Below are 60550 nucleotides of genomic sequence, written 5' to 3'. Positions count from 1 at the left end.
ATAGATAGATAGATAGATAGATAGATAGATAGATAGATAGATAGATAGATAGATAGATAGATAGATAGATAGATAGTCAAAGGAGCTTGCAAAGAAAAGCGTCTGGACTTCTTTAAGTTGTGTAAGTGTAACTTAAAGAAGTCCAGACGCTTTTCTTTGCAAGCTCCTTTGACTACGACGACCTGGATGACTGAGAACCTTCACAGACAGATAGATAGATAGAATATCCACTACAGTATCCAATCCAATTATACTGTTATTGCTATTATTGTTACTACAAAAAAGAAGATTCAAAATAATTTTAAAATATCAGTTGTCATGTCACAAGTGGCACTTTTCTGTGAAATTCTATATGAAACATTTGCACTGAATCTTCTCTTACAGTGACACCTGTTAGCTGTTAATGAGTAGTTAAAGCAACATTAATGCTAATCTGGTGAAAGGGGTAATCTTTGGAGATGTTTTACACAACAAGTAAGTTATGAATGCATCAGAATACTTGAGTTTATTTTTGTTCATGATTCACTTCAATTAAATTCCAATTTAATTGAATTTATTTAGTGCTAAATCATGACAATAATTGCCTTATGCGCTTTATATTGTAAGGTAAAGAAACTACAATAATGCAACAATGCAAACAGAGAAAAATCCCAAAACCATGTGACCCATATGAGCTCCAGCAGAACCAGACTCAGGGAGGGATGGCCATCTTCCACAACTGGTTGTGGTAAGAGGATGAAGATAACACAAAGACATGCTGTGGAAGAAAACCATAGATTGATAGTAGTTGAAAGAGTAATGTATAAACAGATTATACTTTTTAAGCCTAATCTTGATAGTAGAGATATTGTCTGTCTCCTGAATCCAAATTGGGAGCAGGTTTCACAGAAGAGAGGCCTGAAAACTAAAGGCCTTCCTCTCATTCTACTTTTAGATACTTTAGGAACTACAAGAAGGCCTGCAGTCTGAGAATGTAGTGCTCTAATGGGGTGCTACTGTACTATAAGGTTATTAAGATAAGGCCTGATCATTTAAGACCTTGTATGTATAGCTTGGAAGAAAGCAGTCCGACATATTTGTTTAATATGCACATAGAAGGACATATACAACTCCAAGATTCCTCACAGTGCTACTGGAGGCCAAAGTAATGTCATCCAAAATAAGCATCTGGTTAGATACCATATTTCTAAGATTTTTAGGGCCGGGTACAATAATCTCAAGCACAAGTGTAAAGTGTAAAGATACATGTCGTCATGATAAATAGAAACTGAAACTATGGCAAATAAAAACTATGATCAATCCATTTGCATCATATTCATTTGCAGATCATTTAAGGCTAATTGAAATATTGTATTCAGGAGGAACACCTTCCTCCCTTCTGCTATTACTTTACTATATACACAGTCCCAACAAAAACAAACATTACATCATGTGACAACACGGGACAGACGTGGGAGGCATGGCAGGATAATAAGGACAAGAGCAAGTAACCAATAATGATGACACATATGGAAGACCAGACCAGTCACATGCATCGAAATAAACAATTCTGTGTTGAAATAATTAATTGTATAATGAAATATGCATTTGTAAATTCATTTTTAAAAACAAAATTGTAATTATTTTATTTATTTAAAAATTAAATAGGTAATTTCTTTTTTGATAATTTAATTTAAAACAAAAACACTAGAAATCAATCTTTCAAAATGAATTGTTAAACCATTAATAAATACTTCAAAATTTTTTTTAACTCTCAATAAAAACCTCATTTCAAAAACTATTTTTGAAATCCAGATGACAAAATATCTTTCAAAATCTTTAAGTAACAATTTAAAAAAGAGAAATAAGTAAATTAATTAAAATTTTGTGGAATTGATGTTTAATTTAAAGTTTTTATTAATGGATTAATTTATTTTGAAATATTGATTTATATATATATATATATATATATATACACACACTGATATGGGCAGAAGAAAACTCGAACAAAGCTCTAAAGCTAATAAGTGCCCACCCAGGCCCAGGCTGATCAAACGACTTCATCTGAGTATGAAACAAAGTGGCCAACCTCTAACAGCTGCTCAGATGGCAGCTACTATTTATAGTAGCACCATATAATGTGATTGGCCACTAATTGGTGATTAACAATACAATATGAAATATAATAATCTTTCACCTACAATTCCATTCACATTGCATGTCAGTGTAGAGCTTGTTTTTGGTGTTATTTATAATTGATAAACTAGAGATTGTAATGTCCAGCATGTTAGGCTCATAACAAAGAAGGGATATGTCTGTGAAGCTTCTCAGTCATCCAGGTCATCATAGTCTAAGGAGCTTGGAAAGGAAGCTCTGTTCGAACAGAGGCAGTGGTTTATAACACCAACTGTCTGCCATCTATAATAATGTGATTTCCTGTTGTCAGAAGGCCCAGGATGTGAGTGGCCCTTAATGCCCCTCACATCCTGCCCCATAGGGTGGGGCTTGGTTTCACAATGGCTGTATCCCAATTCAGGGTCTGCAGCCTTAAAGTACGCAGCCTCAACGATCCTCAAGGGCCGCGTACTTAAAGACCGCTAAGGCCGGAAGTGCGAGGCTTGTGAAATGGGACCGTCTAGCCTCCGTTGCGCTGCCCAGGTTGCCTAGCAACCATGATACTAACAGCTGGAAACGTTTCATACAGCATTGTTTGACAGAAATAAAGGAGAAAATCTTTTGTTCATTTGTTTCTACATGAGCTTTGATCATTCTCTGATTAAGGTCAGCTATTGAACGGCATATATTTTAAAGTAAAGGCTTTAAAACCAAGTTAGTACAAACGTCACTAATGTCACATAACTTTGCCGACATGTGGCCAACAGTAATGTTTTAATGTTCTTCGTTATTAAACATTTGCACATAAATAAGTGACATAATATTCAGTACTTACTATTTACTTATGTTACTATGTTACTCTTCGGGCGCCCCTCATCCGCCGTTTTTTTTCGGCAAAATTATCCACACCCACCGCTGCGCTATGCATTCTGGGATATGTTGGGCCACGAAGTCTACACCGCCACGTCCTTAAAATTCAGGGAAATGAAGGACGCATTTGAGGGCCGCATTTCGAGCAGACTTCGAATTGGGACAGCCTTCATCGCGTCGCTGTGACGTAATCGGCCTTAAAATGCGGCCTTTAAGGCTGCAGACCCTGAATTGGGATACAGCCAATAAGTTCACCTGAAACCTTGGTTGATTGTGATCCACACCTGTTTTCACACCTGTCTCTTGTGATTACGTAGAGGATCATTAGGGGGTCCATTGTCCCTGTTGGGGGGGGGGACACTCCCATGGGGCTTAAATCTGGGACTCTCCACCATTTGACCATATCAATCAATACTTTATTTATATAGCACATTTAAAGACCAGAGGTACACCAAAGTGCTTCTCAATAGTTAAATATGAAATAAAATTAATTATATGTGAGTACGATAGTAGAGTACAAATACATTGCCAGACAAAAAAAAAAAAAAAAGCACTAATTAACCTGGGAGTACTATGTTAAAAGAAATATTTCACTCCTGGTGTAAAAGTTAGGTAAAATCAACACAGAAATATCAACTGGAAAAAAACAGTAACACAATAGGTTAAAATTACACACAAATGTAACAAAAGCACAAAGTGTACATCCGATAAATCACTAACTAATCGAAAATGCCAGATCAAATAAATAACCTTTCAATCGTGTTTTAAAAGATTGCCATTTATTATTCACACGTCGGAATCTATTCAAAGGCACGATCACCTCTGGTTTTCAGCTGGGACCAAGGTTGCACCAAGAGCATTTGACTCGATGATCGAAGTGCTCTATAGGAGTATACAGGCGGAGAAGTTGAGTTAAATAGCATGGCGCAATATTATTTACGATTTTGAATGTAAGCAATAAAATCTTAAAATTAATCTGATATTTGATGGGCAGCCAATGTAGGTCAGCTAGGATCAAGGTAAAAGAATCAAATCTTCTAGTACCAGTTAAAAGGTGTACCGCTGCATTTTGGACAAGTTGTAGTTTATGTAGAAGGACAGATTGGAAGCCCAGGTAAAGGGAATTGCAGTAGTCTTTCCAAGCTCCTTAGACAACAAAGAAGGGAATTCCACACAAACAATTTTACCATATTCATTTATTAAGCACAGTGGTAAAGCAAAAAAGCACCAACTGTGTGCTTACCTATAACCTACCTACAAGTGACTGAAACTAGAAAAAAACGGAAAAGCCACAAAAGCGAAAAAAAAAAAAAAAACCAACAGCAAGAAAATAAATAAATAAATAAATAAATTGGGTGCCAGAAAAGCCTCAGCCTTCTTAGAGGAGGGGGAGGGTGGCCGCCATCTTAAAAGTATATCACCTTACATAGGTTCCCAAACAGGTGAACTCCTTTTCTCATAATGGATGGGAGGAGCCACTAATGATGGCCTGAACAAAAAGGAAATAAAAACAGGCCCACCAAACGATAACACGACTTAAGGCCTCACAGGATGTAAAACACATTTTTCATCATAGACCACATACAGCTCACTTCTATCACAGATGGGTCAAACCGTAGAAACTCCAATTTCTGTCAATGTAAAGATGTTTAAATACACATGTATACAATGTTATAGTGATTTCATATTTCCAAAAACTGTAATGCAATGGGTTTTTGTATGTTTGTTTTGTTATGGAGCAGGATTGTTTAGTAAGTTTGGATCCTAAAACTTAAAAAAAAAAAAAAAGTCAAGAACCAAAGAGGAAATACATTTTTCTTAACACAGAACTAAGGAACACCAAGGGAGAAATTAAGCTGTAAACCAACAAGACAACATGACTAAATGAGAGGAAGAATACAAGAAATAATCTAAACATTACACAACTCTATAATGTCATGTAATGATTTAATATGAAAAACTGTAACACAGGGTAAGCAGATTAAGGACTATATTATAGGACTATAAGAAATATATTCTCAAGCTTTTTAAACAGTATCAGTCAAAATCAGTCAAAATGCATAAATAGTTTTACTTAACTACTGAACAATGACAAATGGAAGATATGAATTATTTACATCTTAATATTGCTTTTAACAATCCTCACACTACACGAGTCCCTAAAATGGACTAATTGCAGCCTCTAAGATGATCAGCATATGTACTTTTTTAACATTTTTAAAGACAAAAAACATTGACATTTTTTAAATTAAAAACATCAATTTAATTCAGTTGATAACATTAGGATTTACAGAGTTAGTGATATTTCATCATCTGGAGTGCCTACAAGTTGATCATAATATTTCTTCACCATCTCAAGCTCTGTTGAAACATCTGAAAAACAAAACATTTTTTGAATTGTTTCCCCCCCAGAGTGACACACATATGTGTGAATGAGTAATCAGTGATTTATTCATTTATTTTTTTAAAGATAAATATATAGACACCCCTGCAAGACTGCAAAGATAAAGAGGGAAGGGAAACAATTTGAACCAATGTAATTACAGAAAACTGTCCTGTTTACCTGGGAGTAAGCACTCTCCAGCTTTGAATGAAAGTCCAATAGATTCCTTCATAGTTTTCTCCAGAGTCTCCAAGACGTATACCTAATTTAAAAATTTAAAGTTTTTCATCACTTACCAAAGACTAGGATATTGTGTTAAAGTTGTATTTAGAAGGTTCTCAGACTGGATGAAAAATATGAATGGAAACAACCATTTTTGTATAAGTCTAATCCAGTTAAATACAGAAAAAGGCTTCAGGTGAGTTATGAGAAAATATGTTCATCATAATTCTTTATAAAACATGACAAACCATCAAATCATGCAACTTCTCCAACATGGTGTTTTTTGCCTGCTCAAACATGTCCTTCTTTGAGTGCACGTGGTTCTCAATAGTCTCCCTCATGTTGTACAGCGTGTCTTCTCCTGTAAATGCTAAAGCCTCTACAAAAAGACAGAAAACTCTTCAGACTTTTTATGCCAAATAATTCTAAAAAAAATTATCTGTTTTACTGCCAAGTTGTGAATCTCTGATTTTATTTCTTACCGCAATAGCCTTCTTCCATAATGTTCTCAATTGTCTCTGTCAGACTGCTGTAGACATTTTTCTTCTGTTTCTGGATGACTCTGCTCAGTCTTGCCTTAATATTTTCTTCCTGAGAGAAAAACATGAAATAAGGATGAACTTTACCATCAGTCCATTGATAGACAGTAAAGTTTCACTTCTTACCTCTCTCTTGAGAAATCTGAGTTGCAGTTCAGCATTTTGGTACTTTTCAATCAGAGAATCAATGTCAAGTGAAAATGTCTTGATGACTCCATTGAATGCTCCACAAGTTACTTCATTTCTAAAACATGTAAACATTGTAGATCATAATGGCTTAACTGGCAAGTTTATATGTTATGAATTACATATCTTGAATGATATTATGTGACTGTTTAGAACATGTTTTTATTACGGGAAGGTCTTTCTGAATTCTGCACCAATGCTGTCAATCAGACAGGAAGCCAACTTCATATTAAGGTTTATTGGTTTCCCTTTTTTTGGTTTGTAGATGCCGCCATTCTCAACGACACACTTCAGTAAATTGTAAAAAGCACCACCATTCTTTCCCTGAAACACAAAAGAAAACTCAGAATTATTGCATTTTACATTGTCATGTAAAATCTGTATGTATTTTAACTATGATTAAACTACATACATCATACAAGAAGTTCTTGAGTTTTTCTCCATATGAACATTTGGATTTTTTAACACCATCATCAAGACATTTTTTAAAAGCTGTATAGGCGTCTTCCATTTCTTTTCTGACATTATCAAGTTGGAGGCTCATGTTTATCTCAAGTTCTTCACACACCTCACCTTTTTTACTATCCTGAAAAATATTTTTATTAGTAAAACCATAAAAACTACTTGTTGTTGTTTCTTAATGAAATTCAGTTGGTTTAAAAAGTCACTCTCCTGTAATACGGACCTAAGAAGCAAAATAGAACAGCAAAACTACACGAATAATAACTCATAAATTAGTAACAAAAACCAATAAAAGAAACACAAATACATATGAGAAATCCAAACATTTAAGAGAATTTTATTTTGTATCTTTTACTTGACCTTACCACTCCTCTGGAGTTGGCGCCTTGAATCAAAGACAGAATCCCGTGAGCTCCATTCACATAGTTTACTGTCTCTGAGTGACAGTCATTGAGATCTTGCAAAAATCTCTGAAGTTTGGTTATTTCTGTTTCAAGGACATACATACATAGTTTAATTAAAATTAAACAATTCTTCTTTCAATCAAAGCAAACTGAAAAAACATTAGCATTCTAGCTATGCATGTTATGTTTACATAAAGGAGACTTCACCTACCAGTATCTTCTGGACTTAAGTAGTTTTCTTTTAGGAACTCTTTGGAGCTCACTGTGAACACTTTGAAAGAGTCATCAGTGAAGTGTTTCTAGGGAAAAATGTGATTTCAATTTAATGCAAATGTGGAGAGTCTTTGCATTAGACTTTCTGTCAGACTATAAAATTCACCTTAATCTTGCTTTGCTTGTTGAATTCTATCTTTATTGCATCCTTGGCTTGCACATTTCTTTCAGTTTGTAGATCATGGAAATCAGCTGACGAACTAAAAAAAAGGGGGGTAACACACACACACACACACACACACACACACACAGAAATATACTTGTCTCAATGGCAATAACCCACCAACAGACTAATGAGGTACCTTCCTTAAGACTGTAATGGATATTTAAGAAAAAAGTGATACAAATCAAGAATGTTTGTGATAATGGAAAATAAGTGACAGGAAGACAGTGGGGGAAACAGGAAGTCTACTTCAGAGTTCGAAGCTCCTGCAGAGTTAAGTTGACGGTGAATATCTGAGATTTTACGGGTGAAAAAAGAGAGTCAGCAGAATACATATGGGAGGAGAATATGTCTGGAGTTTTTGTAATTTTACTGAACAATGAAAAGAGAGACCTGGAGTTACCTTCATTAGAACTGATTAAACCAAAGTAGTATGTGGATTTGGCTGAAACAATGCAGTCCTTATAGAACAAAACATGATCATTATACATTTCTTTATGTATAGCAAGTCCAGTTTTCTTGAATAGACGTTCGAGTTGGCGTCCTTTAGCTTTAAGATGACGCAGGTTGGGGGTAAACCATGGTGCTGAATGGGAAAATGAGACAGTTCGATGTTTAAGTGGAGCAAATATGTTACGAAGGTTATGAAGGTTGACATTATAATGAGAAACAAGTTCATGAGGGGTTGAGGAGCTGTGAATAGATGGAAGGTCATGGATGGCAGATCTCTCTGGAAAGAGGGATTTTGTCATTGTCCATATGAATATTGAAGTAGTCAAGAAGTCACTTGGATAAGTGATGAAATATTTCTCCCACAAAACGCTACATCCAGATGAACAGATTCAACTTTTGGAGACATGATCTAGATGGATTATGATTTGTTCGGAAGTTTCCTATAATCTCATAGATTTTGTACCCATACATAAAGCTGCCTTGCCTGTGTCACTCTCAAATAACTCAATTTCCTTCTGACCACGCAATTCTCTTTTCATTACTCAGTGCACCTTATTTAGTAAACTTTATAAAATTGTCTCAGCGTCTGAGACTCCTTTTGACCTAAATGTTCTGCATTAATAAAGCCAAATCCTTTGCTTCACTCTTTGTCTAGCCTGGGTTGATCTTCTATGGAAACACCCTGCGGTTGATCAGCATGGGAAATTTACTTACAGATCATCTGAGTCATCAAGAAGATCAGACTTGGTGCAAATAAAATGAATTTGCTGACATTCGCCACCATTTCCAATCAGACTACTGACACTGTCCAGGATCTCCCAGGCCTCTTTCTCTGATGTTGCACGATTAATTTCAGTCACAATCCACACAGTAGAACAATCTCCAACTATCTGCAAGGAGAATAACATGCTGCTTCATCAAAAGATGACATTACTGTTTGCACAGAATAAAGCAAAGAGCAGTAAATGTGAATTACCCCTTTCCACATCTGATCTCTGCTCTTGTTACGGTCGCCATTTCCAGGAAGGTCCACAAGTGTGACATGCTGGAGAAAAGGATTGTTTGGCAACCTGACAGTCACACACTTCACCAGTGGCCAAAACCACTTTTTTCCTTCATTACCTTCTCCTTGTTTTGAATCACTTCTTGTGTATTTGACACATTCTGCAGAGAGTTCATCAGCCTGCAATAAATAACAAAAATAAAGCAATGCAAGACAGTTTAACTTCAATCCTACACTGCAAGTGTGTTACAGATTGCTTTAAAGAACTACAGTGCCATAAAAGATGACAAAAAAGCAATTAACTGGTCTCAGTAAAAGTTTGCATGAGTCATTAATTTTAGATTTAAATGTGATCAGCAGACCTGTTTTATATCCATGTGGAATAGTTTTCTATAGGAGTTCGCTGCAAAAAGTGCAGCCTTACCTAATGTCCACCCTACTCATTTTATATTAAGATTTAAAATCTAGTTGGTATGGTGAGTAACCTTCAGTAACAGTAATAAATCACTGTGTTGCACATAGTGAAATCACCCAAGAATCAAACTGTTAAATGGTGTAATTTAACCCTTAGATACTGTTCAGATCAAAAGTCACATTTAACAGCAGTAAAATCTTGAAATTTGATGACTTTTCCTAAAATGACACACACACACACACACACACACACACACACACACACACACACACACACACACTACTTGAATTTTGAACCAACTTTTCAAATATAAACAGTGTTTAAAATGACTGATCCATCCATTCATTCTCTTCAACTTTCTATATTTAGGGTCTCAAGGGGGGGTGCAACCTGTTCAGTTGCCATATGGAGACCATATGGCATATGGTTGCCTGTCTGTCACAGGGCTAAAAAGAAAATATGTCTGAAAATGGCAGATAATATAACAAAATAGAACAGATTATTTTTTTTGTTAGTGGACAATTGTCTCATACACCTCTTACTGTAGGTTGCACAGTTCCTAAATTACTGAAACCAAATACTATACTTAATAACAGCAAATTTATTTATAATTTTAACACATCACACTTCTTGTTTAATAATAGAGCGGTGATGTCTTACTGATTCACATGTCAAAATCTTCCTCCTACTTTGGGGAAATTCTGGAATTTCTCTAAAATATTTTCCATCCATGAGATCTTCAAAAGACTTTCCTTTCCATTCTTCTCCATAGAGCGCTGAAAACTTTTCACTGATGTCATGATAGTCATTATCAACATCCATTTCACAGTCTTCATTATCCCCAAGAAATTGATGAGATGACCACAACTCATCTTTCCACTCCTTAAAAACAAAAATGCTTTTCAGTTTTATTAAAAGGGCCTAAACCCAGAAAAATAAGATATTATATTTCTGCAGCTAAAACTAATTTTACCTCTGGTGTGATGAACTCAATGTCTGCCTCATAGTTAGAGCCTTGCATGTTAGCCTCCACTTTGATCATGACTGAGGTGCATGCGCTGACACTTCCAGAAGGCAAAAGGTTCTTCTCTTCAATGATGGCATTTATCAGAGAACTCTTTCCAGCCCCAGTTTTACCAAAGACACCAACCAGCTCCCTTCTGTCTGTCTCCAAATCACTAATTTTTTTCCTGTTAAATGAGAGGAAGAGTTAAATTTTTACCTCAAATTTGTGGATACCAGAAATAGCAAATAAAAGTAGCTGTACTATACAGACTTACCAGAAATTCACAAGAATAAAAATCTGGCAGAAGTAAATCGAATCCAAGTGAGACTAATTGTGATCCACACTAAAAGCATTGGAAGAATTCATTTTCTGTTTTAACCTGTCTGTCAGCAATACAACTTTAAAGTAACTAATAAAGTAAGTAATAGTAAAAATACTTCACCAGTCAAGAAATACATTGGTGAATACTAGCACAAAATGTAGGTTCATGTAGGCTCAGCAAAAAGAAAACTAATATTTCTTGTAATTAGGGATGGGTATCGTTTAGGTTTTATCCGATACCGGTGCCAAACCGGTACTTTTGAAACGGTGCCGGTGCTTAAACGGTGCTCAAACCGGTGCTTAAAGAATGGAGAACACAAAATTGGTTCAAAAACCTCTCATGTTCAGCTGTTTTTTTGTAAAAAGATAACAATGTTAGCCTTTTCTGCAGCTATGGGGCATATATGGTATCACTCTTGGCTGGAAGCAGTGCTTAAACAATGGAAAAAACACAAACTTTGTCCAAAAACCTCTCATGTTCAGCTGTTTTCCACTTTTTCTTTGGTCATTTTAGCCTTTTTGGCCAGGGTGAAGGGAGTATCTGCCATCAAACAAGAAGACAGCCACATGTAGCTATGATGATGTTTGCTAGTTCACCTTACATGCATTAATGTAATAACGTGGTTAGCGTACTCAACGTAAATTACACACGAACAACATTAAGCTACTCACGCAGAGAAGAACGGCTGCTGCTGCCATCATCATCCGTCATCATTTCTGCTACACTGGCAGGGCTAGGGGCCAGGACTCTCCTCTTTGGGTTTTTGGGGGATGTTGCTAATTCCAGGACCGATAACAGGCAACCCACCCGCAGTAGATGTGCACGGTGTGAGGTCTCGCAGCAAGCTATCAAATACGGCGCATTTCTCGGCTTTTAAAAAAAACGCTATGCGTTGCCAGGTATTTCATCGGATTTGAGGTGTTACCTCCTTTGACAGTATCACAGTATCAGCTTAAAGCACTTGTTGCAGGCTGCTGAGTTTGCATACTTTGCTGTGAAGTACAGCCAGACTTTTGACCGCTTCGCCTTGGGCATTTTTAATCTGTAGCTCTGCTCTAAAAGAACGTACGTACCTGGACCCGCCTACTATCCTCGGAAACGTAAAACGATTGGCTAGAATCTAAAGTGTATCACAGCTCAGGAAAAAAAAGCACCGAAATAAAGCACCGAAATAAAGCACCGAAATGTGCGCTGCTTTTCGGTCTGGTTACTACCGTTTATGTCAGAACCGGTGCCATGATACCGGTACCCATCCCTACTTGTAATGAACATCCCCCAACAATGAAAGACAGCTCATGTGCTCCCAAACAATGGAGGTCTTGAGTCTTACGAATTAAATAAGGAATGAATGTCCATGTTACCATGATTATTTATGATTCTAGAATCACTTGCTGGCAAACAAACAAACAAACATGGCTTTCTAACATGGCTATACAGACACAACAAAGAATATGGAAACTTAATACTCACTTCAGGAAAGCACTGAGCTTGTCCTTTTCGTGTAGTCTGGCATGGACGAATTTCATTATGTTTTTTACATCAGACAGAACGATTGCTTCTGTAAGCAAAGAAGTAAATAATTATTTAGCAGGAGCAATAAACCAGTGAAACCATCCCAATGATCCTTTCTCTGAGTCCTTTCTGAATGACCATCTCACCATATCACTAATTTCTCACTCCACTCTCACTTGTGAACAGGACCCAAAGACATATTTTACTCGAAGCAAAAGTGCTTCCCTGAGTGGCCACTCCATTCTTTTCTCACAGGATAAAATACCTTCTCGAATTCCAAAAACCCCAAATAGATTGGTTTGGAAAACTCCCATGCAACCTCAAATATCTCTGACAGCATAAAATGATGGTACAGTGTTTTGTGATAACTACGAATGCTGCATTTTCATTCCTGACTCAAAAGGTTCATCTAATAGCTGGACTCTCCTCTGCACTGGCAGTTCTGAGTTTTTCGTTCAGCTACTGCCAGATCTACATTCCACTTGGCCTATCAGTAACTGCCAGCTGATTCTCGAGCCCCACAAGCTCAAAACCATGAGTGACAGGATTCCTCCCCAAACCTGATCCCTTCACCTTCAGTACCCACCAGGGCTTGACTGGTAATCTGGCATACCAGACATTTGCCTGTTTTGCCAATGTGCTTTTAGACCAATGGCTGCTGTGGACCATCCACACAAACACTGACAGCTGCCTATTCATTAATTAACTGCTATCATTAACTGACACTGTTTTACCCAATCAAATTGCTTAACACAACCAGGCCCTCTCCACCTTTGCTGTGCACTCACACACCTTGTAGAACAGAGTTTATTGTGGAAGAAGTGGTGAAAAGATGAACCTGAAAAGCTAAGAGAGAAAAAGAAAAAAAAAATCCACTTACAATAAATGCAACAAAATATGTCAAGGTAACTGACACGTTAGCAGCTGCACCATCAACAGTGGTACCAACAACAACACCGACACCAACAAGTAACAAGCTCTCACACTCACAGGAGGCTGATGTTACTAGCATCAGCAATGGAGAAGTACAGGAGGGACAGAAGTCCACAAAAGAGCGAGGAAGGGATGGAGAAAGGTGAAATTACCATGGTAAGAAAATAGATGAAAGGACATAATTCGGGAGAAATTCAAGGATTCCGGTAAAATGAATGGCTACTTTGATGATATGCCACCTAATCTCTAAACTGTGGCTTTTAATTGTCACATGCTACATTGCAGTGCAACTAAGATATGCTAACCAAACAATAGCTGTACATCTAGCATCTAGACTAATTATAAAACAACAAGTATCTCATTGTTCCAGCAACCAAGAGAAGTAACTGCTACCACAACTCAAGACTGATGCTGTATAACGCAAATGCTATGGTAATGGTGGGACAGGTCACGTCAGGTCAGAGGGGATTTTATGATCACCAGATCTCACAGAGCTCCAAGAACAACAGGTGTATTCAAGGGATTGAGTACGAGAGCAGCTGAGCTTAAAGAAAAGATTGTGGCTACGCTGAAAACCTGGATCCTCCATGGTTGATTACCAAGAGTATAAGACGTATCCTCTGACAGTCTACTAGAAGAAGTGCATGCCAAGGTCAAGGCAGCACAGAGGGAAGTTAGCCAATTATTAGAGCTGCAGAAAGGTGTGATGAAGAAAGGGATGCTTAAAAAGTACAGCAAGCTACCCATGCCCAAGGCCTTATAAACTGCTAGGCAAAGACTCATAGCCTTCACTAATCACCTGAAGAGGTACACCAGAGAGAGAGAGGCCAGGAGATTAGTTCAAATGACAGTCAGGACCCATTAACCAACCCATGGGCTGGAACTGGGGAAATATGAGTAACTCGGCCCTGCCAACCACATCTCACTAAGCTACTGGAGTAGTTCAGCTCCTGCCAGTCTCAGCAAGAGTAACTCCGGTTTTGAACACTCCAGCCCCCTTCAAGATGACTGGTTCTGAGCTCATGGTGTCTTGTAGTAAGCCCAGCTAAGTCAGGCTCCTCCGCTCCAGTGTTAGTCAATACAAAATGTAATACAAAGAGGAAAAATGTTTGAACATTATGTATCATGCTCATAATATGGGAACTTGGCAAAAACATTAAATATTTAATTATGGTATATGTGGCATGCGAGCCGTTGCCTCTTAAAAATTCAATTTTATTAACATACTTTTACACCAATAAACCAATGAAAAAAATAATTTGAAAAAAAAATGCCATTTTTGTTAAATGGCATTGTTTATAGAGAAATACCCAAGTATGGTCTTGGTTGGGCGCTACGTTGTCGTTTAGCTCGTGGTTGCAACTTGCTGGACTCGTCTGGATGTTCAAACCTTCTCTTTCCTAATTGAATAAAAATAAAATAAAATAAAAATAAAAATGTACAAATAAATAATTTTAAATGGGATTTGCTCAGGAGTGAAATTTAATACTCAAACTGACTGGTATTATTCTGTCCAAGTGAAAACACTGTTGTCTTGAAAATACTGCTAATACTTGTAATATATAAGATGGCATACATCTTACCTTTATCACTTGTGGATGCCAAAACCTGGGGATCAATGTACATATTTAATGCATGAAAAATTAAGTAATCAAATATAGGAATTTAATTATATATAAATCTTACCTGATCTATATCAGGTGCTTCTTTTTGCTCCTGTTAATAGTGCAAAGTAACTGAAACACTGTAATTGCTATTATTGATCTTGGCCATTTAAATGAAATTGTATTTAACTTACTTGAACAGACAAATTGACTGTTTCCTGATTTATGTTTTGTTCTTCCTAGTAAGAACAAGAAATTCCAGGTAAATAGTTTTGTGTTAATGTGTGTTTGCATATACCAATCCAATTCTAATTTAAATTCACAGAAATTGAGATTTATCAGACCAAATATAACAATATGCAAAATAACTTTAGAAATAAACTGACTGAGAACCTTCACAGACAACTTTAGAAATACTAATTACATGCAGTACAATTACCTTTTTTAATTAATTAATTTATTTATTTCTGTGTCTGTCCCGTTTGGTTCTTTAGCTGTCAGAATTGTTGTCTGAAGGCCAACAAAGATACCCAACGGATTTACTTTAAGGGGAGGGGCAAGAAAGAAGGAGGAGGAGAGGGAGAAGACAACACCACGCCCACACACTCCCACAGCCTCACAGGATGTAACAAAGTGGATCATCACAGCTTTGCCGTATTGGTCCATTTGATCAACATTTGTTATTATTATTTATTTTATTTTCAGTTGTTACAGATGGGACAGACATGGCTGGGGGATAGGAAAGGCAGAAAGAAAGATGAAAGAAAAGAAAAACAGAATGGAAGAGGGACAGTGCGAAAGGGTACTTAAAAAGAAAAACAAAAATCTCACTGATCACCTATTAAGAGAAAAAAAAGAGAAAACAAGCAAAAAAAAGAGCAGCATAATAAACACAACACAAGTACAATTACCTTTAACTGCTTTAATTTCTGCTTGAACGTTAATCTTGGTCCAACTTTTGGAATCAACTTATCAATGAGTTCATCATTAAGTTCATATAAACTTTCCTGTGTAATTTCTTCATCTGTAATTAAAAATTTAAATCTTAGTAATGCAGAAGTGCAAATCATTTTAAAATTACTACACATATGCTTATGATGAAGGAGAGTTTAGTTATTGACACAGCTGTTAAAGTGTAATTTGCCCTCACAGGGGTAATTTAATACATTGGCTGTTTGAATTGAAGGCATGTCATTTGTGTTTTCTTTTATTAATTTATATTTTACTTTTCTCTGTTAATTTAACAACCTACAAGATGCTACAGAAAAGTAACTATCATAACTATTATCGAAATTTGTATAAAATGTACCAATGTGTTGCCGTTGGTGCATATGTACTACTCCAGTACAGTAGGAAAATTACCCGCTTTGCTGCAGAACAAAGTTGCAGCATTTATGTCTACACTAACAGATTCTTTTTCAGTATTCACAAAAGCTTCTTTGGCTACTCTCTTGCTACAAGTTGTTGCCACAGTGGGTGGCTCCAAATGCTTCATTAGGCAATATGCTCTTGCTGATACAGCACCAAATCTCCAGCTGGAAACAATCCAGTGACCTTTCGCTTGCCAAATTGTCAAGTTAAACATCACATTATTATTGTACAAAATCTGTGCTCATCAGTGATGCATAGTAATACCTTACCTTCAAATTTATCCATCCACTTTTGTAGATCCCATTCAGTCAGTTTGTTTCGCACAAAATCATCCATGTCCACGAAGAAAAACTGAAAGATAAATTGTAATTTCTAACCAAACAACAAAATGGCTAGGAATAAGCAGATATATAAACAATACGTTTAGAGCAAAAGTTCAAATAGTTTACCTGCTATTGAAGATGCGGTAAAAAAGATTCTTTCAGAGAGGGTGAAGTCAGCCAGAAGGCATAGACTGGGAACAGTCAGGAACAAAAACAAAAAAGGAGAAGTCCAACAATAAGCAGAAGTTTTAAAAACAAAAGTTGATTAAGGTTAAAAAAAAAAAAGTTTCCAAAAGGAAGTTTTAAAAAGTTCTGTAAAGAATAAACATAAATGACATGACACAGATTTGTTCCATGTCTTCAGTAAGTCCAACAATAAGTAGAAGTTTTAAAAACAAAAGTTGATTAAGGTAAAAAAATAAAATAAAATTAAAAAAAAAGCAAAAAAGCAAGAGAAGGTAAGTAGAACAAAAGGAGGTGAGTGGAACCAGATCTGAACATAAACAGATGCTAGTCAGGGGATGAGTAAGGGTAAGTGCAAAAAGGTGGAAGAGCTAGTGTTATTGCAGAGGTGCCAGAAGTGGCTGGATGTTTGACTATAGGATCTTAGTGGATATGTAAAAATAAGGAGTGAGTGAAAGACTACATATAGAAACACTGACATTTAGTTTTGTTTGAATGTGGGAAAAAACCCAGCTAGGAAAAATGTAAAAAGGAATAACTTTGGTAAACAAATACATAAAGACAAAACAAAACTAACAGCAACTGTTAGGTATGACAAGCAAATGTGCTCTTTGGAGACACTCAGATTCTTTACTATTTTGTCAGAATGTCAACACAATTTTGATAAAACAGCACAAAAAGAGTCTGGGTTTACTTCCAAAGCTATGTTTAAAATAAAAATTTATATAAATAAACACCAAACTTAAAAAAAAAAAACTTTCCAAAAGGAAGTTCTCTGAAGAATAAACATAAATGACATGACACAGATTTGTTCCATGTCTTCAGTATTTATGTATTTATGTTATTCATCTATGTTTATGTTATTTACAAGGTCAGAAAGGCTGCAGGAAGCAAGATTGATTGAATGAGTGATGAAACAGCATGGCAAGATTGTTTTCATAATGCATATACAATTTCGCCTAATACAAAACTTTCCAAAAGATACAAGAATATATGCATTTACCAACAGTTTTGCTGTTTCATAACTGGGTTTCACTTTAACCTTATTAAAACGGCCTTGATTAACTATGATGTGTTTTTGTCCTAAGTAACATTATCAGTGTTTTTAATGACACTGAAGGTAATCTATTCAGCAGCTGCACTGAATCCATGAAATAGTCACAGGTCAATATTAGTAAAGCTGCTACTTCAACCCTGAGACTCAAAAAGGCAAGATTTTGAGTTCCCCATCCCTGTCTTGCACACACTATGGTGCAGTTTAAACCAGAGGTCCATAAATAATCAAGGCACATGGAAGGTCCCACCACTAAGGCATCCAGTCACTTCCACTTTATTGCATCAGCCCCTGATAAAAGGAAACAAGTTATTAATTTATATAAAATATTCATCTAAAAAAAAAAAAAAGCCTCTGTGGTTAACCCTACTGCAGAAACACTGGTGCAGCTGCAGCTAGAAAACGGAGAGAGGGCCTATGTAACTACAGGGGTCCAACAAAGAATGGCCACGCATCATACTGATGTCTTCGGAAATTTATTTTTCTCTCTCTCACTCTTATTGTCTTCAGACACCGTGAAAACTGAAGAAACACAAAGTTTACAACATAAATGTTTTGAGCTTATCAGTCTCTCATATCAGTGTCCATAAACAGTCTTGTGCAAGCAGAACAGAAAAAATGCATAATAATGGATATCACAAAAATGTCCTCTCATTACCAGCGTAGAACACGTATGCAACATTATACAAACAATATACATGAAACCATACCGTGTGCGCCTCTTGGACCACATGCAGAATAACATTAACGTTGAGGCTGTAGATGCATCTGTAGCCATGTATCCATGCTAGATGCACAACGCCATGGTTGTGCTCTCAACCAAACTCTGGTCATGTGACAATTACAAACTCTACCTCATACAAACTTTACAGCACTTTACATATTTAACGAACCCATATTTTGTAATCACATATTTTAGACATGTTTTTTTTTTAATTAATGTTACACTTTTATCATCTTATCTTGTAAATAAATGAACTAAATTAAGCATGAATCTATCACAGAAACATGAAATAACCAACTTTATTTTAACTGTCTCAGGGACAGTTACAGCCTACTTCCAATGGTGTAACACAGTCCTGATCAAAAGTTTAAGACCACTTGAAAAATGGCACAAAAAAAAATCATATTTTGTATGGTTGGATCTTAACAAGGTTCCAACTGGAGCTCGAACATGCAAAAAGAAGAAATGGGAGTGAAACAAAACATTTTTAGAAGGTTATTGAAAACAACGCTTAAACTGAAACAGGCTGTTTTACAGTTAATCAGAAGTTTAGGACCACACCTCCAAAAAACCCCAGTAAACACCCAAATAGAAATGTTATTGTTGATCACTTCAAAAATTAATATTAATTGTTATATATTCAAACTGCTTGAAATGAATAATTCAATACATCAAAAACACATTAACAGGCTTCCATATACTCTACATACGGCTTAAAGGCTATTCTAAAATCTCAAACCAGAGCAATGCACAAAGATCAAACGATCAAGATCAAATCACTGCCCAGACAGTTACTGAAATGGGAAGAATAAAATCCGAACGAAAGAAGGGAGAAAACAAAGCATAAAGGCAAAGCAGCAGCACTTCTGTAAGTGTAAGCCTAGACTTGTAGTCAAGACCGCCTAATCCGAGACCAAGACAAGACCAAGACCAGAGGGTATCGAGACCAAGACAAGACCAAGACCAGAGGGTATCGAGACCAAGACAAGACCAAGACCAAGACCAAGTCGAGACGAGACCAAGACCGAGACCGAGACCAAAAAAGTCTTTAAACTGCAGCCAGATGCTGCTTCGTTTACGGGTGTCAGGCATATTTATGTGTTTTTGCTTTCGCACAGCCCTCCTCACCGCTGTCTACTGTCTCACTCACTTACTGAGAGGACAGACGGATGCTCCACTTGACTGTCGCGTCTCTCACCCTCTCTGTTTTTCACATAATGATATTATCCTATATCCTCGCATGTGATTGGCCACAATATGGAGTGATTGGAGTATAACTGAGCCACTTTGTGAGAGCTGAGCAGCGAAAGGAAATTAAGTGAGGGTAGAAATGATTGAAAGATTATTATGGTCTGTTTTGAGTTTTGTTCAAAAAAGAATGACTTATATATATATATATATACACACACATACACATACATATACATATACATATACACACATACATTTCTATATACATATGCAGGACACCTTAAACTAGTTTTTTAATTAAGCAGCAAGGCAGAACAAAGTCGGGCCTGTATCAAGACACAGGGACTAAACCCCAATTCAACCAGACCCAGAACTGATCCGGAATCAAAACAGGACTACAACACTAAACAAGACAGAACCAGAATCAGAACTAGATGTTAGTAGCACTAAAAATCATCATAGACCTGCACTACACTTATTTTTTAATTCTACCAAAGTACAATATTTAGATTGAGAAATGTTTATATAATTATTTAGCCTTGTTGTGCAAACAAACCTGCATAACTTAATAAATATAGAATTTGAAAAGTAACAAATGGTATCTAAAAAGAAACACTAGGTACATACATGTTCTGATGAGTTTTGGTAAACAACCATTTGACTAACATGTGTGTCTCACCTGCTCTTGTTCCATCTCTGTTCTGTCGTCATTCTCTCTCTCTCTCTCTCTCCCTTTCTCTCCCTCTCTCTCTGTTCAGTGGTTTGCCTCATATCTCTCACACAGGAAACAGTGTGTGGTGTTGGATGGGGTTAAATCTCCATATTTAGACTGTGATACAGGGGTTCCTCAAGGATCTGTTCTTGGGCCCTTATTGTTCTCTCTTTTTATCAATAACTTACCTGAAGTCTGTCCAAATATATTTGCTCAAATGTATGCGGATGATGCAGTTATATATACGCAAGCAAATAGTGTCCAGCAGGTGGCAAAAGATCTTACAGCTGCTTTAGCATTAATGCATAGCTGGCTGGAGGACTCATGCCTAATGTTGAACACCTCAAAAACTGTCTGTATGTATTTTTCAAAACGCCCCTTAAACTTGAAGCAGTCAAACATATTCCTGGATGGAGTAGAGCTTGAATTAGCTCCAGAATTTAAATATCTTGGGGTCATTCTAGACCCAACATTATCCTTCAAGAGTCACATAAATAAAGTGTCCCAGGTACTTAAATTTAATAATCGAAATTTTAATCATATACGTAATAATTTAAATATGAATGTTGCAAAAACTTATTTTTACTCAATGATCATCTCTCATATGGACTATTGTTTGACGTCCTGGTCACTTGCTTGTCCAACAACACTTAAAACTATTGAAAACATTTATAAAAGAAGTTTAAAACTACTTGACAAAAAACCGACTTCCCACCACCACTGTCATGTGTTAAAAAAACATAAATTACTGAACTTCAATAACTTAGTGAAACTTAAAAGAGTGTGTTTAATATATAAAGTCTTACACTCCCTTGCTCCACCACCACTAAAGCAGTTCATTAGGCATAAAGAAAGCTCAGACAGGACCACTCGAGCTACAATCCGAGGAGACTTGTTTATACCCCACAGACGGACAGCATTTGGGCAGAACGTCCTCTCTGTTAAGGGTGGCCATCTGTGGAACAGTCTTCCTCAACCCATTAGAGAATGCTCTACACTCAATTTGTTTAAGGCAAAGGTTAAAAACTGGTTATGGACAAATCAAGTGTGTGATCATGTATGAGTTGTATAGTTTTAATGTTTTATTTGGGAACAGAATGGTGTGTATGTGTAAGTTTGGTGATGGAGTTTTTATTATGAATGAATGATGAATTTTTATGAATTATTATGTCTATTTTTTTATGTTTAAGGACAACAGATGGAAATTAGCCTTTGGCTATAATCTGGCATGTTTACATTCATGTAATTTTTTTTTTTTTTTTACATTTACGTTCATTAACATGCACTGTCCTAAATAAATAAATATGCCTATAGTTCCTCTCTCTCTCTCTCTGTTCCTCTCTCTCCCTCTCTGTTCCTCTCTCTCTCTCTCTCTCTGCTCCTCTCTCTCCCTCTCTGTTCCTCTCTCCCTCTTTGTGCTGACAATCAAGCCAAACACCAACATCATCAAATATACAGTTGAAACCAGATATTTATGTACTCTTCAGATAAAAACACAAACACTTTTTTAATTGTAACATCAAATCAGACTAAATGTTTATTTTTTTAGATTGATAAATATAAAAACATATTTGTTAACTTTATTCTGAGCCACACTTATGGAGCTCCACAATTCTTTTCCAGGTGTTTTGGTTGACGTCTCTTGATTTTCCCATGTCACAGAAACAGGCTCTGTGTTTTGCCTTATATGCATCCACAGCTGTGCCACCAATTTACTCACATGGACTCTACTAACCTATCAGAAGCTTCTTCAGCTCAGAATGGAATCGTCTGGAGTTTTCTTATTAATTAACAATAAACTTAGTGTATATGTACTCCTAAATTTGATGAAAGTGATTAAAATAGACAGCTCCCTCTTTTTATTCTGACATTTAACTAATTCAAAAGATATTTCAACATTTATTTATCTAAAACAAAAGTTTACTCTAAATTGATGTCTAACAGTAAAAAAAAGTTTTTATGTTTTCTCCCTAAAGCAGCGGTCTCCAACCTTTTTTGCGCCATGGACCGGTTTATGCCTGGTTTATTTTCACGGACCGGCCTTTAAGGTGTCGCGGATAAATACAACAAAATAAAACTAGTACCGGTACCGAAAAAAAGAAGATTTATTCATAACACATGTGAAAAGACCCAGGAAAACCGACTTAACGATCAAAACGATAACAAAATAACGCTGAAAACCGATAAAAACCCTGAAAACCATACATTTCACACCTGAGCCTCAACTCTCGCGGCCCGGTACCAAACGACTCACGGACCGGTACCGGTCCGAGGCCCGGGGGTTGGGGACCGCTGCCCTAAAGTGTATGTAAATATCTGGTTTCAAATTCCTCTTGTTTTGCATAGATATACTGAACAACATCCAAAGCATAATATATAAAATAACATCTACCTGAGTTTTTTCTTTGAAAGAAGCTCCTTATGTCCATTGTTGTGTTCATCAGTACACAATTGAAACCGATTTAGTGAGTTTGTTTAGCCGTGGAGGGTAACAACTGAAAATATGAAATGTAATCTAAGACTCTCTAAAAAATCAGCATTGCTGTTCGGCTTTTTACTTATCCATTTGTTGATTCACTCGAAGAGCAAGTAACGCAACCAAGTGATCAGTTTGATATCAATCTTTTGTGATACACCGTCATATTTACATTATTAGTTCAGTACGAATGATTTGCTTTGGTACCTGGTCAAACTTAAGCTCTTCTCTGTCTGCAGCAAACTCGCAGGCAGCAGCTTCTCCCCCCTCGCTCACATGGGTGCTGTGCTCAGTCGCCTAGTGCCTGAGCTCGGATTATGGGCTCAAAATGTGGTCATAAATATTTTGTACTTGTAAAAAAGATTTGTATGTGTAAAAAAGATTTGTGTGTGCGTAAAAAAGATTTGTATGTGTAAAAAGAATTTGTGTGTGCGTAAAAAAGATTTGTGTGTGGACTTAGAAAAAAAAAACCCTGCAAGTTACAAGTACGAATTTTGACCCTATTTTTCTTCCTTTCATCTGATTGACATGACATTGACCAATCAGATGAAAGGAAGAAAAATAGGGTCAAAATTCGTACTTGTAACTTGCAGGGGTTTTTTTGGGCTAAGTCCACACACAAATTCTTTTTACGCACACAAATCTTTTTTACACATACAAATCTTTTTTACGCACACACAAACCTTTTTTACAGATACAAATCTTTTTTACGCACATACAAATCTTTTTTACGCACACACAAATCTTTTTTACGCACACACAAATCTTTTTTACGCACACACAAATCTTTTTTACACATACAAATCTTTTTTACAAGTACAAAATATTTATGACCACATTTTGAGCCCATATCGGATCATTACCAAAATTAGGGGGGATTTACGACGGTGCGCTCTGTGCTTCGTGTGTTGTTTTTGTTTTATACAGTTGTCAGTCAGGCATCTAACTAACAAATTACACTCCAAAAGACCCCATGCTTCTGAAAAAATGACACGGGCTTAAGCCCAGTAAGTCACCCCCCGCTCCGCTGATGGTTGACTCCAAATCTCCGGAACACTATGTCGATTTGAGAACGCAAGACCGAAACAGCGAGACCAAGACAAAAGTCTGTCGAGACCAAGACAAAACCAAGACAAAAGTCCGTCGAGACCAAGACCGAGACCAAGACAAAAGTCCGTCGACACCAAGACGAGACCAAGACCACGTAAAAGTGGTCTCGAGACATCCAACTCTATGTAAGCCAGAGAAACAGTAGCGGCGCCACTGTAATGCTATCAGCCGCCCACCCACATGCTGTGAATGCACGGTAAAATTAGCATTTACAGTAAAAGATTATTGTGACAGAAATAAAGCTAAGACCGTGAAAAATCAAAGTTACAAACGGCGTCTTCCAATTCTCAGAGTGGAGGTTTCTGCAGCTACGACCTATAAACACACCTGTTTACTGCGAAGTAAAATCATTAAATGCACAGAATTAAAACATACCAGCAATCGGTGGAGGGAAAACTTCAGAGGAAACAATCCGCAGGTGATCTCTACAAAAACATGAGTAGCACCAATCAACAAAAATGTAACCAATTCAGTCGGAGGGAGCAGAAAAATTTACACGACTTCTACCTGTAACAGCTCGAGAAGGCAGGTGACGAAGACCCGGATGTATACAGCAACAGGTGAGCTAGTGAGGGATGCTTAGATGGAAGGGCGTCTAATTCGTGATATCGTACCAGTATTTTTATTCTGAAATAATCCCCCTTCCTTTAATTTTGTGCCGGAGACTGACGAGGTACAACAGGTCCGGGGGGGGATATAACCCCTTTAAAGCAGTCCCACATATTTCTTTAATATTCACATTGACGGACATAACTTCAAGATTTGACGCAAAAGTAATGTCATCCAGAGTAATAGATAGTCTCGAGGACAAGTGTAAAAATAAATGTCGTCTTCGAAGACATTTATTTTTACATTTATTTACATTTATTTTACACAAATAGAAACCGAAACTCTGGCAAGTAAAAACTATGATCAAGCCATTTGCATCACATTCATTTGCAAATCGTATAAGGCTAATTCAAATACTTCATTCAGGAGGAACGCCCTTCTCCCTGCCATCATTGCTTTACGCACAGTCACAACAAAAACAAACATTACATCATTTGACAACACGGGGCAGACGTGTGTATGTGTGTGCGTGTGTGTGTTGCGGGAGCAAGAAACCAATGATGTCAATATGGAGGACCAGAAGAGTCAAGTGCATCGAAGTGCATCTGTGTTAAAATAATGAATAGTGTGACGAAATACAAAAATATTTTATTCATTTAAAAATTACTAAATTAATGTATTACTTAATAACTTCATAACACAATTTATAAATCAATGTTTCAAAATGAATTATTAATCAATTAATAAATACTTCAAACTAAAACAGATTTCACAATTTTTTAACTCTCAATAAAAACCTCGTTTCAAAAAGCATTTTTAATTTCCAAATTAGAAAAAACTGATTTTCAAGTTGCAATTTAAAAAAGAGAAATAAGTAAATTAATTCAAATATCAAGGTTTTTAATTTTCCATTTTTGTTAAAATCCAAGTTGAATTTAAAGTGTTTAATTGGATAGATAATTTAGTTTGAAATATTGATTTGCAATATTATAAATATGTATGCATATATACTGATGGGCAGAAGAAAACTTGAACAAAGCTCTAAAGCTATTAAGTGCCCGCCCAGGCTGATCAAACGACATCACCTGAGTATGAAACAAAGTGGCCAACCTCTAACAGCTGCTCAGATTGCAGCTACTATTTATAGTAGCACCATATAATGTGATTGGCCATTAATTGGTGATTAACAATGCAATATTAAAATATATTATTATTATTTCTCCTACAATTCCATTCACATTGCATGTCAGTATAAAGCTTGTATTTGGTGTGAATAATAATTGTTTAACTAGGTATTACTGTGGAGTTTGGGTGCCATATTTGACAGTACTCTCTCATTTCAGTCTCACATTAATTACATAACTCGCTCTGCATACTTTCACTTATGTAACATTAACCAACTTCGTCCCTTCCCACCCGGTATCCAGTAAGGGTCCTGGCTAGACCCTCCATGCTAAAACCAAGCCCTGGAATGGCGCGGCTACGTCTGCAGCCAGTCCACAGCTCGGACACAAGCATTTTATACATGTTGTACTCTGTATGATTGTGTATGTGTCAAATAAAGTTGGTTGCTTAGTTTGCTTAGTTCCCTACTCCCCATGCTGCTGCCATCCTTGTCCATAGTCTTATTACTTCTCTGATTGATTATTGCAACTCCCTCTTATTTTGTCTCCCCAATAAGTCCCTCCATAAACTTCAACTTCTTCAGAATCCTGCAGCTCGGGTCATAACTCATACTCACTTAAGAGACCATATCACCCCAATTTTTCAACAGCTTCACTGGTTACCCATACAAGCTAGGATAAACTTAAAAATTTTAGTTCTCACATTTGAGTGCATCCACAACCTTAACACTCCTTATCTTTGTGATCTGCTTCATATCACCACTGTTTCCCGCTCTCTCAGATCTTCATCTGCCATTCATCTTGTTGTTCCTTATGCTGGTCTTATCACAAGGGGGAACAGAGCTTTCAGTCGCTCTGCTCTTTGGCTCTGGAACTCACTTCCTCCAGTTATAAGAAAAATAGATTCCCTTCCCTTATTTAAGTCAGATTTTACTTGTTGACAAAATCTTGGTTGCTTTTTTATTTTTATCCATGTTTATCTTTTTCTCTTTGTAAGGTGACCTTGGGTTTTAGAAAGGCACCCTCAAATAAAATGAATTATTATTATCATCATCATCATTAGTAGTAGTAGTAGTAGTAGTAGTAGTATTAATATGCACAGCTTGTTAGGGACATGACAAAGGGAATTCCACACAAATAATTTTACCATATTCATTTATTAAGCACAAACAGAGGTAAAGCAGAAAAAACAACAACTATGTGCTTACCTATAAACAAGTGACTGAAACTAGAAATAACTGCAAAAGCCACAAAAGCGGGGGAAAAAAAAAAAAAAAAAAAAACTAAATTGGGTGCCAGAAAAGCCCCAGCCTTCTTAGAGGAGGGGGAGGGTGGCCGCCATCTTAAAAGAATATCACCTTACATAGGTTCCCAAACAGGTGAATTCCTTGTCTCGTAATAGATGGGAGGAGCCACTAATGATGGCCTGAACAAAAGGAAATAAAACAGGCCCACCAAACAATAATAAGGCTTAAGGCCTCACAGGATGTAAAACTTATTTTTCATCGTAGGCCACATACAGCTCACTTCTATCACAGATGGGTCAAACCATAGAAACTCCAATTTCTGTCAATGTAACGATGTTTAAATACACATTTCTACACTATTATAGTGATTTCATAGTTCCAAAAACTGTAATGCAGACGTAGCCATGCCATAAGGAAAATCAGTGAAGGTACACACATCAGGGACAAGAGGAGACAAAAAAAAAAGACTTAAACTGGGCTCCTAACTGGGAGACCAGTTTGAGGAAAGTAAAAAAACACCTTAGCACAAAAAAAGCACATGAATATTCACATGTACACCACGTAAGCACATGACATGCATTGGAGGCGTTTGGGATGGGTGAGGGTAGGTGAGTGCGTATCTGTGTCAGTGTACTTGTGTGTGTGTGTGTGCGTGTGTATGTGTATCCTGTGTTCAGCTTGAGAGACTGTCCTTTCACCTAGTTAAGCAAAAGTCAATAGTCCACAGCCTTTGCAGGAAATCAGAATTTTACAGTTGTTCTGACTACTCACAGCTCTACCCATAGCTTCGATCATAGCGGGTAGCCTTGTGGGGTTTATAACAGCTGTCACTGCTTTCTTCAATTTCCAATAAACCAGGACCAAGCCATCTCCGATCAGCAAGAATCCTGTTATAATGTTCCAAATAGGTAGATGTCTTCAATGTCCTCAGTCGAAAGTCCCGCCAGGCACACGACATGCCACTTCTCCTGCCATCGTGTATCCGGCAGGGAACGTCCCTCCAGGACGGTTGAACTCTTCCGAACCCAGGCTTTTCATCGAGAAGTGAGTGTCAATTGCATTTAGGGATCAGTTGATCAAATTCATAGTTCTTCTTTAGGTATTAGAGATGAGGACTGAGAGGCTCTTCTGGGGTTAGAGATAGACACAACCAGATATAAGACACGAGAAGCCAAGCAGGAAAGATAAGGGAGGGAGAGGGAGAGAGATGCGTCCACCTCCATCAGAGCCAAAGCAAGCAAACAGAATCTATTGTCTATTAAAGACAAAAACACTGACATTTTTTTTTTAAATTAACAACAATAATTTCATACTGAAGATAAAATCTTAGGATTTACCCAGTTATATTTCATCATCTGGAGTGCCTACAAGTAGATCATAATGTTTCTTCACCATCTTAAGCTCTGTTGAAACATCTGAAAAACAAAACTTTTTTTGAATTGTTTCCTCCCAGAGTGACACACATACTTAAATGTGTGACTAAATGAGTAATGAATTAATTTAAAAAAAAGATAAATAGACACCCTTATTGTTATCAGCTGCAAGATTACAAAGATAAAGAGGAAAGGCAAACAATTTGAACCAATGTAATTACATCAAACTGTTTACCTGGGAGTAAGCACTCTTCAGCCTTGAATGAAAGTCCAATAGATTCTTTCATAGTTTTCTCCAGAGTCCCACAGACGTATACCTAATTTAAAAATTTAAAGTTTTTCATCACTTACCACAGAGTAAGATATTGTGCTAAGGTTGTATTTAGAAGGTTCTCAGACTGGATAAAAAATATAAATGGAAACATACATTTCTGTATAAGTCTATTCCAGTTAAATACAGAAAAAGGCTTCAGGTGAGTTATGACAAAATATTTTCATCATAATTCTTCATAAAACATGACAAACCATCAAATCGTACAACTTCTCCAACATGGTATTTTTTGCCTGCTCAAACATGTCCTTCTTTGAGTGCACATGGTTTTTAATAGACTCTCTCATGTTGTACAGCGTGTCTTCTCCTGTAAATGCAAAAGCCTCTACAAAAAGACAGAAAACCCTTCAGACTTTTTATGCTGAATAATAACAAACATAAATATCTGTTTAAGTGATAAGTTGTGAAGCTCTGATCTTATTTCTTACTCTTGTAGCCTTCTTCCATAATGTTCTCAACTGTCTCTGTCAGACTGCTGTAGACTTTTTTCTTCTGCTTCTGGATGATTTTGTTTAATTTTGCCTTAATCTTTTCTTCCTGAGAGAAAAACATGAAGTATAGATGAACTTTACTTATTGTTTATCAATGGGCTAATGTATAAGAAAGTCTCATCTCTTACCTCTGTCTTGAGGAATCTGAGCTGTAGTTCAGCATTTTTGTACTTTTCAATCAGAGAATCAGTGTTAAGTGTAAATGTATTGATGACTCCGTTGAATGCTCCACATTTTACTTCATTTCTAAAACAAGTAAACATTACGGTTTATAATGACAGAATTGGCAAGTTTATATGTTATGAATTACATATCCTGGATAATATTATGCGACATTTTTTATTTATTTATTATTATTACGGAAAGGTCTTTCTGAATTCTGCACCAATGCTGTCAATCAGAGAGGAAGCCAACTTCATATTAAGGCTAATTGGTTTCCCTTTTTTTGGTTTGTAGACGCCACCATTCTCAACGACACACTTCAGTAAATTGTAAAAAGCACCACTATTCTTTCCCTGAAACACAAAAGAAAACACAGAATTATTGCATTTTTCATTGTCATGTAAAATCTGCATGTATTTTAATTGTGATTAAAAAACATACATGATATAAGAACGATTTCTTAACACCATCATCAAGACATCTTTCAAAAGCCCTACAGGTGTCTTCCATTTCTTTTCTGACATTATCAAGTTGGAGGTTCATGTTTCTCTCAAGTTCTTCACACACCTCTCCGTTTTTACTATCCTGAAAAACATTTGAAGGAATAAAACCATGAAAACCACTTGTTGGGTTTTTTAAAAAGATTAATGAAATTCAGTTGGTTTTAAAAGCCACTCTCCTGTAATAAGGACCTGAGAAGCAAAAATGGAGCATCAAAACCTTATGAATCAGTCAACCAATTAATAACTCATAATTTAATAAATATAGCAAAACCAAAATCAGACACACAAACACAATTGATAAATCCCAACATGTAAGAGAATGTTGTTATGTATCTTTTACTTGACCTTACCACTCCTCTGGAGTTGGCGCCTTGAATCAAAGACAGAATCCCGTGAGCTCGATTCACATAGTTTACTGTCTCTGAGTGACAGTCATTGAGATCTTGCAAAAATCTCTGAAGTTTGGGTATTTCTGTAAAATAAATTTCAATGTTACAATTTTACATTACGTACTTATTTGAAATTAAATAATTCTTCTTTCAGTCAAGGCAAACTAAAAAAATAAGTGCAATCTTATGGAGGACCAGGATTATCAAAATGAATGAATTAAAAATGCAATTAAATAATTAAATATATGTTTCATTATTTAATTAAAATTGGAATTAATTAATTAAATAAATATTTCAATAATCAATTAAATATCCATTCATTACACTTAAAGCATTTATTTATTTCAAATTTTATTTTATTAATGACATATTTAATTAATTATTTAATGATGTATTTATTTAATTCATTTTGGCACTCTTGGCCCTGCCTCTGTCTTCATGAATTTATTTTATCTGTCAGCCTCACCCATCAAAGTCAGGGGGCGGGGTTAACACTGCAACCGCTGCTTGTCTAACATCTGAATGGTTACAGTGCAAAGTAAGTCAAGACAGGTCGATCCTAAATAATTGACTGCTATGAAGTGGTGATAGTGTGGACTTGGGGCAGCCAGGTATCCCAGAATGCATTTCAAAACACAAGCGGCAATGGTGGTGGCGCTCTAAACTGTAAGTGAAGTTTTAAAATACCCCGTTTTTCTGTCATAAACTGTACTTTTAATATTATTTTAGCTCAGAATTCAGTGGCGTAATCTTCACGTATCAGGTCAGGTTGTCAACATAGAATATGTTTGCAAAAGTTACCTGGTTATCGTCACAGTTTAACGTGGGCACTGTTGCTTTATATAATGTAATGTCGGAGCAATATTCTGCACAAGATAATCAAATGTAGTTTTTTTTTTCCTGAGCGCAGAGCTGCTGGAGCTTGTTTCCCCTGTTTCTCTGTAAAACGGGATTTACGGAGAGTGATGGACACTTATAAAACTACAGAGCACCTCATAGGCAAACCCACTTTATCAGCAGCTGATATCGAATCACCGGCACACGGCTTTAATACCTCCGCTGAGTTTTAGCTCTCAGTGGAGGTTAAACACCAGACATAATTTACTCAGGTTCTGTCTGTCAGGTCATGTTTACTTCACTGTTTCATTTACAACAGAGCAAATCTGATCGGCTCTGATTAAAGTTTTAAAGTTTTAGCTCTCACGTCTTTCGAATAGTCTGATAAAGATGATTTTCTGTAAAAGAATATCGATATGACCCCTGGCGTATATGACCGTTAGATTAATTTGATTCTGCCAACACTTTGTGCCTGCCCTGGGAAACCCTGGGTTAACATAGAGAGCTGACAACCAGCTTCGTGTGAGCATTTATCCTGGTCCCAGTGTTAGGGTCAGTGATTCCAGAACACTGAAAAATATCCTTGATATGCTGATCTTGCTCTTGGTATACAGGGCTAAAAGACAGCAGCTGGACTGCTTGTTTACCTTCATGGTTAATATTCACAATGAAAATATTAGTTGAACATTGTGAAGTCTGTATGTTTCAAAGTGTCTAACAAGCCTGGTACACTTAAACCTGACAGTTAATATATGAGGGAAACACCAACGCTGTTATCTCTTTTAAAAAAGATTATGCGTTTATGCACTGGTGACACTGATTATTGAATGTAAAAGTCAAAGTTTATCAGATTTATTTGCTCTCTCTCCTCTTTAAACTTAATTTTAATGTTAGTTTTAATTCAGAATTGGCGACTGAAACAAGTATGACACATAGGAACATCAGGAGATAAAGACCCGATAGATATAACCTCAGTAAAGGAAGTTGGTGTTCAACCTCCAGTCAGCTGGGGTTATGACAGTTGTGCACCAGGACCTGAGCTTTGTCAGCGGTATAACAGCTCGAGCACTTGCGAGCAGGCCTATCACACGCTTTGTCGTGAGACTGGGCTGGACAGACATTTTTCAAATCATCGAAGCACTTTTGCAAATAGGCTCTATCTTGACACACCAACCAGATATCTGAAGATTAAAACATTACATTCTTGGCTAAAAAAAATATTTAAAGTGTATTTGGTGGCACACAAACTGGGTTTTTCAAAGTACAGCTCGGTTAGTTTTTACATGTCCTTGTTGGCGCAGAGAAACGCCCACTTAAAGAATAGCCACCAGGCCACAGCTATGGTTTTGACTTGAACAGCATTAACCCCGCCCCCTAAAGTTGATGGGTGAGACTGACAGCTAAAATAAAATTCATGAAGACAGTGCCAGGGCCAAGAGTGCCAAAATAAATGTAAGAAATACATAATTAAATAATTAATTAAATGTGTCAATAATTATCTGATCAAATGTATAATTAATTAAATAAATATTTGAATAAATAATTTATTACATGTTTTAAATATTTGGTCACTTCTGGCCCCCTATACATTTCAGTTATTTAAAAGGAGACTTCACCTACCAGTTTCTTCTGGACTTAAGTAGTTTTGTTTTAGGAACTCTTTGGAGCTCACTGTGAACACTTTGAAACTGTCATCATTGAAGTGTTTCTAGGGAAAATGTTATTTGATTTTAAAGCATTCTTGCAACTGTGGAGAGTCTTTGCATTAGATTTTCTGTCAGGCTACAAAACTCACCCTAATTTTGCTTCGCTTGTTGAATGCTTTCTTTATTGCATCCATGGCTTGCACGTTTCTTTCAGTGATTAGATCATGGACATCAGCTGATGAACTAAAAGAAATGTAAATATATATGTATATGTTCTGTACACCATCATCAGTTTGCAGGAGGTTGTGTGGTTTTGGCTTTCAGGTGGAGTTGTGGGAGACTCCTTTTGTGACCAAGCTGAGCTTTGCCTAGGTGGCTTTTGCACACTATTATTATTGTTATTAATCTTAAAGCATTATGAGACATGTCAGCAGGTTCTCGTTGGACCATGATTTGTTAGGAAGTTTCCTATAATCTCATAGATTTTGTACCCATACATAAAGCTACCATGATCCCATCATTGCATCTCTTTCTCCTTCTACTCCTGTTTTATTCTTCAGCCCCTCTTGCTGTTCCAAACCCTTGCCTGCGCCTCTCTTAAATAACTCAATTTCCTTCTGACCAGGCAATTCTCTGTTCATTACTCAGTCCACCTTATTTAGTAAACTTTATAAAATTGTCTCAGCATCTGAGGCTCCTTTTGACCCAAATGTTCTGCATTCATTACAAAAAAGTCTCAACTCTGTGCTTTATCTCACCTAGCTTGATTTTAAATGGAAACACCGTGTAGTTGATCATCATGCAACATTAACTTACAGATCATCTGAATCATCAAGAAGATCAGACTTGGTGCAAATAAAATGAATTTGCTGACATTCGCCACCATTTCCAATCAGACTACTGACACTTTCCAGGATCTCCCAGGCCTCTTTCTCTGATGCTGCTCGATTAATTTCAGTTACAATCCACACAGTAGAACAATCTCCAAGTATCTGAAAGGAGAATAACATGTCTCAGTGCTTAATCAAAAGATGACATTACTGTTTGCACAAGAACACAGTATAAGCAAAGAGCAGTAGATATGAATTACCCCTTTCCACATCTGATCTCTGCTCTTGTTACAGTCACCATTTCCAGGAAGGTCCACAAGTGTGACATGCTGGAGAAAAGGATTGTTTGGCACCCTGACAGTCACACACTTCACTAGTGGCCAAAACCACTTTTTTCCTTCATTACCTTCTTCTTGTTTTGAATCACTTCGTGTGTACTTGACAACTTTTGCACAGAGTTCATTAGCCTGCAATAAAAAACAAAAGTAAAGTAGTGCAGTTTAATTTCAGTCCTCAATGCAAGTGCTTTACAAAAACCATCAAAAAGTCAGTGACATAAAATATGACAAAAGAACAATTAATTAAAGAAACTGGATCACTAAAGCTTGAGTAATTAGTTTTAAATTTTAGATTTAAATGATCAGATTGTGTACAAGTATGTCTATCACAGAAGTATGGGATAATGTAGCTTCCCCTTGTTTTATATTATACCAAGACAGTCCCCGACTCTGAGGGGTACTGAGGGGAAATTCAGGTAACGGTAATTTCTATGGAAATTGTTGCTTTGTTGAACTGTTTAAAACGATCAACCATTTGATAATTTAGAAAAAGGATCATTGCCAGCCACAATTAAAATGTATTTAAGAAGTTATTTAGGAAAAGTTTTATATTCTTTATAACTAGTATTGCTCTTAGCAGAAACAACTTTATGTGGGCATGTTGTATAGTTGTCCACAAATTGGACATTAACCCTTTAAGACCTACCATAGAACCAAGTCCGCCAGAGCTTATATTATATTTTTACATGTTGTAGTGCCATTTTTGGGAGCATTTCAAGTTGATATATACATCAAAGTATAACAGTGAATATGTCTGCATTAAGTGCATAGTAATTACATAAATTGCAAAAAAGTGCAATAAACTACAAAAAAATTTAAAATCGTTTTTGTTTTTTTAACATATATTTCTAGTTAGAGAAATTTAAGAGGCTTATCCCTCAAAACTATAAATACAAAAAAGTTGCACAAAATAGTTTGCCACCACAGGAAATTTATTTTGAGTGTCTTCATAGTTTTATTTTTGAAATACACCAATTTTTATATACTGCAGGAAAAACGAAAATAAATATTATAATGCAAATTTGCAAAAAAAAAACAGCATATGCATCAAAATAAACTATTTCCAGCAGTGCAATATGAGTCCTAAGCATCCCAGAAACGACACAGAAAGTCATAAAGTCAAACATAACTTTTAAAAACACCAGTATAGGCTCATAAGGCCCTGACAGTAAAAAACTACATTTGCGCAAAATGACGTCACTTCCGGTTTCGGCCAGGACATGGCAGACATGCCATAGTTTGCGCTGATGGACGTAGAAAGTGTTACAAACAGCCGATCGGATCGGCAAAGCATGTTTCAAAGCATATTATGTTTTTGTTGCTGCAAGTGCTTTTTATGCCGTTTTTGCAAAGCTATATGTGGAAGGAAACTGTGACTTAGGACAAGCTGGTGGCATAAGATGTAAGTACAACATCTAAACATCAGGCTAAAAAATTATTGCGCTAGCTTATGTGGTTGCAGTGCTACCGGGATTTAAAAATAGTTATGCAAAACAGAGCGTGCCTGCTCCGACCGGCTTTAAAGGGTTAAAAAGCTACTTTACACTGCTCCCTTATTTAAAAGGGGGCACCTCTGCGGGTAACTCAGCATGTTTTGATTAACAGAGTTGTACGCCCTTTTGCCTTTCCTGATGCAACCGATTCACTTTTTGCCAAAGGTGCTCAGTAGTGGATTTCTATGAATAAATTTAAAAGTCATTAAAAATTTAACATGTGAAAAAGCCAACTACTTAATTAATTTTGCTGTATATATATGATAGATATAATGTAATATGAGAGTTTTTGTCTTACCGATTCACATGTCAAAATCTTCCTCTTGGATTGGAGAAATTCTGGAATTGCTTTGAAATATTTGTTCTTCATGAGGTTTTCAGAAGACTTTTGTTTCCATTCTTCTCCGTACACTGCTGACAGCTTTTCCACAGCATCATGATAATCATCATTATCTTCCATTTCGTGATCTCCATTTTTGCAAAAAAACTGATGAAATGACCACAACTCATCGTTCCACTCCTAAAATAACATTTTTACATATTATTTATTGAGGCATGTACCCAGCCTTAAGCCCCCAGAACTGCACTGTAACACATGATTTAGTTTTAAGTAAAAATGAAACTTTTATAATTCAATTTACCTCTTTTGTGATGAACTCAATTTCTGCCTCATACTTTGAGCTGTAGGTGTTAGCTTCCAATTTAATCATGACTGAGGTGCAGGCATTGATACTTCCTGAGGGTAAAAGATTCTTCTCTTCAATAATGGCATTTATCAAAGAGCTCTTTCCAGCCCCAGTTTTACCAAAGACACCAACCAGCTCCCTCTTGTCTGTCTCCAAATCACTGATCTTTTTCCTGTTGATCAAGATTTTAAATATGGGTTAAACGATTCAGTCGTGAAAACATTTTCAAATGTAATTAAAAAGGTTTAAAACAATATTTTGACATCACTAATGCATAAAAGAATAGTGATATATCATTATAGTATATAATATATGTCATTATAGAATATCCAAAGAATTATCATTAGACGTTTCAGTTTTATACACTTATTCAGCTCATTGTTTATTGTTGTTTTGGTTCAAAGCTTCATTGTTTGTCAGCAAAAGTGCTGATGTTTCTATTATTAGCTATTGGATGACATTTTTTTTTAAGTCTAAGTGGGATACACATTAAAAGTCAGATGTTCAAACCATACAAATTATAGATGATTTAATGCTTTAGTATCATTAAATCATCTATAATTTGTATGGTGTGAACATCTGTTGTTGTTAGTCAGAAGTAAAACTTAACCTCCGAAGACCCGAACTCTTTCATGGCATGCATTTTTAATTTCTCTTTGCTATTTGGGCTGATTGGGACCTGATGAGTATAATGTCCTCGTAAGTAGATATCAGGCCCTTGTAGAGCAAAATTTAGTATTTTGGTCTAGACAACCCAAAATGTGATGTCTACATATGTGGACGCCAGGTCCTAGGAGGTTAAAAATAGATAAAGAACCAACATACCAAACAGACCTACGCTAGAAATAAATGGTTGAATATTGAACCAAAAGGATTTGAGACGAAGCTAAAAAATAAACTGATCCGTTTGTGAAACCTGCACATGGTCATGAGTGGAACCATGCACATACAGGGAGTGCAGAATTATTAGGCAAATGAGTATTTTGTCCACATCATCCTCTTCATGCATGTTGTCTTACTCCAAGCTGTATAGGCTCGAAAGCCTACTACCAATTAAGCATATTAGGTGATGTGCATCTCTGTAATGAGAAGGGGTGTGGTCTAATGACATCAACACCCTATATCAGGTGTGCATAATTATTAGGCAACGTCCTTTCCTTTGGCAAAATGGGTCAAAAGAAGGACTTGACAGGCTCAGAAAAGTCAAAAATAGTGAGATATCTTGCAGAGGGATGCAGCAGTCTCAAAATTGCAAAGCTTCTGAAGCGTGATCATCGAACAATCAAGCGTTTCATTCAAAATAGTCAACAGGGTCGCAAGAAGCGTGTGGAAAAACCAAGGCGCAAAATAACTGCCCATGAACTGAGAAAAGTCAAGCGTGCAGCTGCCAAGATGCCACTTGCCACCAGTTTGGCCATATTTCAGAGCTGCAACATCACTGGAGTGCCCAAAAGCACAAGGTGTGCAATACTCAGAGACATGGCCAAGGTAAGAAAGGCTGAAAGACGACCACCACTGAACAAGACACACAAGCTGAAACGTCAAGACTGGGCCAAGAAATATCTCAAGACTGATTTTTCTAAGGTTTTATGGACTGATGAAATGAGAGTGAGTCTTGATGGGCCAGATGGATGGGCCCGTGGCTGGATTGGTAAAGGGCAGAGAGCTCCAGTCCGACTCAGACGCCAGCAAGGTGGAGGTGGAGTATTGGTTTGGGCTGGTATCATCAAAGATGAGCTTGTGGGGCCTTTTCGGGTTGCGGATGGAGTCAAGCTCAACTCCCAGTCCTACTGCCAGTTTCTGGAAGACACCTTCTTCAAGCAGTGGTACAGGAAGAAGTCTGCATCCTTCAAGAAAAACATGATTTTCATGCAGGACAATGCTCCATCACACGCGTCCAAGTACTCCACAGCGTGCCTGGCAAGAAAGGGTATAAAAGAAGAAAAACTAATGACATGGCCTCCTTGTTCACCTGATCTGAACCCCATTGAGAACCTGTGGTCCATCATCAAATGTGAGATTTACAAGGAGGGAAAACAGTACACCTCTCTGAACAGTGTCTGGGAGGCTGTGGTTGCTGCTGCACGCAATGTTGATGGTGAACAGATCAAAACACTGACAGAATCCATGGATGGCAGGCTTTTGAGTGTCCTTGCAAAGAAAGGTGGCTATATTGGTCGCTGATTTGTTTTTGTTTTGTTTTTGAATGTCAGAAATGTATATTTGTGAATGTGGAGATGTTATATTGGTTTCACTGGTAAAAATAAATAATTGAAATGGGTATATATTTGTTTTTTGTTAAGTTGCCTAATAATTATGCACAGTAATAGTCACCTGCACACACAGATATCCCCCTAAAATAGCTAAAACTAAAAACAAACTAAAAACTACTTCCAAAAACATTCAGCTTTGATATTAATGAGTTTTGTGGGTTCATTGAGAACATGGTTGTTGTTCAATAATAACATTATTCCTCAAAAATACAACTTGCCTAATAATTCTGCACTCCCTGTATATTACAAAACATAAAAAACTAAGGCCCATTCATTAGAATATGAAAACTTAATACTCACTTCAAGAAAGCACAGAGTTTGTCTTGGTGATGTAGTCTGGCATGTGCAAATGTCATGATGCTTTTTGCATCAGACAGTATGACTGATTCTGTGGGCATGAAAAGTAAAGAACTATTTAGCAGGATTTCTAAACTAGCATGTAGTCAATGTAAAGTCTCATAACAACAACAACAACAACAAAAAAATAACAAAAAATTTTGTTCACAAAATTCACAAAAAGTGTGAATTAGAGTATATCAGGAGCATAATGTGACAACTTACCGACTGTTAAAATTTGATAGCAGCCCAAAGAAAAAGTAATTTCTAACACCAAAGCAGAAACTGACTGTGGCGGGCCGTGGGTGGTGGTGTTGCGACAGGGAAGGCAGAAGCACCTGCACGGCATCGTAATCACTCTTCGCTAGCTTAAGAATGGTGTAGGGTCCTGTAATATTGTTGTTGTTGTCGTTGTTGTGGGTATGTGTGGAAGTGTATTAGAACAGCAACCATAGATAAAAGTATGTTGGAGAACGTAGAATTGTGGTCACGTCATGCCTCATTCCTGCCATGCCGACATTTTATATTTTGGAAAAATTGTCCTGCACAGAAATTTAACCCTATAGTGGCTTCAACTGTAAAATTGTTCAGAAAGAATTGTAAATACCTGCAAATCCCGGCACAGACAGACGTTGTCGCTTAGCTGGTGGTTGTAACCTGCTGGCGTCACTTTGAAGATCCAATTTTCTCTTTCCTGATTGGACAAAAACAAAAAAGAAAGAACAAAAAAAGTTTCTCTCAGCATTGAAAGTTGTTCTCAACGTTTGATTGTACAAAATAGTGCTGCCTTTAAAACAGATTAATGAGATGCAATAAATAAGATGCATGTGTCTCACCTGTATCACTTGTGGATGGAAAGACCTGAGGATGAAATTTAGTTATACAGATAATTATTCAACCAGCAGACTGATGAAGAATAGATTATAATTACATTCCTGCTTAACATCTCATCCTGTGAGACAATTCTTTTTCCTAATTAAGTCTCAGTCACGCTGACCTGTAGAGACGGTCGGTGAACCCCTACAGCAAGTTGTAGTTGCTAGGCTAGGTTAAAATGTATATTCCCCAACCCCCTATGAATTAAGTTTTTAGATTCAGTCTCTATCAGCCAGAGGATGGAGCTTTACTTTGTCTCAGGCAGTTGGCCCAAATGTCTGAAATTCAGTATAATCCTTACCTGAGCCAAATCAGCTGCTTCTTGCTCCTGTTTACACTGCAGATAAAAAGTGCAAAGCTGTTGTCAGATTATAATATTATTTTATGCCATGTTAGACCCTTAATTAAAGATGGTGAATTATTATGTAGTTTTAGTTTGCATTATTCTCCTGAATTAGAAGGAGGTGATAACTATTGCATTTGTTAAGCTGATTTGCATTACATTAGACTGCTGGTTGATTGTGAATGAATGATATTGTTTTATGATGCATTATACTGCTGAGTTATGAGAAATACTGTTTGCAGAAAGTCATCGCCCTATTTGTCTGATTAGAAGAGAACAGAACATACTGGAGTTTTCTGCCCCATCTCAGCAGGAGCAGATAAACAGGGAGCCAAGGTTGTAGCTTAGGCGCCGTGTGAGAGAAAGAATGTGAATGTTTAGGCTTTTATGATTAGGTGGGGGCCACTAGAGGCTATAAGAGTTTGATCAATGCTCCACCATTTTGAGATCTGATGCTGTCTGCGTACGGTGTCCATCTCCCACGCGTGTTATCATTAAAATCATCATTTGACTCAACCCGGCCGGACCAGTGTTGTTATTGTGGTTTTTCCTCTTGTATCCATCCCCAATATTTGAATCCGTAACACTGTGTACAATATTGAGCACTTAAACATGTATTAAAAATGTAATTTGTCATATAGACACTAAATCTTAAGGCAACAAAACAACTCAATTGAAAAGAAATGACTGTTTCCTGATTTGAGTTTTGTTATTCCCACAATCAAAAGATTTTAAATCCAAATGAGTGAAGAATTAACAAAAATTCCACTACATACGGTATCTAGATAATTCAAAACTATGCACTAAAATAGAAATGATAGAAATTAATTACCTTTAACAGCCTGAGGTTCTTCTTGAATTTCACTCTTGGGCCAGCTTTTGTGATCACATGATCAATTTCTTCATCATCAAGATCATACAGACTTTCTGCATCAATTTCTTTATCTGCAGTTAAAGATAAAGTTGAAGAGATAAAGATTATTCTCAACTTGCTTGAGAAATTCTTGTTAAATGAGTGAAAGAGATGAATGCTCTTCAGTTTTAATCGAACTCACTTTTATGTCTAAAAACATTTTGTGCAGTATGGACAAAAATCTCAAGAATCTATGCTGTTTCAGAGTCAACAGATCACATCAGAATCAATATCTGTACCCATCAGGTATTCACGTTAATACTTTACCTTTAAATTTCTCCACCCACTCATTTAGCCCCCATTCAAGTAGTTTGTTTCTTACGAAATCATCCATGACCAAGAAATGAAACTGAAATATACAATTTAATATTTAACCAGACAGCACTGCTTTACAGATTAGACCTTTGTGATCAACTTCTCCTTTAATGCATATATAATCAGAGACACTGATATTAAATTCAGATTAAAAGTTCAAACTGCTCACCTTTTGTCGAAAGTAATACTGGAAAAGGCTGCTGAGGGAGATGTGAGGGAAGCACAGAGACACAAACAGGGAACGGGCGGGAAAAATAAAAATCAAGCAAAAAGCAAAGTCCACAAACAGATACGATTAAAAACAAACTGTAACTGTGTGGCTCAGACTGCACAATTGCAACTGCTTCTATTCATATAATAGAAAGGCAAATCCAACATGAGTAAAGTGCCTGCAGGGAAAAGCAGAACTGATAACAGAGAAAAGCAGGAAGAGGTGGTGTTTGTGCAGAAGGGTGTGGCTGAAAGACAGGTAGCAACCTGCCAGACAGTGTTTTTTTTTTTGTCTTACACAACCCAAAGGGATAAAAGTTTACAAATGTTATGGGTTAAAAACAAGACAAAAACACTGTTTTATGTATACTTACAGTAAACTGGAAAACAAAACATTAAAAAAGAAGAAAAAAAGAGGTCATCACAACAGACAGCTCAACATGTTAGGAATCTGCTCACTTATACATTTTGCATAGTTTTAACACTACACCATCCAGCTGCTATATCTCTATATCTATATCTGTATCTGTATCTATCTATATCTTTATATAGATATAGAGAGATAGATATATAGATATATATGTCAAACATACTACTGTTTAATGATCATATTATATTACCCTATCATAAATCACTGACATCACTTTGTGACATAAGGTATATAATCTCACAAATATACTGGTTTGTTACTTATTTATGATTTTTGGGGATGTTGACAAACCCAAATTTTTAAAATGAAGCTCATGCATAAGGAAGACGTTTTATGCTTAAATTAGTCATTATCACTTATGTCAGGGGTTCTTAACCTTTTTTTTTTTTCTTTTTTTTTACCTCAGGGCCCAACCTTTTCACTACAAGGTGACTCAGGGCCCATTCAGATATTAACAATGTATTCAATAAACTGAGGTTGCTTTTGGTTTGATTTATATTTAATAACTAAATCAAATGTACTTCATTTTAACAACTAAAACCAAATAAACAGGATGATAACATAATGCAATGTAATAATCACAAAGACATTTATTTATTACTTGTATGTGAACCTGGACATAAAACAAAATGCCAAACAGGTCAACAATTCATGTAACAAATCCAACTGCAAGTAGAAATTGAAAGGCTCGAGTCAAGCTTAATAATAAAAATAATAATAATTCAATTTTACTACCGCAAAAGAGACAAGAAAAAAAGGGACTCGTCTAGTTGCAAAGAGAAAAATGTAGTACTTTTTAGTCTTTCCAGAAGCTGATGCTGTATGTCTAAGACCATGTCTGTAATACGGTGGCTCAGAGTTTCGTTTGAGAGTGGGATGGTCAGTAGCTTCTTTGCAGCAGCCTCTCCCAGCAGCTCATGACACATATATACAGCAACAGGTAAAATCAGTTAAGTGCTTCGTTGGGTAGCATTAGTCCACACTTCGCACACTGGGCTCTCAGGTCCGCCTCGTTTCCTCTGTTCACAAACACATACTTCAGGAAGTCAGGGTTAAACTTGCACAAAAATGTTGCCTTTTGGGAAGGGGGGTTGTCACTTTTATCTTTATTTTTGCATTTTAAGAACTTCTCCATATATTTTGCTATTTGTAAACAGCGGGCAGACTGTCTTCTTCTGGTTGCTTATTGAGGCTGATTAAACAACCCCCAATAAGTGGTGGGAAGCTGTATTGAAAGTGAAATTATTTTTAATGGACAGGGACACAGGTGTAAAATAACATTTTTTTCCAGCCCTCAAAGTGTGGCTCACGGCCCAGTGGTTAAGAATCACGGACTTATGTAATGCAGTATCAGTTTATACTGTAAATAACTTTAAGAGGGTGGACAGGGTATGCTTTGACACATTTGTGAATCATTCAGAAAAACGGAGAAAAAGGTTGATGAAAGATTGATATTTATTCTGGTTCTTTTTTTTCCCCTTCAAAAAACAAAAAGACAAAAAACAAAAAACAAAAGAAAGCAAACAAACAAAAACAACAAAAAACAAAAAACAATTCAAATTCAGAAGGATTTCCATAAGAGTAATGGGAGTAAAGACTATTCAGGGACTTATTTCAATGACTTTAAGTATTGAAAAATGCCTTAATGGAATAAAATAACATCTGGCTATAATATTATGAGTATGGCTGTAAAACTGTAATGAAGTAGGTCAAATGTTTTTGTCAAACTTTTATAACTTATATTAACAACTGAACCTAAACAAAAATGATGGCATTTTAGGATACTCATGCTAAAAAAAGAAAAGAATATTTCCTGAAATGTAGAATTTATTGCAAAGGTAAATTGGGTTTAACATTTTAAGACAAGCTTTTAGAAATAATGTGATAATATATTTTTATACAAAAAAAGACCTGCATAACAACAACAATGGCTGTTAGGTGTGACAGAGGTCAAATTCTGTTAACAGCACACAATGTTGTCAAAATATCACAACAGATTCTGCTAATACTACTGCCAAAACAATGTTTATGTAATATTTTTTGTAAAGAATAAACATAGATGACAGGTCAGAAATGTTGTTGGGAGCAAGAAACTTACAATTAAAGAGCATGACAAGAAGTGTGAATGTGTCCTTGAAAAAAAACTTTTACAAATAACTCTATGACTATTGGTGTTTCTCATACACAAATCCATCTTATCCTAATTCAGATATTGTTTTCAAGAAAAACACCCTCTGCTGTGGCTCTAATGTATGAAAACCTGTCAAAAACACATATTTGAGTGTGAAAAGTTGAGATGAAAAACTACTTTTAATCTCATAATCAGACAATTAATTCCACAGTGAAAAGAACTCCTGAAACTGAGGAAAAAGATGGACACAATGTAGAGGGATAAAACTAGTCCTGTAGCTGCATGGAGATGGAGCTACTTACCCTAACTGACCAATCTTGTCTCAAAGTTTACAAGATCAGTTTTAGGATTCATTAGATTATAGTACTAAACATTTCAGAAATCCCTACCTTTAAATATTTGTAGATAAATACAATTACAATTTTAATTACAATTTTAATCAAATACATTGATATTCCATTTAATTACAGGGGAATTACACGTTAGTCGTGGGCTGTATTATAAAGTGTTGCCATGTTTTTATCTTCTGTGTTAAGTAGACTGATTTTACATGTACTGAAATGTGTTATATAAATGTCATTGTCATCTGAATGAGCCATAACTAAATTCATAAAATAAAAACATTAAAATAGATTTGAAATATATGTAGAGTGATGTAATGTAAATCTCTTTCAGTTTTTCCTCAAACTGCTCTGTCAGCCTCAAGATTTGAATCATTAAAGATACAGACATTCTCAAACTCAAAGTCAAATGTCACCAAACAACTTTTAAATAGACCCAACAAAAACAACTGAAAATGATTGAGACAAAATCAATCAAAGATGTTTTTTTGATTTAATCAGCACTTCCTCTGGGAGAACCTGTTTGTGTCCAGGCTTCTGCTGTTTCTACCCAGTCAGCAAATCTGAAACATCCAAAACTGTCACGGTTCTGGGCCTGTGGCTCAGTGTTTTGATTCTATATTATTGTTTATTAGTCTGTTTTCCTTTGGATTCTTGGCTTATGACTACTGGTGTTTTGGTTTCTGTTCTATATTTCTTAGCTTGTGTATTCCTTTCCCCCTGATGTCACTCTGACCCCTGTACTGTGTTCCTCCTGTTCTTGGTCAGAGTTATCTGTGTTCAGTCTGTGGATTTCCTGTTTTACTTTGAAGGTTCATATCTTATGTCAGTGTTTCTAGTTTCGCTTCCTCTGTCTCGTTTAGTCTAATTTCTCCCGGCTGTGTTCCCACCTGTTCCTCGTTTCCTCATGTGCCTACCAGTGTATTTTAGTCCCTGTCAGTTAGTTCTTGTTGTCTCCTTGTGTTTCCCGTGAGTTTATGTTGTTTCCCAGTTCAGTTTAGTTTTCTTTGTAAGCTTGTTTTCCTGTGCCAGCAAATAAAGCTGAGATAAAAGCTTTTGAGTTCATCCCTTGAGTCTGAGTCCTGCATTTCGGGTCCACCACTCCTGCTTGCCTGCCTGCCACACAGCCAACCATGACAAAAACAGAAAAAGAGGTTTAACAAAGAGTGATAACAAATGGAAACTTTGGTTTCGATTGGTTCCATTAAGGACAATTGTTTTAATTTAAAACATTTAATGTAATACTGATGATGACATTTAAGGATTTACCAAGTGATGTTTCATCGTCTGGAGTGGCTGCAAGTTGATCATAATATTTCTTCACCATCTCAAGCTCTGTTGAAACATCTGAAAAACAAAATATTTTTTAATTGTTTCCCGCCACAGTAGCAGGATCACTCAGTAATTTATAAGTTAATTAAAAAATAGATAGACAAATAGGTAAACAGACTGTGCTATCAGGTGCAAGACTGTAAAGATAAAGAGAAAAGGAAGAAAGAATTATCAAATGAAATTGCAGCAAACTGTCCTGTTTACCTGGGAGTGAGCTCGCATCAGTTTTAAATGAACGTTCAATGGATTCCTTCATAATTTTCTCCAGAATCTCAAGGATGTTTACCTATTTTAGAAATTGTAATTACTTATCACAGATCAAAATGTGTTAAAGTCAAATAAATTACATTTAGAAGTTTCTCAAACTGGATTAAAAATATAAATTGAACATACATTTTTGTCTAAGTCTATTCCAGCTAAACATAGAAAAAGCCTTTGGGTGAATTATAACAAAATATGGTAATCATATTTCTTCATAAAACATGACAAACATTCAAACTGTGCAACTTCTCCAACATGGTATTTTTTGCCTGCTCAAACATGTCCTTATTTGAGTACACGTGGTCCGTAATAGTCTCTCTCATGTTGTACAGCGTGCCTTCTCCTTCAAATTCTGCAGCCTCTACAATAAGACAGAAAGCTCCAATCAGATTTCTCTTTCTGAATAATGATAAATATGTGTTTTAGTGCCAAGTTGTGAATCTCTGATCTTATCTCTTACTCTTGTAGCCTTCTTCCATAATGTTCTCAATTGTCTCTGTCAGACTGCTGTAGACTTTTTTCTTCTGTTTCCGCATCATTCTGTTCAGTTTTGCCTTAATTTTTTCTTCCTTAGACACAAAACATGAAATACGGATGAAAATCATTTTAAATCATATAAAGTCATAAAACATTTTTTTTACTGTCCATTAGTTTAGACAGGAAAGTTTCATCTCTTACCTCTGTCCTGAGAAACCTGAACTGCAGTTCAGCACTTTTGTACTTTTCAATCAGAGAATCCGTGTTAAGAGAAAATTCATTGATGACTCCGTTGAATGCTCCACGTTCTGAGTCATTTCTAAAACATGTAAACATTGTAGTTATTAATGGCAGAATTGGCAAGTTTATATGTTATAAATTATCTTGAATAATATTATGTGACTGTTTAGAACTTGTCTTTTCTTACGGGAAGGTCTTTCTGAATTCTTCATCAATGCTGTCAATCAGACATGAAGCTAACTTCATGTTAAGGTTAATTAGGGTCCCGTTCTTTGGTTTGTGGACGCCACCATTCTCAACGACACACTTCAGTACCTTGTGAAAAGCACCACCCTTCTTTCCCTAAAACAAAAAAGAAAACAGAATTATTTAAATACATATTACTGTTAAATCTGTAATTTTTTGTAACTATATTTAAAATACATACACGATACAAGAAGTTCTTGAGTTTTTCTCCATATGAACCTTTGGATTTCTCAACGCCATCATTAAGACATTTTTCAAAAGCCATAAAGGTCTCTTCCATTTCTTTTTGGACATTTTCAAGTTGGAGGTTCGTGATCCTCTCAAGTTCTGCACACACCTCGCCTTTTTTACTATCCTGAAAAATATTTGAAGTAATAAAACCATAAAAACTACTTGTCGTTTCTTATAGGTTTTTGAATTCAGTTGGTTTTAAAAATCACTTTTCTGTAATAAGAACCAGAAAAGCTAAATATAACAGCAAAAATATATGAGATAAGTAATAACCCATAAATTATTTTTTTTTAAAAACTAAATAAGAAACACAAAGACAATTGAGAAATCCCAGAATGTAAGAGAATGTTGTTGTATATCTTTTACTTGACCTTACCACTCCTCTGGAGTTGGCTCCTTGAATCAAAGACAGAATCCCATAAGCTCCACTCACATAGTTTACTGTCTCAGAGTGATAGTCATTGAGATCTTGCAAAAATCTCTGAAGTTTGGTTATTTCTGTTAAGAAGAAATTTCAGTGCCAGAGTTTGACATTACATATTTTAATTCAAACTAAACATTTTTTCTTTCAGTCACAGCAAACTAAAACAACATGTGCATCAAGACTTCACCTACCAGTTTCTTCTGGACTTAGATGCTTCCCTTTTAGAAACTCTCTGGAGCTCACTGTGAACACTTTGAAACTGTCATCAGTGAAGTGTTTCTGGGGGGAAAATGATTTAATTTTAAAGCATCCTTACAACTGTGGAGAGTCTGTATTATTTTCTGTAAGCCTATAAAACTCACCTTAATCTTGGTTCGCTTGTTGAATGCTTTCTTTACTCCATCCTTGGCTTGCATGTTTCTTTTAACTATTCGATCATGGATATCAGCTGATGAACTACATGAAATTTGCATATATGTACTGTTATCATCATCACTATTATCATCACCATCATTAATTTGGGGCAGGCTGGGTGATTTTGATTTACTCTTGAGCTACGTCTGTCTTCGTTTAAAAAAAAAACCCAATCCACATGTGCAGTTTAAAAAATATATCTCTGTTCACATGTAAACGCAAACACAAAGTCAAACGCTGTCAAGAACATGTCAAATCCTAACCTTCTTGGGAGTGAACAAGTAAACACAAAACCTTAAGTACTTCTGAAAAGTTTTTGTTTTTCTGAAAAGGCAACTAATTTTGTGTTACTTTTCAAGTGCCATTTTCAAGCTCTTTTATTATTTGAATAATGTTAATAACTAAAGACAGTATTTTGGATTTTGCCTCACTGGCTCTCTTGGCCAGAGTTTATTCAAATAAGAACAAAACTGACAAATACTACATTAGTCTGAGTGATTCAAAATCATAAGTCACAGCGCTGTGAAATATGGCTGGCGTAGACTCACAACTTATTTATGCATACAGCATACAAATATTTAATTTTAAAGAATTTAATGTATTCAAAAACAACGACGCGTTGGCATCGGGATTTGGCTTGTGTTTAATGTAGAAGCCGCGTCCGAAGTTCACTCTAGGGGTGTCCAAATTCATAGGCTGCATCCTCCTGAGGACCCGGCCTTCGCGGTTTACATGGGCCGGGTCCTCAGGAGGCCGGGTAGGCCAGAAGTGAGCAGCTGTGAAATTGGACGATCTAGTCTTCAGTTTTGCGTCACCAGCTGTCTCGGAGTTTAATAAACTCAGCCGTCTGCTCCTTGCTATCTAAAATATAACAGGACACTGGAGTAAATTCTTGATCATCTCACACTTCTGTTTAATCAGTTTTCTGTTTGACGTTTATTCAGCTGTGTAAAAACCCTGGAAGAACCCACCCAAGGGATTAATAAAGTTTTATTTAATCTACTATAATCTAATAACTTTAATCTCAGCCAAAATGATTTACTCACAAACAAATAAAACACTGAAAAAACCCAAACAATAACATTTTCAGTTATCTAAGTGACTTTATTTCATGAGATCATGTTTAACCTGAGTAGCGAAAGACCGCGGGAGGTTTGAAAACAATGTGCCAGGAGTTCGCTGTTCTCGAGCTATCGAGCTGGTGGGTAACAAACGTCTCCGAAAAAGTCGGAGCACTTTTGCAAATAAGTGATGTTTTGATAAACTGCCGCCATTGTTGGAAACTGGAATTGGCTTGGCCGCGCTATGAATTCGGGGATATGGTGGGCCACGAAGGATACACCCGACCCATCCTTCAAATCTGGGGAAATGAAGGACGCATTTGTCGGCCGCATTCGGAGGAGTCTACGAATTTGGACAGCCCTCATTGCGTCGCTGTGATGTAATCGGCCTACAAATGCGGCCTCAGGAGGATGCAGCAGATGAATTTGGACACCCCTTATGACTCCTGTCTTTCAAAATGGAGGGACAGTAACTGCGGGTGTATATGTAAGCGTCTAAAAACTGTAGATAGTAAGATTAACAGCAACAGTATACTGTGTAAATCCACCATTGTAGAAATTCATTTCATCTAAACAATATTGTGGTGTACAGCATGATGTCAAAATGTTGCGTGACGAAATCTCTGTATTCAAGTTAAACACAGAAACAGAGTTTTCAAAAATCTCCACGCTGGCACGAGTTTTTTAAAAAAAAACCTCAGTTATTAGTGATACAAAACACAGTTTATGTGTGGACGAAAAGCCCAAACGCATAGAAAAAGCTGCGTTTTCAAAAATACCCATGTAGGTGTGGACGTAGCTTTGGCCTTTAGGTGGAAATGTGGGAGGCTCCCTTTCTGACAAAGCTGAGTTTTCCCTGGCTGTTGCACACCTGTAACTCATGGTCATCGCCTAAATTGTGTTTAAAGATTGGCTGTGGCACTGCTTCTCTGCCACGTTAGGGTGTTGCTCTCCACTAATTCACCAGTTCATTTTATATATTTCATTCATTGTAAATAAACTTATTAAATGTCATATTAGTTGTGCAAGTCTGCCTTGCGGATCCAGTTTATAATGATATGACTTTATTTGTTTAATGTATTTATTTTGACTGTTAAAAAAGCCAAACAAACTCGCAAATATGGGAGACTGGTAGCATTTATTCTTAAAGCACTCAGAGAAAAGCCAGCATGTTTATTTGGATCGTGATGTCACCACACGCTGATATGCTTATATACAAATGTTTCTTTTGTCACAGCAACTATTTTAACTTTGTTGCTGAAGGACAGTGTAATGGCACTTTTGCTTTACAATGTAAAATTGTTGAATTACTCGACTGTAAGGACTAGGGGTGGGTTTTTATAATCGATTTATCGATTAAAATCGATTCTGGCTTGGATAACGTGAAATCAATTCATTAAAATCCTGAATCGATTTTTTAATATAAATTTATTTTGCCCGAAACGCCAGAATCTCAGGTGAAACCTCACAAAATTTCAACAACCACCAAACAGCTGAAACAGTAAATGTGAGCAGGAACACGGATTCTGCACAAAGACGTAAAGACAAAACGCGGACCCGCAGATCAGAATCAGTGAGATGTGACTTTCCAACCCGACAGCACGGACACGGTCGGGGCTGAAAGCCTACAGCTCGCTGATTCTGATGTTTTGGCGGGTCCGCGCTTTTTGTTTACGCCCTTTTTGCGCTGATTCCAAAGCTGTTAGTTTTATCTCTCTCCAAACAATATTGACTGAACCAGCAGCAAAAGAAGATCCAAACTACGCTTCACATAAACATCGTCATGAATTCTCTCTGACTTTTGCTGTTTTGCTTCCACCACGATAAAATCTCTCTGTACTTCAAGAACAGTTTCCCGTCTAAAAATCTGTTTTCTTCATTATTCGCTTGCTTGTTACGCACAAGTCTACCGTTGTTTACAGCGCTGTCGGCCGGCTGTTTTTTTTTTTTCCTTTTACTTACTTCCGAAAAGAAAACCTAATTTCTGCCGTTCAATACTGAACAAATTTAAACTTTTTAAAATTATGCAAAATGCAGAACACTTAGCCGTGTCTCTAATAAAACCGCTGTAACGTCAGACGTTACGTTCATGTTGATTAATGGTTTTCTTTCGTTTTTGATGTACTGCAGAATATTTTTATAAAATCCCAGGCCAGGAAAATCACCTTCATGTTTTTCTGTTTTATCTTCAGGTACTTTGACACAAAGGCATCTGCTGTGACGCTCACACTTTTGATAAAGTCTTGCGTGTGTCAGCTTCCTTTTTATAGATACAAAAATATGTAAATGTACTGATCTGAATTATAATATTTCTGACTGTCAAAATTTCCCAGATTCAAATCGAATTGAATCAAATCGAATCAAATCGAATTGAATCGAATCGTGGATCGAATCGATTCGGGACCTTGTGAATCGGAATCGAATCGATTCTAGAAATCAGTGACGATACCCAGCCCTAGTAAGGACCAGGATATACATGATTTCCTATAATCTCATACATTATGTGCAACATACATTAAAGCTGCCATGATGTCATTTGCATCTCTTTCTTCTCCTGCTCTCCTGTTATTGCTCGCCCTATTCTCTCTTGCCTTCCCTCTAGAACAAAATAATTCCCCTGCCTTTCCCACTCTACGCTGTTCCACTCCCTCTCTGTGTATTACTCAGTCCACCATCTTCAGTAAATTTTATAAAATTGTATCTACCTCTCAAACTCCTTTTGACCCAAATGTTCTGTATTAATTACAACAAAGGCTCAACCCTGTGCTTCATTTTTTTCTCTAGCCTGCGTTGATCTTATGTGGAAACACCCTGTATTTGATCAGCATTCAAAATTTACTTACAGATCATCTGAATCATCAAGAAGATCAGACTTGTTGCAGATAAAATGAATTTGCTGACATTCGCCACCATTTCCAATCAGACTACTGACACTTTCCAGGATCTCCCAGGCCTCTTTCTCTGATGCTGCTCGGTTAATTTCAGTCACAATCCACACAGTAGAACAATCTCCGACTATCTGAAAGGAGAATAACATGTCTCAGTGCTTCATTGAAGGATGACTGTTTACAGACAACACAGTATAAGCAAAGAGCAGTAAATGTGAATTACCCCTTTCCACATCTGATCTCTGCTCTTGTTACAGTCACCATTTCCAGGAAGGTCCACAAGTGTGACATGCTGGAGAAAAGGATTGTTTGGCACCCTGACAGTCACACACTTCACTAGTGGCCAAAACCATGTTTTTCCTTCATTGCCTTCTCCTTGTTTTGAATCACTTCTTGTGTACTGGACAAATTGTGCAGAAAGTTCATTAGCCTGCAATAAATAGTAAAGCAGTGCAGTTTAATTTCAATCCTCACAGAAAGTCTTTGCTGACTTTGCTCAGCAGTGAATTTCTACGGAGCAATTTAAAGTGTAAGAGTAGGTTAAAATAGGGAACTGATCGCTGTTGTGTAAAGACGTAAAGGTTCTTACTGTGATTTTAAAAAAAAAATAAAAATCATGCTCTCCATAACAGACCTGGACCAGTCTTGGGTCTTGTTAACCACAGTTATTACAAGAACAGATTTATTTCTGGAAATGTGATCATCTAAAGATCATTGTGGGAACTCAGTAAGATCTGTTTCAATCACTGGATCTGTTTTCAGTGTTTTGTTTTTTGGACTTTTGACTCTATGCTGCATTCTGTTTTCAGAAGTGAACTTTGTTTCTAGCTCTTAGTCTTTTGTTAATTTTTTCAGTTCCCTTTTGTGTTTAGGTTGTCCTAGTTTCACCTGTGTGCCCTTCCCAGCATTGCCACTGGGTAATCTATCATGGCTGTCTGTTATAGTACTAATATGATGTTATTACGTGCTGCGTCATCTCACTCACAGCATGACTATTATGTAATTATTCTGCTCCTTCTGTATTACTAGCAGTTGGTAACCCATTTAATTAGAGCAGGTAGTTATGGGATCTCAGCATAATCTGATAATTTGGTCAGTTCCCTTTTGTGTCCAGGTTGTCCTAGTTTCACCTGTGTGTCCTTCCCAGCATCCCCAGTGTGTAGTCTATAATGGCTGTCTGTTATAGTAGTAATATAAGAGTTTTTGTCTTACTGAGTCACATGTCAAAATCTTTCGCTTGGATTGGAGAAATTCTGGAATTTCTTTGAAATATTTGTTCTCCATGAGGTTTTCAGAGGACTTCTCTTTCCATTCTTCTCCATAAAGTGCTGTCAGCTTTTCAACAGCATCATGATAATCATCGTCTTCCTTGTCCTGATTTTTATTACTGCCAAGAAGCTGACGCTGAAATGACCACAACTCATCTTTCCACTCCTACAAAAATAGATGACAAGCAATTTATTGAGGCCTGTACCGAACCTTAAACCCCAGCAACTGGACTCTAACAAATGTTATAGGTTTAAGTAAAAATCAGACTTTCAGAACTCATTTTACCTCCTTTGTGATGAACTCAATTTCTGCCTCATACTTTAAGCTACCTCTATTAGCTTCCACTTTGATCATGACTGAGGTGCAGGCATTGATGCTTCCTGAGGGTAAAAGATTCTTCTCTTTGATGATGGCATTTATCAAAGAGCTCTTTCCAGCCCCCGTTTTACCAAAGACGCCAACCAGCTCCCTCTTGTCTGTCTCCAAATCACTGATCTTTTTCCTGATGAACGAGATTTTAAATATGGGTTAATTGATTCAGTCATGAAAACATTTTTAAACATGCTTTAAAAGTGAGAGTTTAAAAGAGAGTTATAATCATGGTAGTGATTATTCAATGAATCATTACTAGTTTTATACACTGGTTCCACAAATTGTTTATTATATGTTGTTTTATTTTACTACTGAATTATTTCAGCATCTATAATTGTACTGCTGTATGTTAGCAGTCTGTGTCATACAATCTGACACAAGAAAGGAAAGAACCTAAAGGGTTCATGTACAGGCAGCACGGTGGCATGATGTTTAGCACTGTTGTCTCACACCAACATCTGGCTGGGGGACTTTTTATTTTGAGTTTATCTCCATGTTTGCCTCGGTTCTCTCCCGGTACTCTGGCTTTCTCCAACAGTCCAAAGACATGCAATTAGTATTGATTCTAAATCCTCATCAATGTAGTTACTCATTCCTGTGACTGTTTCTTGCTGTAACCAGTGTGACATCCATAAAGCGTGTTTGGACTGAATTATTTTAATTGTTGCATTCATGTGAATATACTGCTTATTTTTGTGTGAGTCAAGACTCTTGAAAAGGGACCATCTTCTCTGTGTGACTCAATTACACATAACTAGCAGCTTCTGAGGATGTTTTACAGCCATTTTCTGCATTTTTGCTTTCTTTAAAAACAAACTCTCTGTGATTTGTTTGTGAAACTGTCACGTGATCAGGAGTGGAACCAGGCCCATACATTACAAAATATGAAAAAAACAATACTCACTTCAAGAAATCACTGAGTTTGTCTTGCTTATTTAGTCTTTCATGTACAAATGTCATGATGCTTTTCACATCAGACAGTATGATTGATTCTGTGGACATAAAAGTAAAGAACTATTTAGAAGGAATTATAGACTAGAATAACCAGAAAATGTAAAATCTCATGTTTAAAAAAAAAAGCAAACCTGTGTGAATTAGAGAATATCAGGATCATAATGTGACCACTTACCAATCAAACTTAGTATACCATGCATCATGTGACTGTTAAATTTTGACAACAAACCAAAGGAAAAGTAATTTCTAGCATCAAAGATGAAACTGGCATGTTGGACAAATTGTGCTGCATAGAAATTTAATCCTATAGTGGCTTAAACTGTGACACTGTTTAGTAAGAGACGTAAATACCTGCAAATCCTGGCATAGACTGACGCTGTCGCTTAGCTGGTGACTGCAACCTGCTGGCATCACTTTGAAGGTCTGATTTTCTCTTTCCTGATTGGATAAAAACAACAAAAAATAATAAGAAAAGAAAAACGTGTTTCTCTCAGTAAAGTTATGTAGATTGCAAAAAAATATTGGTGCCTTTAAAACAAAGACTAATATGAGATGCAATAAATACGATGCATGTGTCTCACCTGTATCACTTGTGGATGGCAAGACCTGAGGATGAATATGAGTTATACAGGAAATTATCACTATTTGTATTGGTATTGCTCTTTAACAGCATTTAAAGGACACTAATGTACAAGTTTTACAATCAACAAACTTAAATGCATTTATGTTTTCAACTAGCAGACTGATGAAGAATACATTATAAATTACCTTTTTCTTAGTAAACATCTGTGATCCTATGTGACAATTCTTTTGCATAGTTAAGTCCCAGTCCCAAAGACCTACAGAGACTGTTGGCAAACCCCCTAGCTAGGGCAAAATGTATATTTCCCAACCCCCTATGAATTAAGTTTTTAGATTCAGTCATTTATTGGTTTCTGTAGAGACTGCTCAGTCTCTGTAGACCAGAGAACGGAGCTTTACTTTGTCTCAGGTAGTTGGCCTAAATGTCCAAAATTCAGTATAACCCTTACCTGAACCAGACCAGCTGCTTCTTCATGCTCCTGTTCACACTGTTGATAAAAAGTACAAAGCCGTGTAGAATATTGAGCTCTTAAACATGTATTAAAATTGTATTTGTCATATGGACATTAAATCTGAAGGAAAAAACAGTTTTAAACTGACTTGAAAAGAAATGACTGTTTCCTGATTTGAGTTTTGTTCTTCCTACCACAATCAAAACAATTATATATCTAATATCTATATTAGTTAAGAAATAATAAAAATACTCTAGAAATAATTATTGCCGGTGAGACACAGGAGGCCAGGATCACAGAATTGGAGACTTGGCTTCGCACCCTTAAAAATCCCATAGCTAGCCAGGCCCCTTCAGCCTGTGCAGCCAAAGGTTAGCTCCCTCTGGCAGATTGTCCCGAGCAGCCGGGGAAACAGGATGACTGGGTGACGATGAGGAGGAAGCAGAGTCTTAAACAGAAGCTCCTGCCACACCACCAATCTGTTCATGTGTCTAACTGTTTTTCCCCACTTTTCGAAACACCTGCCAGGCATCAAACTCTGGTAATTGGTGATTCTGTTCTGAAACATGTAAGGCTAGAGAAACCAGCAAAGACGACCAGAACAGGTGACACTGAGTGAAATGTAAAACTGAAAGGTAAAAATAAATTCAGCAAAACTGTCATTTACGTCGGCAGTAATGACATCCAGTTATGTCAATCGGAGGTACTATTAATTAATATTAATATTGAATCAGTATGTAACCCTATAGGCAACAAAATGAAGCTTTCCTTTGTCTCAGGCAGTTGGCTAATATGTCTGAAATTCAGTATAATCCTTACCTGAACCAAACCAGCTGCTTCTTCATGCTCCTGTTTAACCTGCAGATAAAAAGTGCAAAGCCGAATACAATACTGAGCACTTAAACATGTATTAAAAACTGCATTTCTCGTATAGATACTGAACCTCAAGGCAACAAAATAGTTTGTAACTTAATTGAAAAGAAATGACTGTTTCTTGATTTGTGTTTTGTTCTTTCTAGCACGATCAAAACTTTGCAAATCCATCTTACAAAGAGTTAACAAAAATTGCGCTAGATACTATTACGAGTGCTGGGCAAATTACTTTGAAAAATTAATTTGTTATAGTAAGAAGTTACTTCTTTAAAAAACTAATTGAGTTAGTAACTGAGTTACAATATTATAAAAGTAAATTATTACTAGGAAAGTAACTATTTCGTTACTTTAAAAAAAATCCAGATCTTTTTTTTTTTTTTTTTTTTTTTACACACACACACACACACATACAAATAGATGCACAAACCTAAAAATTTTAGATATTCTGGTTTACAAGGTTACAAAACTGAGTTTACAACTACATATTTGATTTACAAGTACAAAATATTTATGACCACAATTTAAGCCCATAGAAAGGGTGGAGTTTTTTGTTTTTGCTCCTTAGAAAATGCAGCTTTTACAGTTTCTTCCTGCAGCAAACATAGCAATACTATTCAGGAGAAAATCTATCTAATTTAAAGTCTCCACTTTAAATTAGCTGAAGACAGCTTCAACCATCTGTGTGTTGAAAAACTGTAACGTGTCCACACCACATGTTCTTGTTAGTAACAGTAACAGCATTGTAAAGATAGAAATAGCAATTAGTTAGATTACTAGTTACTGAAAAAAAGTAACAGCGTTACTTTTATTGCTGTTGTTCCCATCACTGATTATTACTGCCAGTGCATTTTTAATTATACAGATAATTCTAACAAAACTTCACCTCTGTATATAGCAATATTTTTTTTGAAACATAATTACCTTTAACAGCTTGAGGTTCTTCTTGAATTTCACTCTTGGTCCAGCTTTTGTGATCAAATTATCAATTTCTCGATCATCAAGCTCATACAGACTTTCAGCATCGATTTGTTCATCTGTCATTAAAAATAAAGTTGCAGAGATAAAGTTTATTCTCAACTTGCTTCAGAAATTCTTGTTAATGACTGAAAAAGCAATCGGCCCAAATCTATGAGCTGTTTTACAGTTAACAGATCACATCGGTATCAATATCTGTACCCATCAGGGATTCACGTTAATACTTTACCTTTAAATTTTTCCACCCACTCACTTAGCCCCCATTCAGCCAGTTTGGTTCTTACGAAATCATCCATGACCAAGAAATGAAACTGTAAGATAAAATGCAATATTTAACCAGACAGTACTGCTTTACAGGTTAGACATTCGTGATCGACTTCTCCTTTAATGCACATATAATCAGAGACACTGATATTAAATTCAGATTAAAAGTTCAAACTGCTCACCTTTTGTTAGAAGTAACGCTGGAAAAGGCTGCTGAGGGAGATGTGAGGGAAGCAGTGAGACACAAACAGGAAATAGGCGGAAAAATAAAAATCAAGCAAAAAGCAAAGTCCACAAACAGATACGGTTAAAAACAAATTGGAACTGTGTGGCTCAGACTGCACAATTGCAACTGCATCTATACATAAAATACAAAAGTAAATCCAACATGAGTAAAGCGGGTGCAGGGAAAAGCAGAACAGAGAACTGAGAAAAGCAGGAAGAGGAGGTGGTTGTGCAGAAGGGAGTGGCTGGCAGACAGGTAACAACCTGCCTCAGAGCAAGTGTTTTGTTTTTCTTTTTTGTTTTACTTTTTAACAGAGGAGTGAAATGATGTTGGGTGATGAACACTTTTAAAAAAATAATTATTAATACCATCTTTAATCCTCAAAAGTATTAATAAAAATAGAAATTGCCACTCTTTTCTGTCACAGTCATCGGCCCAGCCACAACCATCCCACATTAGATAAATGCAACTGTTACGTTTGACTTGCTGAATTATGGTGTATAGCTAGTAGATTCACTGACAGTTAAAAGGAAAAAGAATTTATAAATCTTGGCTGAAAGTTGTTGCTTAATCAGTGTTTGTGTTTTTAGAATGGCGTATTTAACATGCTCAAATGTTGTATCGCTACATAAAATAATTGTGGTTCACACAAACATGCCTTCTTATCCTCCCTGCGCTATTCGTTTTATGTTAATGTATTTAGATTGTAAAACACAAAAAGGGACAGCATATGAAAACATACATCTGTAGGGCCACATAAAATATCTGCAGTTTGTGATGTGATTATAGAACTAAAACAAATGATTTTCCTTCCATATTCAAAGTGCCAAAGAGAATGAGATCCCTCGGTTCATCTCTGTCTAAAAGTGGAATAAAAGGACTTAGCATCCAGCCTTTTTATGGGAATCGTGATGCAGAGTGATAAAACTGAGTTTACTTAGATGTTATTTTGCTAACGGTTAATCGTGTTTAAATTTAATCAACATGATGAAATAGAAAGTGTAGTTTGGGTAATGAAATTATTTTCATACCTGACTTTTTCACCCAGATTCCACGAGTGTTTTTAACTACGCTGCTCATCCTTGTGTCTCTCTGTGTGCGTGAGATTGTGGAAGTCTGAGAGATGTGAGAATCTCTGAGTTTACTGTGTATGATTAAGAAAGAAGTTATATTAAGTGTGTTGTGATTAGTAAATGCAGAAGATTCATGTGTAGTTAATAGAATATATGTGATTATACATGAAGTGTCTGAAGGAAAGTATATTCACATGCGAGAGAAACAAGATGGGATGCCCATCTTCCCCCCTTCTTCCTCTTACCACACTTGGTAAGATGCGATGAAAGCAGTGCGTTTATTTACAGTGAAGAGAATGTTACATAACAATACATTCCAGTGCGTTCCGTCGACTCCCGTGCAGTGTCTTCTCCCAAAATGTCCGTGTTAGTGCTCTCCGCTCCCGTGTCTCTGCAGTCTCCGTGCTTGCTGCTCTCTACCGTTCCATGCTCCTCCTGGGGGGGAAAATAATAGAGGCAGCCGTCAGGACACTTTATCGGCGGGCATATACACTCTGAACTTGTAACTTTAGGAAACTGACGTGGAGTCTCACACAACGATCCCACGTCAAGGAGCGTTCAGCTACACTGTTAAGTAGCTGCCCAACAAGGCTTGATCAGCTCCAGGTGTGTGATGATCTTCAGGTGTGGCCAGCAACCTGGCAGGGCCACACCCACCAAGCCTGAAGGTGCCTGTCACAGCTACACACGCACACAGACACACCTCCCTATACACACACAAGCATGAACATGCTTGGGAAAGGCAGCACAGTGCAGAAAAATATATAAAATGAGACCCCAACTGCTCGTGGACCCTGGGTCGCTCAGACCCAGGTCGATGACACCTGTAATATTTTAATATCACACAAAAGGTTATAAAAGGTTACTTTGGCTATAAAAGTTAACAGATCCTTGGGCCCTATTTTACAGGCCACTAAACTTTAACCCAGTTAGTTACCAGGTACACAGAAGAGAGCTGCTGATAAGACATGTGACTGGAGGATTGTAGATGACCTATAAGGCCACCCAGACAAGAACACCTTCAGAGGAAGCAGTATCCACAATCATTTGACTTGGTTTGTGGTTCAGTCTTTACAATTCATAGATAATTTTGTTGTATGTTACAAACTACTGTGGTGCTTAGGGCTGGGCGATATATCGAGTTTTTTAAAAATATCGATATATTTTTATACGAGATATAAGATGTGACAATATCTTTTATATCGATATAGTCTATGTTATGTTATAATTATAGTTGTGGAGCCACAAGTTTGCCTCTCTTTTGTCCGCTTTTGTCTTTACACAACGTTACTCGGCCTCGCCTCTCCTTCACTGAACACAACTCCCCCTCCTCCCCATCGCTTCACCTGCAGGCAGCGACAAGATGAACACGGCAAAACTCCGTTAACGAGTTACTGCGCATCGCCCCGTGCGTGGGGCTGGACGGCGTCAACGTGTTAACGAGCTAACCACGCTAACGCCATGCACGGCCTGAAATCCTTTCATTTTCTCAAAAATCGACAGTGCGCCATATGTATGAATTCTGGTTGTGCTTGATGACCGCGAACCGATTTTATGTGGAACACGGCGCTCAGCAACCTGTCAAAAAATGTTTTAGTACGACTTTGGTAAGCTACGGAGCTGCACCGGCTTGATGGATTGTCGGAGCATTACGGCTACCGAGGAGCCTCGCGGAGTGATACGTACTGTGCTTCAACATAATATTACCGTATTGTGTGTGTATAAGGACCATAAATGGCACCTGTTAAGAGACACGGTTATGAAGCGGATTTCAAACTCCA

At 36.7% G+C, this 60550-nt stretch overlaps 3 protein-coding genes across 4 annotated transcripts; all 3 read right to left on the bottom strand.

Moving 5' to 3' along the window:
* Positions 1-3764: 3764 nt before the first annotated feature.
* LOC146388588 (nuclear GTPase SLIP-GC-like) lies at positions 3765-24536 on the bottom strand. 2 transcript variants are annotated; one of them, XM_084925983.1, is made up of 23 exons: positions 24364-24536; positions 16665-16729; positions 16485-16566; positions 15756-15868; positions 15039-15083; positions 14927-14956; positions 14824-14848; positions 14551-14640; positions 12266-12353; positions 10441-10657; positions 10128-10349; positions 9026-9232; positions 8764-8939; positions 7540-7633; positions 7372-7459; positions 7122-7243; positions 6707-6880; positions 6464-6618; positions 6235-6352; positions 6052-6160; positions 5818-5948; positions 5528-5609; positions 3765-5337 (listed from the first exon to the last, which is right to left on the bottom strand). In XM_084925983.1, exons 3-23 carry the CDS (start codon positions 16549-16551, stop codon positions 5252-5254), a joined length of 2439 nt encoding a protein of 812 aa, XP_084782109.1. In that variant the 5' UTR covers positions 16552-16566; positions 16665-16729; positions 24364-24536; the 3' UTR covers positions 3765-5251. The 2 variants fall into 2 exon arrangements, with proteins under 2 accessions (XP_084782109.1, XP_084782111.1); XM_084925985.1 differs by lacking the exon at positions 6707-6880 and having other exon boundaries at positions 24364-24535.
* A 1681-nt stretch (positions 24537-26217) lies between these two features.
* LOC146388587 (nuclear GTPase SLIP-GC-like) lies at positions 26218-41443 on the bottom strand. The gene is made up of 22 exons (XM_084925982.1): positions 41213-41443; positions 40996-41077; positions 40648-40760; positions 39774-39809; positions 39433-39457; positions 39204-39290; positions 38561-38648; positions 35943-36159; positions 35600-35821; positions 33731-33937; positions 33457-33632; positions 32790-32883; positions 32615-32702; positions 30119-30240; positions 29707-29850; positions 29464-29618; positions 29232-29349; positions 29041-29149; positions 28807-28937; positions 28517-28598; positions 28246-28323; positions 26218-28036 (listed from the first exon to the last, which is right to left on the bottom strand). Exons 2-21 carry the CDS (start codon positions 41060-41062, stop codon positions 28250-28252), a joined length of 2355 nt encoding a protein of 784 aa, XP_084782108.1. The 5' UTR covers positions 41063-41077; positions 41213-41443; the 3' UTR covers positions 26218-28036; positions 28246-28249.
* A 3215-nt stretch (positions 41444-44658) lies between these two features.
* LOC146388586 (nuclear GTPase SLIP-GC-like) lies at positions 44659-59328 on the bottom strand. The gene is made up of 23 exons (XM_084925981.1): positions 57653-59328; positions 57436-57517; positions 57153-57265; positions 56178-56216; positions 55356-55394; positions 54906-54930; positions 54676-54762; positions 54275-54362; positions 53284-53500; positions 52942-53163; positions 51953-52159; positions 51685-51860; positions 47729-47822; positions 47558-47645; positions 47319-47440; positions 46893-47066; positions 46653-46807; positions 46427-46544; positions 46209-46317; positions 45979-46109; positions 45692-45773; positions 45425-45502; positions 44659-45271 (listed from the first exon to the last, which is right to left on the bottom strand). Exons 2-23 carry the CDS (start codon positions 57500-57502, stop codon positions 45153-45155), a joined length of 2550 nt encoding a protein of 849 aa, XP_084782107.1. The 5' UTR covers positions 57503-57517; positions 57653-59328; the 3' UTR covers positions 44659-45152.
* Between the last annotated feature and the right edge of the window lie 1222 nt (positions 59329-60550).

Source organism: Perissodus microlepis, chromosome 4 (genome assembly GCF_051167445.1).
Source record: "Perissodus microlepis isolate ML-2025 ecotype Zambia chromosome 4, ASM5116744v1, whole genome shotgun sequence".
Classification (NCBI taxonomy): Eukaryota; Metazoa; Chordata; class Actinopteri; order Cichliformes; family Cichlidae; genus Perissodus; species Perissodus microlepis.
This window is presented reverse-complemented; position numbering and strand designations above follow the sequence as displayed.

Bases quoted from the DNA above. Each gene is read 5' to 3' on its own strand.
- LOC146388587 (XM_084925982.1), bottom strand. From the start codon at position 41,062: ATGGATGATTTCGTAAGAAACAAACTACTTGAATGGGGGCTAAATGAG. The intron at 39,810-40,647 runs GTAATTAATTTC...TTTTATCTGCAG, and splicing joins AGAACCTCAGGCTGTTAAAG to TGTAAACAGGAGCAAGAAGC. The intron at 28,938-29,040 runs GTAAGAAATAAG...GTCTTTTTGTAG, and splicing joins TATGGAAGAAGGCTACAAGA to AGGCTTTTGCATTTACAGGA.
- LOC146388588 (XM_084925983.1), bottom strand. From the start codon at position 16,551: ATGGATGATTTTGTGCGAAACAAACTGACTGAATGGGATCTACAAAAG. The intron at 15,084-15,755 runs GTAATTGTACTT...TGTTCTTACTAG, and splicing joins AGAAATTAAAGCAGTTAAAG to GAAGAACAAAACATAAATCA. The intron at 7,460-7,539 runs GTGAATTTTATA...ATTTTTCCCTAG, and splicing joins ACAAGCAAAGCAAGATTAAG to AAACACTTCACTGATGACTC.
- LOC146388586 (XM_084925981.1), bottom strand. From the start codon at position 57,502: ATGGATGATTTCGTAAGAACCAAACTGGCTGAATGGGGGCTAAGTGAG. The intron at 54,931-55,355 runs GTAAGGGTTATA...ATTCATCCTCAG, and splicing joins AAGCAGCTGGTCTGGTTCAG to GTCTTGCCATCCACAAGTGA. The intron at 51,861-51,952 runs GTAATTCACATT...TTCTCCTTTCAG, and splicing joins GAGATCAGATGTGGAAAGGG to ATAGTCGGAGATTGTTCTAC.